This window comes from Brachypodium distachyon, chromosome 1 (assembly GCF_000005505.3).
Source record: "Brachypodium distachyon strain Bd21 chromosome 1, Brachypodium_distachyon_v3.0, whole genome shotgun sequence".
Lineage (NCBI taxonomy): Eukaryota > Viridiplantae > Streptophyta > Magnoliopsida > Poales > Poaceae > Brachypodium > Brachypodium distachyon.
In genome coordinates, this window is record NC_016131.3 from 54,128,646 (window position 1) to 54,199,541 (window position 70,896).

Below are 70,896 nucleotides of genomic sequence, written 5' to 3' on the forward strand. Positions count from 1 at the left end.
CACTGCTATCTGTTCAGTGGCGGTGGCTTTTAACTTCTTCGAAGGTCTTCTTCCCCTTCGGCTCGAAGTCGTTGATCATCTACTGAATAGTGTGCGCGCAGTAGTAACCGCAGTAGACGGATCCTTCAGGTTGTTGCTCGCAGGGGAAGTTGAAATAGTGCCTGAGGGGAGCGTCAGGATTGCGGCTGAAGCCAGTCATCCCGTACCATTTCACCGCGTCGCGATAGGCTGAGTCGATGACATATTTAATTGGCCCAAAGTCGCGTTGTGGTTCATTCCCCTTGCATCTTAGTAGATCAAAATATGTGACCCCTCCCATATCGAGGCAGATGACGATTGTTACCCAATGGCCGTTGTTTCACAAAAATACGCACATTGTATTAGCCAAATAATATAACAAGCAAGTCTTCCGACGGAAAAAGATTTATGTATTCACGCGAATTGAAAACAACTTACTCTAGATGGTACAATATCAATACGAAATGGCGGTCTCTATGCTTCAAGATGAATTGAGTGGGGTATTCAATCGCCAACCTTCTACTTTCGGCCAACAATGGGTCTGGACCAAGCAAAGTGGCGTTGAAGAGTACGGGGTCGGCGACGGCCATCCCATATTGCTTCACCCTATAGGCCTCCCTCGTGTAGTGTACACACCACAGTCTTAATATGGCGTTGTCGAGGCACTTGCGATTGAAGAGGTGAAACAAGTCGAGGAAGTCAATGCCGAAGCTAACGTCGTTTTCCTTCTGGATTTCCCCCGTATTGGAGTCGAAGAAGCCATAATGTTTTGGCACTCGAACCCTGATTTCCAGATTCTGGAGGTCTGTGCCTGATGATGCCACATTCATGTATTTATCATGGAGCTCTTGCATCTCCCGTGGCAGGCGATACAGGTCATCCTGGGTCACCATCGGTTGTCCGGGGTGGAACAACAAAAATTGGGAGAATCGCCTGTCCACGAAATAAGACCCATCAGGCAATCTATCTCCAACACGGGGGTGGGTGGGCATCTTCAGAATGTCTGGCCGCTCTTCCCAAATCCCTTCTATCTGCGACGCGATCTTTGGTTGTCTTCCCGTAGAAGACGACTCTTTCGCCTCCTTGGAGGAGCCCTTGCTTGCCTTGCCGCCTGTCCCCCTTTTGTTTTTCCTGCGTCTCAGGAAATCAGAACTGTCCGGTTTCTGGGGGACCTGCATCCCAGCCCTCGGATACCAAAGATCCTTGAGCCACATGGCGAATGTAGAATTGTGTTTTCGCTGGATCCAATCATCATTCCTGTTAGGGTTGAGATTTCGAAGTTCTTCGATGTGCATGTCGATGAACGGTTCGACCTTTGGCGTGAGTTGCAGCACCATTGTGTGTGCTCTTATAAAGTCGTCCAATCTTTGGCGGGCATGCACATCAAGCTCCTTCCGCCCAAGACCACATTCACCTTCTAGCTTCCCCTTATGTCGTGATTCGGGGACCCCTATGGGTTTGCGGTCCGCCAACCAATCAGTGCAGAACTCAACGCACTCTTCTGCATGATAGCCTTCCATGATGCTTCCTTCGGGACGCCCTCTGTTACGAACATATCGCTTCAGCACCCCGTTGTATCGTTCGAGCCCAAACATGTTGTGCAGGAACGATGGCCCTAACAACAAGATCTCATCGGCGATGTGGACCATCAGATGGACCATAATGTCGAAGAACGTTGGGGGAAAGAACATCTCACATTCACACAATATCTGTATCATTGCGTCCCTCAGTTGCAGGCAACGGTCCACCATGATGGACTTTTGGCCGATCGTGTCGAAGAAGTCACAGAGCTTCATGACCGTCTCTCTCACCCATGGCTCCATGCAGCCTCTTATTGCAACCGGAAGTAGCTGCGTGAGAATCACGTGGCAGTCATGAGACTTCATGCCAACCAGCTTATGGATTTTCATGTCAACGAGTTTCTTGATGCTGGATGAGTAGTTCAATGGAACTTTGATGCCATGGAGACACACGCACATTCTATGCAGCTCGGTTTAGCTCAGACTGTAACACGCAGGTTTGCATCGCGTATATATCGTGCGTTCACCATCCTTGTTTTCCTGCGGCGCCTCTTCCTCTATCGGCCACAGCTTCTCCCTTATCCCCATCCACTGCAGGTCCTTCCGTGCCTTTGGTCCATCTTTTGACTTGTCTGCGTGGTGCATCATCAAGCCCAACAGGCTGTCGCACACGTTCTTCTCGACATGCATGACGCCTATGGTGTGACGGCTCTATAAGAACCTCCAGTAAGGCAGGTCCCAAAACACGGACCTCCTCTTCTACGTAAGGCCACCACCATCTGGACCTGCAGCCGGCTGTGCTTTCCCGGCCATGACTTCGAGGTCCCTAACAATTTCGTATACTTCGTGTCCAGTCAGCTCCCTCGGTTTGTGCCGCCTCTCTGCCCTCCCGTTGAAGTTTTTCTTATCATCCCTCCACGGGTCCTTCATCTCCAGCCACTTACAGTGTCCCATGTACACAATCTTTTTTGATTCTAGCAGGAACAACCCGTCTGTCTCGTCCCCGCACTTTGTGCACGCTTTGTACCCATGTGTTGACTGGCACGATGAGTTCCCGTTCGCCGGGTAGTCATGCACACATGTTAGGAGAGCTGCTCGAAGGGTGAACTTCTCCTTCTTATGAGCGTCCCAAACCTTTCGACCCTTCTCCCAAAGCTCCTTGAGCTCATCCTTCAGCAGTTCCAGATACACGTTCAGATCAGCTCCAGGCTGCTTAGGGCCCTGTATGAGCATTGATAGGTGGATGTACTTCCTCTTCATGACAAGCCACGGGGGGAGGTTGTATATGAACAGGATCACCGGCCATGTGTTGTGTTTGCTGCTCAAGTTTCCGAACTGATTGATCCCGTCCGTACTCATCCCGAACCTGATGTTCCTGGGCTCTGCGCCGAACTCGGGGAATTCGTCGTCCAGAGTCCTCCATTGAGCCGCATCTGCGGGGTGTCTGAGGATTCCATCATCGTTGCGGTACACGCCCTCAGGATCGATATCCGCCTGAGTCGCGTTGTGTTAGATGAACCACCTGGCCTCCTTCTCGTTCTGGAACCAACGCTCTAGCCTAGTGCCACACGGGAGATACCAGACCTTCTTTGCCGCCGCACCACGCTTCAATTCTTTCTCCTCGCCGCCGTCAGGATTGGGGTCTTTCTTCCTGTATCGGGATGTTTTGCATACTGGATAGCTGTGCATGTCTTTGTAGTCGCCCTTATATATGATGCAGTCCAGCGGACAAGCATGGTATCTGATGACCTCTAACCCGAGTGGGCATGTAACTTTCTTCGCCTCGTACGTGCTCTTAGCCAACTTGTTGCCCGGAGGAAGTACCGTACGTAAGTAACTCAGAATCTCCGTGAATCCTGAGTCCATGATGTTGTATTTTTCCTTTATACGCAAAAGCTCGAGCGTTACTTCTAGCACACTCTTATCCACGCCGGCATTTTCATATAACGGTGTCTCGGCATCCTCCCTCAGCTTCTCGAACTTACGGGACACCCTCTCATCCTCGGGGTCATCCAACTGATTCTGCAGATGCTGATTGTCCAGCATTTCAACCATCCTACCGGTTGGAATGTCCTGTACTGGATCTAGGCCACGGTATGTTTCTTCACCAGGCTGGTCGTCAGACTCCATGTTTTCCATCTCAATGCCGCCATCGGCTTCAATGCCATCCTCCCCGTGAGAAGTCCACCTTGAATAACCTGACACAAATCCCCGCATGAGCAAGTGCATCTCCACATCCTCTACCTCGTACAGCTTGCTATTCCGACATCTCACACAGGGACAACACATCTTATCACCCCCTTTCCTATGCATATCTTCCACACCGGCATCGACAAAAGTCTTCAGCCGCTCTATCCACTCAACACGTAACCTGTCCTCGTACATCCAAGCACGGCCCATCGAGCTACAACACAATTTTTTTTTAAAATAAACAAATCAGCTTGCTCGACAAAAATGGAAAATTTCGGCATGACCTTTGCTAAAAAAAATAGCATTTTGCACTACGAAATTCGATGCCTGCATCAAAGACAAATTACCCCCACCTACATCGGCACGACGGTCGGTATCACATCACATAAGAAATACACGACACGAAGGCCGGTGTCAACACACATTTAATATGTTTGAACATGCACGTACACCGGTCTCGAGGTTAATCTTAACCCTAGGGCTAACTCTCAGGGGCTAAGCTCCCCCATAAGCAGCTATATAGAGAGAGAGCCGCAGAGAGAGAGAGCTAGAGAGAGAGAGCTAGAGAGAGAGAGGGAGCTCATCCGAGCAAAATTAAAGCGAGAGAGAGGGAGGATCATCACTAGGGTGAGGGGGAGCTCCAGAGACAGCGGGGGCAGCTCGGGAGAGCCGCCGGAGAGAGATCGGGGCTGGATTTCCCGCTGGCGGCCAAGGCACCATTAATGGCCATTTTACAAAATTGGAGAAGAATAGGAGGAGGAAGAAGGGTGAGGAAGATGGAGGAGAAGGGGGGAGAGCTACCTTCCTGCCACCGCCATCAAATTTTGGCAGGGCTTCACCGCCGGTGAGAAGCAGAGCCGCAGCTGGTCCAAGACAGACGTGCGAGCTCGAACAGCTTCGGGCTCGCACAGGGGTTATATATAGGGAGGTCTCCAGTGGCGGGCAAATAGAATAACCGCCACTGATGACCTCCAGCGGCGGGCGGAGAAATAAACTGCCACTGGAAGATCACCAGTGGCGGGTAAGATTAGACCCTCCACTGGTGATCTCCCACCAGTTCCCCAACTTTAGTCCCACCTCGCTAGTTTAGAGGAGTTTCGACCAGCATAAATAAAATTCCGCCGTCCCACCTACCGGTGGTTACTACTCAGTGCTCAGTGCGTTCCCCGTTCCGGTTGAGTTCTAAACGAGTGATCGGCGGTGCTTAAGGGGTTCAGGGAAAGGCACTGAGACTGAGTAGTACCATCATGTATCAGGTGGTCTACCAGTGACGGGTATTTTTTACGGCCGCCACTGGTGGTGGGGCAGCAGTGGCGGTGGCTCTCGTGGATGCCTCGGGAGGCCTCCAGTGGCAGTGTGTTTTTTGGTCCGTTTTAACCGCCACTGGAGGTGGATCACGGATGGGGTTTTCTGTAGTAGTGTTGGAACCCAAAATTCAGTTCCGTTCGGGTATGTCAGGAAAGCAAATTGTGAAGAAAAAATCGCCATGTCGGGAGCTCGTCCTCGCGTCGTGGGAATAGGCATATCGATCAGGATTTGTGAGGAGGCTTTTCTTTATGGGCTATTGGGCTGGGACTACGAAGTGGGAAGGAGGGAAGAACGGCGTTTTTCTTTCTAGGAGTCAATGAATCGGGAGACGGAGTTGAGCAGTCGGTATGAACATCGGTTCTTCGGTGTTTCTCGGTTAACCGACCCGAGTGACCGAACTAACCGAACAAACTTTGGTTTTTCAGGTTTGCTGACCGAAAATTTAAACGGTTCTTCGGCTTCGGCCTAATCGGCTTCGGTTCTTGGTTATTCGGTCATCGGCTTCAGTTTCTCGGTTTTTATGCCCACCCTGACACACATGCATTGATCGATCATGCATACCGTGTTAGTTTATATGTGTAAATATATAAATAGTTTTTGTGTATATTTTCTGTGTCTTGTTAGTTTTAGTCAGAACACATGAACGTAAGAATCCCTGAAGGAAACAAGCAAATTCCAACATAAATTAGGAAAAGAAAATAAAAGAAAATGGAGATCAGACCTCTCTCTCAAAAAAAAAATAGCTCACCCTTTTGAGAGGTTGGAAGGGGCAAACCTAACTTTTGATATTAATTTGTTCTTGTCTATATTGTTGCAACCACTTGATTCTTTCTTGGCACTGTTCCCAAGCTACTATTCGTTTTGCCCCGTTTGAAAACCGATGGCTACACTCTAGGAAACTAGTGGTTGGGTTTATCATATTTTGAGATATATCTTGAGTTTGACACTGAACAAACCCAATATCTAGAAGATTCATTTCCACTTCTTTTTTTCTTGGTTAATTATTAGATCGGACTCAATGTGTGTAAATTTTTCATTTTAGGTGCTCCCTTCGTTTCATAATAGAATGCGTATTTGCTAGGTTTCATTAAGAATAACCTTTGGCCAAGAATTTCTTTGTTAATATGTGACTTGTATGTTCTGAAATTTGTATCTCGTTATATTCATTTTCAAAAGTTTATACTGATAATTTTATATCATATAATCATGTATGAATGGAATAATTTTGGTCAATACTAGGTCCTGATGAAACCTAATATACATGCAGGTATTGAATTGTGTGACGGAATGAATAATAAAAAGAACAATCTCCTGCTTTAATTCATAATATTTAGATTATTTTTAACCAGAGTCCAAGAGGCCACGATCTATTAATCAAGCTCAAGAAAATTGCCTAGTTAGTTATTCCTCCGCCCGATAATAGTGGAAATGCACACACTTCAAAATCTTATTTGATCGCCCATTACACAAATAATATGTGGATTACGTGCCATATAAATCATACCATTGAAAACTTTTTAAATACTAGTCCGTGTTACAATTTTTATCATACCCATGCTACATATGTATTATTAGTATAATTAGTGCTCAAAGTTGAATCTCAAAATATATGCGTGTTCACTATAAAATGACGGAGGGAGTAACGAGAAACCTGACAAAAAGCCTTGATTACAACTGTGGAACCGCCTAGCAAGGACTGCGAACCACCATTGATACGCTTGCACTAACACGAAACACCATTCTATGGAAGCTAGAGGGCCTTAGCAAATATGGCATATCATAAGTACGTACTTATATCATAATCGAAAACAGCCGGCCAAGCCGGCAAATCTGATTTCACCACAAACAGACACAGAAGAGAAGAAAGCCACAACAGATGCACCGAGCACTCATGACGCAGCCATAGTAACTAGCCAACACACCGGCGAGAGGACACATCCAATTCTAACGACCCACTTTGTCGGGAAGATGATTTTTGTTATAATACTGCAATTCAGTAAATTGTGGACTAACATATCCATGTTAATATATAGTCGAAGTTGCATGAGACCGTGCCCATTTATATGATGGCATTTAGGACAGTAAACTGTGGGCAGACTTCCAGCCCTCTCAGTCGATTGGTTCTCCCAGCCGTTGCATTTGATTTTTTTGAAGGAGGGAAGTAATTTTTTATTTGCCTGATCACCAATATGTTACTTATACGTACATGAACAATAAATTAAAAAAATGCAACTCGCACATTTAGAAATACATATAATTCTCTCTTGAGTAGATCGGCCATGTGTATATCAACACATGTCCCATTTCTTTTTCATACCTCAGCAGATGGATAAGCTGGAGGCCACAATGATTTATGGGAACAACTGGCTTGATCATGACGCCTTAATTATTGGTTGATGGGTTTGGTATGCTGCATTTGTTAGGTGATCAGAGCTCAAAGTTTTAGCATTCCTAGCTATATGCTAACATCATAAATTATTTTTAGAACTTTCAGTTAGTTTGGTTCCATGCTACATCTGCTGTATTTGTCATACGTAACATCTATATAGTTGCATCCTTTTTGCAAAAAGTTATATACTACTCTACACAAAAGGATATCGTCTCTTAGAATATATAATGGCACTGAATTTTTTTTTGAAAAGCCTGAAATAATTGTTTACGTCGCTTTCTCTCCCTATCTTTTAGTGACAAACAATCCTCTTGTAACTAATTAATTTACACACATGTAAAGATATTGTGTATACTGTGTTTTTTTCCCGGCCAAGGATGATGCAGTCCTCTGCTGTTCAGATTTTAGCCAATAGTTTGACTATGGGGATCGATCCATGGACCAAAAAGTCACCGTTGGTAGACATAATCGACTACAATTTTGGCAGTTTCTATGACCTCATCTTGATCAAACTCTTGTTTGAGAGAGCTGTTGTTTGCATGTATTGCGTTATCTGATTGTGAGCACGACTTTGTCAACAGTTTTTTTTTCCTTTTCTTTTTGAGGTAAAATTATAGGGCGAGAGGATCCCCAGTTGTATATATTACGTTAAATGTTCATATATATCACCTGTGCACGAAACTTTTAGTAAGTTGTTGTTTCCAATTAATGGCGGCAAATTTACTTGGTTATCGTCATGCGGCAAAAGTAACAGGCTTATCTCGATCTTTTAATTAATGGCGGCAAATTTTACTACATGCAGAAGGATTAGAGCTTATTAATGTTTCCAATTCAATACCGTAAGTCTTCAGGGTGAACTCACCTGTGCACGAAACTTTTAGTAAGTTGTTGTTTTTCGTAAAACATCACTGTAATTTGTATTTGCTTGCGATAAGACATGTATTTGATGATATGTTTTTGGTTACCATGCAGTGCATGATAATTATAGTTTAGTCACTACAAATGCATGAAAACAAAGTAGCTATAGGAGCTCCTAGGGTTTGCATGCACCAGCAAAAAAGGTAACCCAATATAAAGATTGATCACTGCAAGCATGGATGCAACTCTTCAAGTGTTCTACCTAGCTAGTAGAGTACTGTAACTGTAGGATCTAGGAGAAAGGCATTCACAAACCATCATGCATGTTGTGCAAAACTTTCTCACTCAGGCTACTTGCAAGGCTAATAGGCAATCAAACTAATGAACTCCAGTATATTGATTATGCTCTATAAACAAGCATCTTGAGAAGCTCACATCGGTCAGCAGCTATTTATCACTTCCAAGGTGTGTAATGTATTATTTTGGTCAATTTAATTTAGTTAACATCTGAGGAAGACAAGTTGCACACTATTCTCTCATCAGCACTGTTGTTATCACCAAGATTTTGCCGGATTTAGATCAATTAAATATAATCTGAGTAACCATGCACCAACAAGTTTATTTTATTTGTTAAATTAATCTATATTTTAAAGTGTGTAGTTTGGGAGGGAACTTATCTCTCTAAAATATCCGATATATATTTCTCGGTTGGTTACTGCAAGTCTGCAACAACATTTTGGGGGTATATATGAACACCTCAGACTTCAGTGGTTGAGGAGTGCCTTTCCTATGGTCAAGCCTGGCCTGGTAATTAAGTGCAGATTGATGATTTGCAGAGAAAATATTTCACTAACCATGCACATATCTAAGACATTATATAGAGAGGTGGCTATAAAAATGCATGATGATTTGGTTGGCAAATCATGGAGGACGCATGCATGATTTGCCCCAAGGCTTTTTCAAATGAAAGAACAGTACTACAAAAAGTCATCAAAGTCACTTTCATGAGCACTTATCAGTGGGCTCAATATGACCAATTGAAAATGCCGTGGGCCACATACAGATGCACGACAACAAAGAATTAATTGAGTCACTACGGATAGCTCCACCATGCAGTCCAGGTTAGTATAATACTGCTGACCTTAATTATCATTATTTTCATCTAGATTTCGTCGACCGTCTTTTGTCTTTATTTTGTTAATTCATTTATTTATGTCGTTGGAAAAATATTAATAACGTCTTATGTTTTTCCTTTACAGTTCGCGTAGTGATTTTGACCGATCTAATCAATTTTCACCGTAGAAATATACTTGACACTCTACATTCTAGATGGAGGTGAGCAGTGCACAGTAGCCCCACAACATCACACCACTTCGACCCCACGAATTTTATTTTTTACCTTTTTTTTTCTTCCTTTTCCAGCTTCATGAAAGCAAAGCCTTTTTGGAGCTTTTGTTTGCCACGAAGCAAGTGTTACATCTATTTGCCCCATACTAAGTGGTTGATAGGGATGGAGGTGATGATGATATCCTAGAGTGATTTTGTATCAAGTTAAAGTATGTGTGCAATTCACATGTCCTTTTGCAAGCGTGTCTACGTCGTACTAGTGCATTTGATGTGTGTGATTTTGTAATCTTATCTTCAGAGCATTAGCTGTAGGCTTGGTTTCCTAGGTCGGTTGTTTGTTTGCTACTTGAGAGAGCGTTTTGTGAGGTCATGTTTTGTACGGCTAAGTGAGCAAAGTGGTTGAGTGTTTAGTGGCACAAAACATATCCTAGATTGCACAAAATTCAGTATGCAGTATGCCTCCAAATGTGTCCTTACAAAACATGAACAAGGCAGGTCTATTATCACTATCCGCATATTATAATTTGGGTTGCTTATCGGATGCACAAGAAGACTGTAGCCGTGTGCGATCATCACCACACTTATTTTTTTCTTCAAAAATGAGGCCGGCCTCTCCATCATCACCACACACGCACCTAGGCATTGTAACTTTTTTTGGGTGCTTATCGGAATAGTACATTTGCTCCCATGGATGACACCATCCCCTTCATTAAATGCACTTCCTAAGTTTGAATTTCTTTCAGTTTTGAGGTTGGTTAGACGTTTGAGCCGTCCAAACATTTGAATGGGCTAGGCCTATGATTGGGCCACACTGTTTCCGTTTCAGGCCCACCTTACCACTCTGGGCCAACTCCACACTGCAAAGCCTAGTACGTACTGTATACTTTAGGGCCTTTACATTTCACCGGTATGTTTCATGAGGCATGCCATTCCCCCCCTCTCAATCATGTATGGGCCCGTCGTAATCAAAAGCAGTCACAGGCTTCCTTTCGTCGTGTCTCGTTAACCCATGACGACGACTCGATGGCCCAAGATTGTAGCTCTTGATCGATGTACACGGTTAGAGGTGTTTGTGCCTCAAATCTATCTCGTGTATCCTCTAAAATTAAATCTCGCGTACATGGATAGAGGGAAAGACAAGGCGGAGGATCCTGGATAAGCAAACCAGGAACAAAGTGATACTCCGTCCTTCATGAAATAAGTGAAACGTCACTTATTTCAGGACGGAGGAAGTGTTAATCTCAAATAGATGGGCTGTATGATGTTGTAGCTCTGTTGTTTTTTTTAGATAAAAACATGACTTTTTATTAATCAGGGACCACAGTCGAGCAACCGCGCTCAAGAACACACCGAATTGGTTCCGGGACATGAACCCATACCATCCCTACTTAGTCTAGCTAGGCTGTGAGTGTGGTAGCTCTGTTCTAAGTCAAACTTATTAAAATTTGACAAAATTTATAATAAAAAATCTACCAACGCCACAACTCTAAATTAGTTTTATCGAATACTGCAACAAGCTTCGCCGTGGGTGGTTGTGGGCAGCCAAAGAGGAGGTGAGCTTTAGCTTGTAGCTTAAAATTGTGAAGAGCTTGAATTCCAAGACTTGCCAGTGTGGCCTGTAGTCATTTTCCAAATGGTTTTATCGCGGTATGCATAGTTCTTTCCCTCAGCTGCGCAACTAGCTAGCTAGATCAATATGTGTGTAGACCTGGAAGATAAGTCATATTCAAAGAGCGCACACTTAGCTAGCGCATAGTCAGAGTTTTCTGTGTTGGTATCTTGTAGGGCTTTGAAAATGTTATGTTTTAAGCCAGGTCATTTAACTAAGAAAATAAGCAGGTAGTATGTTGCTTCTCGGATTAGCCAGGTCAATTAGTCCCTCCCACTGTCCCACATGTTTACATCATAGATTTTTTCTTTCTTTTGATCAATCATCTGGATTAATCGACGCAATAAGAAAAGTACAAAAGGTGGAATAAACTGAAACAAACCCCAACATAAAGATCATTGACAATACTTGAAGGTTCTTCAAAGTTAAAATATCTGAATCCATCGTCCCCGTCTTGATATATCTGCATGTGCGAGGCTGCTTTCATCGTAGATGATCCGACTCACACGGTCACACCTAAGGATGCGAGTACCTAGAAGGTGGGTAACGTGGTGGGTTTCTTCTACCGGATGGCGCCGAGCCATATGAAGCAGCAGGTGGGAAGTCACCAATGTATGAATAACCTACAGTACAGTACGTAGAACACCGAGTAGGATAATACCTCATCAGATGAACTACCAGATCGGAAGTACTCCCTCCGTAAATACTTGTCGTCGTTTTAGTGCAAATTTGCACTAGAAACACGACAAGTATTTAGGAACGAAAGGAGTATCTTTTGCAACTCCAAAGAAAAGAAAAGAAAAACAGAATAGGGGAAGTATAAGTACCGCTGGTTTGAGCAAGGACTCTTGCAGCAAGCACGTCCTGCGCGATGAACATGAGAGATGCCATGATCACACACAGCACAACCAATATTCTGGACGCCATATTGGAATTCATGTTTTCCGTCTTTGGAAGAATTAAGGAGCGACTGCACTGGCAGGCACATTTATACACAGAACAGCAAATCTTAGCCACCCAGATCTTAGCCACCCAGATCACACACGGCAAATTCAATACTGCTGGAAGCGGTATTGAGTTGAGTGCGACCGGCAAATCTTAAGCCGTTCACAGATCGATCGACCCAGAACAGCATTCCCCGCACGGCAACAAACGCTGGATTTTTTCTGGAATTAATATATACGTCGACCAATGGAAATGCTTGGCTAGTCCGCTATCATCCACTTTTCACCAGCAAGTCCTCAAAAGTCTGCCAATGACTAGTCAAGTATCCATTGTCTGATTTCAGATGCTACAACTGTACTGTAGACGAGAGCCTTCCAAAACAAAAAATATTCACTGTCCAAGAATAGAGTAGGTGTGGGGAGAGCTTCAAACATGGATGGGAATTAAACGGTATAAATTTTGTTAATTAAATGTCAGGGAACTCACAGGTAGAAGTCCTGCCTTAGAAGGCTTACATTTGTTTTAAGTCAAACACCAAATTTATAGAAAAATCTAGCAACATTTACAACTTTATATTAGTTATGCCTGGGCATGGGTGGCCCGACCCCAAGCCCGACGTCCCGGGCCGGGCTCGGGCCTCACTTTCCAGTCCCAAGCCTGGCCCGAAAGCCCGAAATGACTAAAAACGGATATTTCTTAGGAAAAATAGGTATAAAAATGATTTATTTAATTCGAAAATAATTATTTTAATGTTTAAATGGCCTATTTTAGGGGTTTCGGGCCAGGCTCGGGCTTCAGGTTTGATCGTCGGGCTTTTATGAAGCCCGGCCCAGGGTTTGCCCAGGTATAATATTAGTTTCATTAAATCTGTAGTTATAATTATTTTCATAATATACTTAGATATTCTAAAAGTTATTAATATTTTCTATAAATTTGATCAAACTTTAATAAGATGACTTAGAACAAAGCCTTTTACGTATAGAAATGGAATTATAGGTTTTCGGTCAAGACCGACCAAGAGAAGATACGTAAGCCCATCAATCTACATGAACAATCCAAAATTTGAAGCACATCAATAATAAGAACCCTGTAGGATCCTGTTTATGTCCCACTTCTAGTATTTTTTTTTTCAAAATGCTAGTTCAAAATTTTGCCATAAAAATTGAACTAAATATATTTTTAGATGATCCTTGAAGTAAAATTTTAAAATTGATCTGATATTGGTGAGTCCCACTTGGGCGGGTGGGCTGTGGTTCTTACGGCCCGTCGCCGTGATTTGAGGCCGGAAGCTGGAAGCTTGCATGCCGTAATGCCAGCATCGTTGGGATTTATCTCCGCACCCCCAATGAATCCGGCACCGTTGGGATTTATCACCCCAAAGAATCTAGGCATCCAACACCCAAAACCCACAATTCGATTCGGCGAAGATGAGCCCACCGTGTCCCAGCCGCCACTCATTGCCATCGAGGCCACTTTCGCCGGAGCTACCTGACGACCTCGTCATGGAGATCCTCATGCGCATCCTGCCAGACCAGAACATGTGAGTGACATGTAGCACATACATTGTATGTATGTAGACCCATGTAGGACCGGAGCTTATGCCTAGCCATAAAGAATAAAGTACTCCTTCCGACCAGTATTACTTGTCTCAAGTTTTACCAAATACGGATGTATTTATGTGTAAAAAATGTTTAGATACATGTAATATTTCGACAAGTAATTCCGGCCGGAGGGAGTATAATATTTCTATTCTTTTTTCTCTCTTGTTTCTATGAGTGACTAGATAAATGTCCGAGCTCCGCTACGAAATTAAGAATTTGTGTTATACATGAATTGTTTAAAATATGTGTCGCTCATATTTTTTAAAATTTCTGATAAATAAGAATTATTTCAAAAAAATTTAAAAAAAATACAATTATCTTGAAAGTCATGAAAACCAATCAATCATAGTGAAAAGATCGTGATACGTATAAAATGAGCGGTAGTTAGATGATTCCGTAGCCATTTAGGGGTAGTCTTGTTGGAGTGAACTCGCGACCACCGACTCCGATCTTTTCAAGTGTAAAGATATGTAGACTCATGTAGGACCCACCTTATGGACAATGTGAGCACGTACATTCTATACATTGCCATAAACTTTTGCTTTAATTTGTGGGTCCCAGCCACCGGTGATGCCCTTAGCTCAAAATTTTGACTTAAAGTTTGAACTAAAATTTTAAAATTGATCTACACACGGGATGTTGGTGAGTCCCACTTGATACCCGGGTGCAAACTCTTGGGTGGGCGGTGGCTCTCTCGGCCAGGAGAGACGAGGGGAGAATGGGGCGATGGAAGATCAATAGCTGATTCGCAGAATCGGAAGGATGCGATGCGCGGCGGCGCCGATGCGGCCGCGGGGAGCGAGTTGATTTCGTCGCCTCGACTTTGGAAGGGGAGAAAATCAAAATCACGGGATCTGACGAATTTGGAATGCCAGCTCCACACCCCAATGAATCCAGCACCCAAAACCCGCAAGCAATGGGCCCGTGTCCCAGCCGCCACTCGCCGCCGCCGCTTTCGCCGGAGCTACTGGACGACCTCGTCCTGGAGATCCTCCTCCGCATCCCGCCAGACCGGCCGGAAGCCCTCGTCCGCGCCTCCTGCGTCAGCAAAGCCTGGCGCGCGCGGCGCTCTCTCCGACCCCGCCTTCTGCCGCCGCCACAGCGAGTTCCACCGCCGTACCCCGCCATTGCTGGGATACCTCCCTCCGCTCCGAGCTCACGCCCAGCGGCGTCCCCGCCACGACTTTCCTCCCGGCCACGGCCTTCCACGACGCTCGCCACGGCCACGTCCGCCCCTACCACGTCCTGCGCGACGCCCGCCACGGCCACGTGCTCATCGAAGATATCAAACGAAATTTCTGGCGACTCGGCGGCCTGGTCGTCTGGTACCCTATCACCGAGATCAGCCACCGGGTGCCCTGGCCTCCCAACACTCCCTGCCTCCAAAAGGACGCCGAGTTCGCGGTGCTCTGCGGCTGCCATGGAGGCCATTTCCTCGTGGTATCCGGGTACCGACACTGGCAACACAGCTCCACGGCCAGCGCTCGCATCTACTCTTCCAGGGACGGTGTTGGCGGTGCGTGGAGCGACAGGACCTCCGTGGAGCTCCCGGCTGTGCAATCTGATGGCGCCCTGATGAAGGGCCGCAGCGTCCTTGTGGATCAGGAGTACAACACGGTGGATCAGGACCTAAAGGTGATCACCCTGCCGCCGTCTGGGTCTGGGTCTGGGTACAAGGGGCGCATATACATGTCGGCCGAGGATGGCACGCTAGCTGGGGTTGGCCGCCCTCAAGGAATCTTCTTCCAGACTATGCCTGTGGTCGAGGAAGGCTGCTGCAGGTACCCATGGAGCTTTGGAGTGGGCACAACAGACAGTCATTGAGCTCAACATGCCACTCTCTGTTCGCGAGGCAGAGATAATCCTGGCCGATTATTCAGATTCCGGCGTTGATGCTGTTTTCATCAGGACAGAAAATGAACTGTTCAGAATTGAGCTCGGTTCAGACAGAGTCAGGGAGATATCCAGCTGCCAAGGAGACCTTATGTGCTGCATTCCATACTGGAGTTTCTACACTCTAGGTACCTACTTGCTAGCATTTTCTTATCTCTGCTTTCTTGTGGATTCATAAATAGTCGGCATAATTGTAAGGAAATTTTTCAGATTGCGCATATAAATTTTAGAGATGACACATGTGCTAAAAAACAACTAGTTTATCAAAAAAAATGTTTTAGGAAAACAAATTTATCAAATTGCAATAACACAATCTAAGATTATGCTGTCACGTACATTTGCGAAGCTAATCTGGTTCGGCATAAAGATGAACTGCCAAAGGGTTTACATGGCTGCAAGAAATGTCACATCTGAAGATATATGGTTGAAAAGATTGATGACATTTGGTCATCCTAAAGAGACTGTCATACCATTACTGTTGCGGCCTATACAGTTTGGGACACATGGAAAGAGAGAAATAACAAGGAGTCGCTTCCGGTGAACAGTATGATATCAACGATCCTCAATGATATCAGTCTTTACAGAGAGGCATTTGGTGAGGTGTAATGCCGCTTTAGAGGGGTGTTGAGGAGATATCCAGTTCTCCTTTTCTCTTCTTCCCTTTTTGTTTTTTGCAAACTCTCTAACATGTACAGTTTCCCTCTTCTTAATGAATCGCAGTGAATCCTGCTTGCCCGTCAAGAATATGAGTTTGCAGACTCTGCTAAGGGCATAATGCCACTGCCCCGAGGACATCAGCTGCCATTTGGCATGGTAAGAGTTTGATGAATGATTTAGCCATTGTACTTATTAACTGCAATAATTATCTTCTTTCATACTCTAATATTACTCCGTAGAAGATTAGCCACCACCGCATTAGATCATCATATCTGAAATCATTGTGTCAGTACTACTGCTCCATGGCCTAGCATTAACACTAGAACATTTTGTCATGTAGATGAATTCTGGAGCTTCAGGGCAGGAGTACTTTCAAAGTTCTTGTTGAGAATACGTGACTTGGTTCTTAGAGAACCGGTGGCATGTGTTACTCTGTCTTCTCTGGCTAGCCGGTGTAAACAGCTTTTGGATTGTTAGTTTGGTCGTGGTGTGAGGCACTGTTGTGCTCTATACTCTGCTCGAGACTTGTTAATTTTGTTGTGATATTTGCATTGAGGAAATATTTATAGGCTCTCATGATTGAATTAGCTTTTGAATGCTTTCTTGGTTTAAGTAGCTTCTGAATGCTTCTATAAATCAGAGCACGGTCAATGTAATCTGCCTTAAAGGGTAATTGAGCTACATCCACCTATACCAGGTCATTCAAACCAGAGCACAATTGAACATGTAACAGACCAATCATGTTCTCTATGCTTCTGGCGGATCCTCCAGATTAGCACTCAACACGTAGAGATTCTCAGATAGAGTACTAAACTTTGGGGATGTTTGGCCTTCAAGTGTAGTCAAGCTATGTGCAGCTCTATATCAGGTCATTCAAATGTAGTACTAGTATATATCATTCATGGGTAATCAATTAAGCTATATTCACAAATATCAGCCCATTCAAAACACAGTACAATTTAACATATAAAAAAAAGACTAACTGTGATTTATATGCTTATATCAGATAGGTCAGGTTAGATCTCCAGTGATCATGTGGTATTGAATCATGCAATGAAACTTTACTTCCAGAAATGCTTGTGCTCCATATATGTGTATGTTTGCTCTGTTTGTACAGGTGTTTGTCAACATAAACTGAAAAAATAGCTCCAGTGATCATTTGGTATTGAATCATGCAATGAAACTTTACTTACAGAAATGCTTGTGCTCCATATATGTGTATGTTTGCTCTGTTTGTACAGGTGTTTGTCAACATAAACTGAAAAAATAGCAGAGCATGACTGCATGAGTGCTTTTAACAGGAATGATGTTCCTGCGGTTCTGACAGGAGATGGTCTAATACAAGTTTTTCTAGACTGAAAAAGGGAAGCATTGGTTCTCTATAGATAAAGCTATGTGAATAGAATTAATAAGCTGAAGTAGACAGCACAACAAACTACCAGGTTTCAAAATCTCAAACCGGCAAGAACAAGAAATTGTTCCAATCTTGTATGATCCACATCGTCCACCCACAAGACACTTTCGCCAAATCAAACATAACAGTTAATTAACACTGATAGAGACACAAAGAACTTTGAATTGTGAAATTTTTCACTAACTTGTATTGATCAAAGGGTGGTACATATGTAGTACAGGAACCCTTACGGGTCAGCGCAAGCAGAGCACTCGCAGGTGCGTGATGTGCTAGGTCAACCTGAGGACTATAGTTACAACAGAGGCGGAATATGGTATTACAGAAGTCGATCTAGAGACAAAAGTTCATGATTCTGCTTTACATAATTACATCCCAAGAAACTCAATGTCGCTCTCGGTGAGGAAGGTCTTTCCTCTTTTAGCATTGTCGGCTCTCCGTCGGGAGGGCAGTGCCGGTGGGCCTCGCTTCCGCAGAACAAATGCGAGGTAGAGACAGGACACCTCCCACTCATCCTGTGATAGTCCATCAAGGGCACCAAGCTTCTGCATGAGATGAGAATACTTGGGCTCCTGCAGGTACTCATGTACAAAGTCGCTGAAGTTCTTCACCAGGACCAGCTCCAGACCATACTCATCTGCCAGCGATCCGAAGAGGTGGAATGGAACGAGCCATTCTGGACAATCAACAGCATCCTCCAAATGGAACATGTATTTGATCCCAAAAGGTGCAGTACTGGATGATGCATCTGGGGGCAACCTCATCTTGTCAGCATCCTCTTGGCCACAAATGATGGAGTAAACACTGTTCCCAAATTGCAGAGATCCATCATCAGTTTCTCTGAGCATATTCAGAATGACATTGGCATCAGGCATTGTCCCAATGAAGGTTCCTCCAGGACGAAGCAATGCGGATACGTTGGCCAGTGCTTGCCGTGCTCGCGCTTCAGTCGACCAAGAGTAGTGCAGCGCAAACTGGCAGCTGCAGATGTCGAAGGGTGCATCTTGGTGCAGAAACTCATCCAGGGGCGCCTCGAAGCAATCGGCACAAATCAGCCGCGCAGGAAAGGGGAAACTCCTCCTAATCCCCTGTTGTTGTTGGCAATTGTAGCGGGCCAAGCAGTCCCTTATGGAGCCTTCGGCGATGTCAACCCCAACGTAGTAGCCGGCCTTGGCGATGCTCCAGTTGTTGAGATCGCCTCCCTTGCCGCAGGCGAGATCAAGAACGCGGTCTCCCTGGCGCCCAAATTGGTCGATCAGGACGCTCTTGATCCAATTGTTAAGCTTCTTCAGGTGGATAATGGGGCTCTTCTCTCGCTCCCGCAGCGTCTGGTTCGATCGCGCGCTGTAGTGCTGCGCGATCCTCCGCTCCTCCGAGCCGCCATAGCCGCCGCCCGAGTGGTTTTTGTGACGAGAGAACAGCGCGCCGCGTTAAGAGTTTATCCTTTCCCTTGACGGAATCGGTTTGGGCTTGTTCGAGTCCAAGTCTGTTTTGGTAGTCTAGAAATAGCCCATCCAAGCAGGCCATATTTTCCGAGTGAACTCCTGCGATTCCACATCCCTAAAATCGAACGCTCGTCGATTCCAAGTTCTTCCAATCTGCTTCAGATCTGCTCGCCGGCGGCGCGATGATCGGGCGGTGGCCAGCTGCTGCGAAGACCGCCGGCCGCCAGGACCGTTGCTCCTCCGACGGCCCCGTCCCCAAGCACCCTCCGGCGCGCGATTGGGTAGCAGTGTGCGACGCGACTCATTTTCATTAGATTTTTTTTTTCGAAAAGGAGGACATCCCGGCCTCTGCATCGATGCACACAACCATAAATTATTAAAAGTATTCGAAGTACATGTCTCAGAGTTGTAAAAAATAATAAAAATAAAATAAAAGGAAAACATCAATATCCTTCCAACCTAATACCTGCGCGCCATACAAACCGACTGAATAACTCATTTGCCTCTGTCCGAAGTAGTAGGGATCACATACGAAGCCAATGGGACGACCTTAGAACAATCTGCAAGAAATTAGTCACTTTCTTGTTATGAAAAACCAAATCATTTCTGCAATTTCATATAGACCAACATATCACACCAGTCCCTACAAAATAGAAATTTAAACTAAATAGACTTAGAACTAAACATAGATTTAGACAACTACCACTAGGAGGTCTTCTACTCGAAATCTAAATCCATGTTGATGACCTCGTTCTCCGAAGTCTAGACCTTCATGTCGTCGTCCGACCATAGAGACCAGTCCTCCGCCTCCTCCTTGACCGGCGCGGGCGGCGGCGGTGCTCCGGCTCCGTCTTGCTAGAACCGGGAGACGTAGAACGCCGCCCCAAGGTCGGACCAACGCCCGAACTCCTCCCGCTCGGACTCCTCAATAGCCGCCGCCACCTTTGCCCGCTCCTCCTCGGTGGTGCGCGGCACCGGCACCACCTCCTCCTCGGGCTCCTACTCTTGCTTGACGATGGCGGCTACTACTGGAGGCGGCTGGGTCACGCCGCGGTGGACCGAAACGGCGGTGAAGAAGGAGCGACGACGCATGTTGTGCTCAGTCTCGAACCACTCGTCCCAGTAGGGCGAGTCCTCCGCGAATGCCGGGTCATAGTGAAGGTCGTTGGGGAGCTCGAAGCAGCGGCGCTAGATCTCGACCTGGCCGGCACGGCCGCTCGCCGGGACGGGGGTCACAGGAACCCGCTCGGGGTTCAAGCGCCACCCATGTGGGAGGTGCATGTCAGACCATGGCAGCGGAATGACGTGGTCCCAATTGTGCGTCGTCGTGCGCACGTCAACGTAGATGCGGCCCTCCCGCTGCCTCCTCGCCTACGTGAGGCGGAAGGGCGTCGCCGCCAACTGCCGGTTGCTCGCCCCCGACGACGAGCCCGCCTCATGGTCGTGCTTGTCCGTGGGCCATAGTTTTTTCGGTGCCACTGCTGCGGACGGTGGTCGGTGGTTCCCCCGGCTATGGTTTGGGTTGGACGGCGAAGTGGGTGGGGTGGGTGGTGGGGAAATGGGGACAAACTGGTCCGCATTTAATATGGCCGAGAAGGGGGCTCGAGAGTCGCTACCAGATGGGGCCAGAATGGGAAAGGGTTTGACCAAGGACAGACGCTCGGACCGAGCGACGCTTCGTGTCTCGGTGTCTCGGTCCATAGGGACGCAAACCCAACCCAGATTTGTCCTCAAAATACGTCTCCACCGACCAAAAAGCAAACACAGGCACAAATGTGTCACCCCGCTGGACCACCGTTTGCTCCATTTCGGCCTGAACGGACGCATCAAGCCCAAATGGGTCATCAAAGAGTCTTAGAACATCTCCAATGAGATCCCCAAATTTCTCTCCTAAATGTCTCTTTTTTGTTCACTTGGAAGACCAAGTGGACATGCGTCCACCACTGTCCGCGCACGTCTCACCCAACGGCATCCCCCAAACTCTCCACCCAATTATTTTTCTTTTTTTCTTTTTTTTTCTTTTCCTCTTCTCTGCCACCCCTTTCTTTATTCTCCCAACAGCTGCCGCCTCTGCTATGAGCTCCGGCGAACTCTCCTGCCTCCTTCAGCCGCCGCTCCGCTCCGATACACTGCCACTGCATTCTGTGTCGCCATCGCGCCCATTCTCAGTCGAAAATAATGGAGCCAAAATTTGTGGGCAGTTCATAGAAGTATTCTTAGCCACAAGCTCACATACATATAGATAGATATCTTAGGAAAGAAATTCAAAGATCATCCAGCCATTAATTAATTAATTAATCAGTTGTTCCGATTCAACCAAACCGTCTCGGATTACACATTGAGATTACATGTCCATGGTTCAAAGTTACAGGGAAACAAAGTAGCAGCTCATCGGGATTATGAAGAAGTAGCAGCAAAGCCAAATATAGAATCTGGTAGCTCTAATTTCATTGAACCAACAACATCGGATTAGTACTTGTGCTCCTACCAAAGAGCTTCCTCAATCCATCACAGAACAACAGTTAATTTGCTGCTAACAGGTAGCAAGTCAATAGGGGAAAGGATCTCACAAAAAAAGGCAATAGGGGAAGGATGTACTGTGCCGACCTTCGTTCAGTGAGTAGAAGATCCATCCTCAAATTGTGCACTAATCCAGCCTCAGATAGATGAACTACGGCGTCGTGCTAGTTCAAGATGCAGGAGTTGTCCAGTCAAGCAACCGCCGCCTTGAGAAACCAACGCGCTGGAGATCGAAGCTGGTACCTGTTGACATCGAGGCCGCCGCCTTCAAGCTCTGCCGTCGCTGCAGCCCCCGCTCGTCCATGCCGCCGCTGCTGTCGAAGAGCCAGAGGAAGCGGACCTGCGACCACGGCCATGAACGCGCTCCGCCCATCCATGGGAGAGGAAGGCAATGCCGCTCCGCCAGTCGGCCACCATGACGCGAACAGGGCGCACACGGCGCCGAGCTCCACGAGCGCCGCCTGGTTCAGGACGCTCCTACAGGAGGCGTCACGGTGTGAAGGGAGGCGGCGGATCCGGGCGGCGCCGAGCGGATCCCTGCTGCGGCGCGCCGGATCTCGTGGAGGGAGGAGGTGGGGTGGCGACGTTCTCGATTGGTGGCGGGCGCAGCCGGCGGTGGGCAGTGAAGTGCGCGCCGCCGGCATGGACAGCAGCAGGTGCCGAGCTTCTCCGCGCGCCGTCCATGGCGGCCAGGGCGCGGGGAGACGAAGGGGGCCGCCCGACGGGGGACGGGGTTGGGGAATTGCACAGTGGAGCACAACGTGGGGAACGAAGAAAATCGAGTTTGGGAGGAGGAAGAGCTCGTGCGATAAAAAAGAGGTGGTGGGCCAGGGCCCGGACAAAGGACAAACGGAGACCCATTTCTCTCCCAAATTTAGGGCAAGTTTGGATGGATTTGTCTGGACAAAAGGCCCATTTTGTCTGTTTGGGTAAATAAAACATTTGGGATAGCCGGTACCCATTGCCATTGGAGATGCTCTTAGGGAGGGAAATCATCCGCCAGCTCACGTATGGCGGACAAGCGCAGAAGAGGGATTACGGACAGAATCAACTAAACAAATAATACACAATCGAAGATTGAAAATCACAGCAATGCCCAGACTAATCCTAGATCATACAAGAGTTTTACATGAGGCTGGAAATTGCAGCCAATTATTGTTGTCACAGTTGAGTTCTCAGGTTCTGTCTTACACAAGGAGAACACACAAACAAATTCCAAACAGAAACTGTCCTTGAAGGTGTACGCTAAAGCTGGCGTGCTTGATTCCGCTTTGGGCGGAACAGTACAGCGAGGAGATGGATCACTCTCATGGTACGTTCATTACCTGGATGGACTGCAGCATGTCGCAAAGTGCAATCACCAGGTCACCAGACTTGATCATGCCCCTGGCCTTGAGCAGGGAGAAGGTGCGGTTCAGGTTGCTCTCCATATCGTCCGAGAAGCTGAGGCGGAAGGGGGTGAGGCCCCATTGAAGGTTCAACCGTCTCCTCACGGAAGTTGAGTTTGTGAAAGCAAAGATTGGACAGTCAGGACGGCACCGTGACAGCAGGGAGGCCATGTGGCCACCATTTGTGTATACAAAAACGGCATCTACTTCCAATTTGTTAGCTGCAAATCGAGTTAGTCATGGTTAGAGATAGCTCAAGTAAGTGCCAGGGGATGATTGAAATGCTATGGCAGCACTAACCATCACAGTGCACAATAATTCGAACCAAACAGCAGTATATTGGTACGTAGCAAGTTCTAAACAATGGCAGTGACGATGTAGCAATCATTGAGTAAGTGACAACAATACTTACCCATTTTAGCCGCCGAAATGCAGATTTCTTCTGATACTTTGTCAGAGAAAGAAGATGAAACGTCCTCAAGTTCTAATGCCTCTAGACGCTTCTCCTCCCTCCACCATTTTTCAATCCTTAAGCTAACACTATTGAGGACACTGAGAGCCTTATCTGGATATCTCCCCATTGCTGACTCGCCAGAAAGCATAAGAGCATCCGCACGTTGGTTGACTGCTTCGGAAACATCTGCAACTTCAGCCCTGGTGGGTATGGGATACTCAATCATTGATTCGAGAAGCTGAGAAGCAACAATGACCGGCTTGTTTAACTGCCTGCACAGTTTAACTATCTTTTGTTGTATTGAAGGGACCTGCTCCAAGGGAATTTGTGCCCCCAAGTCCCCTCTGGCTACCATGGCACCATCTGATGCACGGATGATCTCCTCTAGGTTTGTTAAAGAGTCGATGCTCTCGATCTTTGCAATGACCGCTATGTCACTGATCATACAGAACAAAAAAAATTATGATCAGCATGGAATAAATTTGAGTCAAACAAAACAAGTGCTTCAGAAATACAGCATGTAGCACATTTCTATTCAGAACATATATGTAATCTCTGTTGATCTTTTCAGAAAGTAGGCCATATAGATCAACCCCAGAAAGTCTATACCAAATACTAACAGAGTGATAGATATATTTATTATTCTTATGACATTCGACTTTGTGCAATTTCTTTACCATGCTCCTTCTTTTAGCCACAAACCAAAACACTCATGGAGTGACAAGTGTTTTCCGTTTATGAGGAAACCGGAAGCACTGCTGCAGAGTTTCAAATTTAAACTAAAATGGATGTAGCACCAACAGCACAGCACATAAGTAACCTAGCTCATCTTCACATTTCAAAGCTTACATATTTCCATAGGAATGGTGCACATAATTGTATTCCAGAGTAAATAATGTAGCAGCTGTTAGGTGGACAAAGCTAGCCACATGTAGCAGTTGTTGTTGTTGAGGTAATCATAGGTCACTGGTTCACCCTATTATTTCTAATAACTCGAAAGAAGTCAGTGCGTTAGGGTGACCCAACTGTTCCATTGAACCACCAGAATCAGATGAGAACTGGGGGCACCAGAGCTGGTATAGCTGTAGAAATAGTCACAGATATCTTCAGCCTAAGCATCTTACATAAGGACAGACCTTCCAATGTGAAATATGAAGTCGGTTGAGAAAAACAATACACTCATACAGTCATACTAAGTTAACTAAATGTATGATTGTTACCATGGATTGAAAAAAAAGAATCATGTTACATGCTACAATCTCCAAGAACAAAGGAAATTAACTTTTTTTCTCTACAGATGAGGTTCCCAGTTCCCAGCTATGAGTTTGCTGTGCCTACAGTATATTGCATGCAACGGCCGACAGTAGTGGCAGCGCCCATGCTTCGTCACTTGCGGCACTTGCAGTGCATATCCACTTGTCTTGGCAAGCGACACTCACGAGCAAGCTTAGCCTTACCCGTAGTCAGAGATGGCATAGCAGCAGAGGAGAACAGGAAATGGCTAGTGCTGTTATGACTGAGCCGTTTAGGGCAGGGTGGGTTTTTGCTAGTGATTTTGTAGTTGGGACGTCGGAAGCTGTGGAACAACTTAATGTGAGTTCAGAAGACCGACCTATCTGACTAAATGTATTTTTTCAGTAATGTTCCTCAAAACCATGGAGATGTGGTTCCAATGACCATAGTGGTTAGATACTTCTTCTCTTGGAGACGTGCAACGACTCAGCACACAAGGGTGATTATCACTAGCAAGCAAAAAAAAAAAAAGAAACAGTTGCACTGGGATTATCACATGCACATCTTGCACTGGTCATGCATTAGTTTAGAGGAATTGCATTCACAATAGCTCCCTAAACTTGGCATGTTTGTTCACTTACAGTCCAAATCGCGGTTTAGCGTGCTAAATAGCCACGTGGCGGCTGAAGTGGACACTAGGTCAGTTCGGAGGGGATTTCCGGGAAATTGTATGTACATAAATTTTGCAAAGAAAAAAAACCTAAAGCTTTCCTCCTTTCTTTCACAAGCTAGGCTTCCTTGCACAGTCATTTCCCTGCCCGAGTTAGCAAAAACTCCCCATTTCTCTGCCCAGTCCCTAACAATAGCAACTCTGAAACATTAATGACTAAAATCATCACATGAAGCCCTGATTAAAAATAAAAGATTTAAAACACCTTAAATTCAGAGATCTTAAACCACTTAAATTGGCACCACAAATCTCCTCTACTAGAGTAAAAATTCATCATCCTAAAGAGCCTAAAAGAGGAAATGTGGGTGTTGTCAAAGTCAACCCAATTGTTGACGAAAGCCAAACATCATATAATCATCAGGATCATCTCATGGCAAAACCCCAACTTGATCAGAATGGGAGGGGACTTACGGTAAACGGGAAGGTCAGCACCAACACGTCATCACCGCGCTACCGTCTCGGATGGGAGCACGCTTCACGCTAGTCGCTGGCAGAACCACCCAATCTCCCCCCTCAAGCACGTTACGTGAAGAGAGAAGGAGATGGGGACCAGATAATGACAAGGAAAAAAACGCAGGGATGTTTTTGCTAAATGTAATTGGGAGGGAGCCTCTTCAGCAACAAAAATGTCTGGCGTTGTGATGGTAATCGGCAATGAGGACTGCGGACAATGGAAAGAGAAGCTACAGGTGGGTGGGTGGGGGGGGGGGGTCATTTTCAGGTAACAAAACTTTTGCTAAAACCCCGCTTCAAACTACTATCCATGTCAGCCACTGCCTGACAATTTAGCACCGTAAACTGTGATTTGCTGCCAAGTTTCTGGACTGTCAATGAAATTTCCTCTGTTTATATGTCCATATGTTAATTGAGCTCAGATCCCTATGACAATGATATTTTATCCAGTGACAGACAGGATGCAGCCACAGATCAGCGGAATTCACTCTCTTCCATGATGGGGAGAGAATGCATCACTCAGCGTTAACCAAGTCTTTGCAACTAGTAAACATAAATATTACCTTCCACGACTTCTTGCTGCTATGTAGCTCTTTAGATGGTTAATCACTTCAGCTGACTTGACAAATGAAACTGCAATAAAATCTACACCTTCAGCAATTCCAAAGTCTATGTCAATCCAATCCTGCAAAAAAAACAGCACAAGGAAAAGGGTATTATTGTATAATTACTGAATTCTGGCTCTTGATGGTACCAGCCTACGAAATGGATTATGTACAATTGAAAGAAACTCTTCCGTAATACAATGCAGTGCTTTGTACTAAGAAATAAGTCCATTTTACCCCCCCTCAACTCTTGGGAAAGTTCAAATTTAAAATGGACTTACTTCTTGTACTAAATAGGACATTTACATTTCAAAAGATAATTCGATGACAAAAAGAAATGCTGATAATCCAAGGTGTTAACAAAGACTACTACAGATTCGTAGTCACAAATTATCAAGGTAGTCCAGTCACCTTAGATGTAATTGTTGGAAGCATAGCATTCTTCTCGCGGACAACACTGCCATCCCGCCAAAATGTAAGATTGGCACGTGGCAACAGTAAACCAGGATCTGTGCAACGGCATTTAACATCTGGTCCTAATTTCTCGATGACCTCAAACCGAGCCATTCCACCATCCACAAGAAGATCATCACCAACTCTCACATCTGTGTAGCGATCAGAAATACATTAAAGCAGGGATGAAAAGTGTAAAGATGCTCAGAAAAGAAGTATGCTTAACCTTCAGCAAATCCTTCATAGTTCACATGAACGGTTAGCTCTGGGAGAGGTGCCTCAAAAGATCTAACGCTGAATGTCCAGATTTCTCCATCCTGTGAAATCCACCAAAGGAGATAGCAAATGGATATTTTATTAATTATCACAGAAATACTTCGCCTCCAAGACTCCAATCACACGGTAAATGATATGGTTAAACAAATCAGGAATTCTCGTTGAATAGGAGATAGCTGAGTTGGTTACTCTCGCAATCTAGCTTCTTGTTAATTGTTATAAGATTTAGATTTTCAGAAAGAGGACGTTAGGGTCTCTTCTTTCATGTTGATTAAATATGCTTGAACAATTATGGCTATTGATTAAATTTTAGTTCCAGAATATTTCACAGCATGTACTGTGTAAAGAAATCATATCATGTTGTCACTGGTTGTTATCATATTTTCACTTTCATGTTCAGAAATATGAGACTTTGCGGGGAAATTAACCCAGTTTTTGGGAAAGGCTATATAAGCTCAAGCATGGCATAGCTTCAGTTTGCTGTTATGAGTATCCTGATTCCACCTATTGAACGCAGAACAGAGGATATGCAGAGTGCAGATTACAGAATTCGCAGATCGGAAAGTTTTTGCTGTGCCTACTACATTGTGGAAAAGGGAGTAAAGAAATTTGCGGGTTTTAAGTATACAAGTTTTGAGAACATGGCCACAACAAGACAAGCATATCAACTCCAAGCCTTTAAAGAAGCAATAATAACATTTTAGGGGGAAAATATGGTATCCGGATCACATTAATGAGTTAACAAAACACAGCATGCCCAGCTATATTACAGTCTTGTTGGAGTTGTTGGGTGTTGAACCCAAACAACCAGAACGTGACTGCGGGTTAGATTAGTAACTCAATAACTCAAACCAGGTAACTAACTGTGTGGATGTGTTACCTCTCTTGTTTTGTCAGCTGCTAGAAGCAAGACTTGAAGGTAATTGTTAAGATCTACTCCTAATGTCCAAGCCCGGAATAGTGCGTTCTTAACAAATATTCTGAAAACAAACTATTTTCTAGCCCCCCTGCACTACTGAAATACTATATGCCAATGGTATTTTCACAATGCGATATTACATACCAAAACAGTAATGGTTCTCCACTTTCTTGAGCACACAATTGGATCTGCCGGGTCAGTGTGTTCAAGACAACTCTTACGAGTTAGGATGTACGAATTCCATGACCTAATAGATGAAGCATGCACTAGTACTAAAATGCAGGCATGACAGCACTACAGGCTACTCCCCTCGTCCATGCGCACATTCCGTCGAAGACGATACATGAAAAGGAAAGCGCAGCGCCAAGTCAATCCAAAGCCCAGCGGCGACCCTCACCTCCGCCTTGGCCGCGGGCGCGCCGCCGAGGTCCCCCATGTGGATCTCGCTCCCCTCGGTGTCCATCATGACAGCGACGGCGAAGCCCTTGTCCTCGTTGAGCCTGCGCACGCGGCGGATGACCTCCCGGTGCCACTCGCGGTCCCCGTGGCACATGTTGAGGCGCGCCACGTTCATTCCGCCGACGGCCAGCGCCTCCAGCTCGGCCTCGCCGCAGGTGGCGGGGCCCAGGGTGCAGACGAGCTTGGTGCGGCGCGTGCTCCGGAACCCGTTCTCCCGCAGCTCGGCCTCCGTGACGGCATCGACGCCGATGCTGTGCTGCGCGCCCGCGGCGGGCTCGGCCACGAGGAGGCCGTTGGGGTTGGGGAACGCGGTGAGGTCGGGGTGGGCCGAGCCTGCGCAGGAAGCGACGAGGCGGTGCGGCCGGCGGGCGGCGGGCAGCTGGCGGAGCTGCGCGGCGGCGAGAGGCGTGTGAGTGGAGGAGGAGGAGGAGGGGGCGAGGGGCTTGGGCGCCGCGAGGTGGAGGAGGGAGTGGGCGGCGGCCATGGCGGCGGCGGAGATGCGGGCGGAGCGAGAAGGATTTTGACGGGGGGTTTTGGCTCGGTCGGGGAGGCGGAGATTGCGAGGATGATGCCGGGGGAAGATGCCGCGCCCTTGCTTGGGGGGTGTCGCCTTGAGTTTGAGTTGGCAAAGATGGCTTCTGCCTTTTCCTAGGGTGGATGGATCTGGCCGAGGCTTTCACGTGTTTTGAAACCCAAGCCGGTTTGGCGGTTTGCAACGGTGGTTCTGAATTCATGGCTTCATCACGTCGGCTTCAAGAAATCTTCAAAAAAAATTCTACGCAGGAAAATGATGTAGTCCTAGGATCCTAAATTCTTTCTTCACAAAAAAAATATATCCTAAATTCTTGTTGTGATTTTTGCTTAATCTTAAACTAAAAATAAAACGAAGTTGTTCATCTCGAACAGGAATATTACATCGTAAAACTCCAAATTTGAACTAAAACCGCGATAAGGATCTAGCATCGGAGGGAGTAACTTCCACAAGTACTTGGAGTTTTAGGATGTAATATTCCTGTTCGAGATGAACAACTTTGTTTATTTTTAGTAAAAGAAGAATAAATTACGTATAGAAAGAGTCACGTTGAAATTTTGGAAAACCGCATCCATAACAGGTGGGGAACACGAATCGGTTAGGGCATCCGCAATGGCAGAGTCAGTACTAACTTTCCGCGGCATCTAGAGTTGACAATAAAACAACACGTGCAATGAGTTGTGTCTTTAAACTAACTTTCCGCGGCATCTAGAGTCGAGCATAAAACAACACGTGCAATGACTTGTTTTTTTAAATGCCATCGTACAATGGTTAAAATGGCAACTCTTGGCTGACTCTTCGTCGATTATTTTCTTAATAGTCAGACTCTCCGAGAAGAGTCAGATATCTTCTTTCTCCTATTTGGTAGCAGGATGGTCAACTCCGACAAACTTTGCAGTTCAACGACCTATCCATTTTTACAAAAGAATTATATCTTGTGTCAACGGTGAGAACAGAGAAAAGAGATTGACACGGTTCCACAAAATAATTTCTAGAATTTGGTTCTAGCTCGTGCAAGAATCGGTTCTACAAAAGTTTCTGAGTACCTAAGTGGTCAAGAGTAAAAATCAGGTGCTAAGTTCGTTGGCACCCAATTTTTGCATAAGCCACACACACCCTAAACCGAGCTGGTTTTATTCTCTCTCGTGTTATCTCTGCCACACTATTAGAGACTACTCCCTCCGCTCCACAATTCTTGTCGAATCTTGTTCGGATCATTGTGCAATGTCCTAATCAAATGCCTAGTGGCATGATCAAAGCCGATGATCGTAAGCTATGTCCTCCATCACGATCTCGAATGAAAGTATCCATGGAATCATGCGCTTTTCTCTGATTTGAATCTTTTCATTGATTTTCTTCTCTGGCTACTTCTTCTTGGCATATTCCATTCCTTGCTACTAGGCTACCTGCATTCCCTTCTTATCTATCGGAGGATCCGCAGTCTTCTCTTTTTATTTAGGCATGAAAGAATGTTCTTGTTTTTCGTTGTTTCCCCAAGGATGTCCTAAAGTTCCTCGATGAAATTGTAATACAAAATCATCCCCAAAGATTTCGGTCAGAGTTGGCATATGCCAAACATGAATACCACCTGAAGCTACTGGTATAACACCCGGCATGGATACCCAGTCCTGAGTGAAAAAGATACCACGAGCACGATCTTTTTCAATAAAATCGTCGCGCAATAACTGCAGGCAACTAGCATTTTGTCATGGAAGTTCGTGAAAGAATGTTCTTGTTTTTCGTTGGAAACACCAATGCCAAAAAAACAAAAGTCTCCTTTCTCTTTTCGTTTACATGTATCTCGACACTTTTTAAGAATAGATACATCCATTTTCAAATTTGAGAGAAGAATTAGGGTGCGTTTTTTTCGGCTTCTAGACCCAGCTTCTCTAAGAAGCTGCCCTCACCCAGCTTCCTGGAGAAGCCGCATCCAAAATTTGATTAGACTTCCAAAATAATTTGGTCTAATCTATTTTGAAAATCTATAGCTAAATTTGGGACGCGGCTTCTCCGGGAAGCTGGAGGAAGACAGCTTCTCAGAAAAACTGTTTTAGGAAGCCGAAAAAAACTGGCCCTGGTACTATCTCTGTCGACGTGGGTTGCTTGACTAGCACCAAAATTTTGGCTCACCAGCCACGTCTTTATTCTGACACAAGAATTTCAGGTTATGGGTGCAGAAACGGGCTATCACCGATGAATCTCACAACGTTTGCGGTGACAAAACTAACAACGAAGAGGGGTGCATTGGGCAAAAACCGTTGCAAGGAGGAGGAATATATGGCATCAACATGCCTCAGCAACACCTCGTGTGAATGGAGACCCTGGGACTCGTTGAGGTGCGTGATGGAAGTCAAGGAGCAGCGCGAAGAGACGTAGCTTGGGCATGATATAGCGTCCAAGAGCAGCTGGGGCTTGCGAACAACTATGCCACATATAGAGCACAACAAAGAAAAGGGGTTTGCAGAAAGAGATGGGATGCAAAATAGCATGGTGATACTTTGGCCGACGGAGCACGCAGAAGCACCGATTCACAGACAGGAGAAGATGAAAATAAAAGAGGGAAGAGGGAGCCCAGCATGGGAAGAAGACAAAATAAACGTGGCGGCACTGCTAGCGGCAAGCGAAGTAAACAAAGAGCTACGCGGTCAAATAGCGTTTAAGAAATTATGCTAGCTTTGAGTACGATGGAGCCAGTGAACGAGGGTGGGGTTTGTTAACGAGCTGAGTAGTCGGACACAGCGTTCATGTAAGGGCATCACAATGAAAGTTCCCAAATCCTTCCCATTTGTCCATACGTGGTCCATGAGCGAAATACACAACCAATGTGAATCCCAATTTGTCCAAAAATGGTTCACACATCCTCCGTTTCTTCTCCAAATTTGAGAAAAGTATAGGACAGCAGCGGATCTAGGTATTTGAGACAGGGTGGTCCAATGTATAAACTTTTATCTCAGTATAAATTATAACGACAAATTTTCACCTCAAACATACTACTAGTATTGAATTTGGAAAGAGAAAAAAACCCGGCATTGGAACAATTTTACGATAATTTCAATTCGTCAATGAGCAAACTTTAATTTGATCCGACGAAAGGCCGAGAAAAATGTCGCCGACTCCGTGTAAGCTGCTGTCCCACTCACGTGTTCGCGGTGACGCAATGTATGTTTGCCTTCCACTAGCAATTAGCGACGATCGATGGCGAGAAACGATCGATGGCCAGAAATACGATGAGATGTTAGCTTTTCTGCTCCTCTGCTCGGTGAAAAATATGATAAGATGCTAACGCACGCTCGCGATCGATTGCTATGCTGCAACAAGGCCCGACTCGATGCGGTGATGTGTATACTACACAACATAAAGAAAACGAGAACTGGTCGAGGAGATGGGCTATTTGCTCGGGTTGATTTTTATTTTTTAGTAGGTTTAAGATACACTAGTGTATATTTATACGGGCCGTATTTCCAGGATGTTCCATAGACCACCATTGCCACCCTATGGATCCGCCGATGGTATAGGGTTCCCATTTATGCAAAACTCATCCAAAACTTGTCCACTTGTCTTGTCGGCCACATGTCAAAGACTCATAAAGAGATAAATAGAGGTTTCCATTGGACAACTTCATATTTTTTCATCCCTATTTGTCCAAAGACTCAAATGGGCTCACCTTGGAAATGCCCTAAGAAGCCTTTGTTAGAAAGGTCTCGCTCCTAGGACAGGTTATTTGGTACGAAAATTTTCTGCGCCAACGGTGGATGGCAAAACACCAAACGAAGGCTCAGAAATCAACAGCATCATTCCACCCAAGTACCCAACCAATTTGCACAGCTGAGTAGCCGACACAAAGCATTCAGATGATAATTCATCCTGGCTTGAAAATGCCTGTTCGGCTAACGAGGTCACTTGCCAGTATACACCATCACACACATAAGACCTTGGCTTGGAAAAAAAAAATTAAAACACCCAACGCAAGCCATCACAGAGCAACATGAAGTGCAAGCATAATTTTGGATAACTAGTTTGAACCACATCATACTCTATGTTCTCACGATAACACATCAACAGAACGGACAGAACAAAAGTCTCAAAATCCCACAGAAAACTTATGGTGATAGTAGGATAAAACAGAATCACAGAATCCTTTAGATAAGTTCTCGACGACGGGACTACTACCCAAAACTTAACCAGAACAAGTTTACTGCGAAACACCAAGCCACTTTGAGAAGACATCAAACTCAGTGTAGTCACTGTCTGAGATCATGGTCTTGTACCATGCTTTGCCAGCAGCCTTGACCTTGGCAGCTTCCTCCTGAAAAACAAAACAACAGAGGTAGATTGTTAGGAAATCGCCAAAGAAATGCCACCCAGCATATGGAGGTAATCAGAATAGGAAATTTAGAGCCTATGCACGAATAACATGGGAAAACCAATTACCTGAACAAATGAGATACAAAAAGTTTGGGTAAAACACAACATTTTAGCTAACATTTTATTCAAACAAACAAACAAACAGAAAATACATACGAATGAACACAGATACTACACAACCAAACATTAACAAAAAATGATCATGGCCAATTTCTAATGCTCTTGCCGAATAATAGAAAGCATACTAACACAGAAAAAAAGATAAACATACATCACAAGTGATCAGCAAGGCATAATGTCCCGTTACAATAACATTAACGTATAACATTGCTAACAATGGTCATTGACAGAAAAACATAAGAATCAGCAAAACTGATGTAAAAAATCATGTGCAAATCTAAGTCTGAGAACGAAAAATTACTAACAAGAAACAAGTAGAATATTGTAGTCAACAATTGCAACCAGCAATTTATCAGAGATCAAGCAACCAAGTAAAATACAGGAAAAAAATGAGCAATAACAGAACAATGGTTGATTAGTTGCTAAATTGTTCTAGTTCAGATTTCAGAACTAAACAAACCTAAGAATTTAAATGAAAATAGCAAATTTAGAATGAGACTATGCATACCTAATCATGTTAAACGCTGCAGTAATCACATATTACAGAGTAAAGTAGATGAAGCATAGACAACTAAATTAGATGTGATAAACATCCAAGTAGAACATCATAAAACATAATGGCTAATACCAACACATAACACTAGTAAAAATTAATAGACAACATAACTAGTGTGCTCATAACCAATTGATAGTTCTCGTGTTAAAAGGTTAGGGGCAGAAAGAGCTATACCGGGCTAAGCTTGGTCCTCTTTGAAGCAATCTTCTCCTTCCTTGCCTTGACGCGAGCAGCCTCAGCAAGGGTAGCCATCTTGCGGGCAGTACCAAAGTAGGGGTTGAGCTTGAGCACAGCAGCCGCATTCTTTAGTGGGTTCCTCCTCTTCTCCCTGAGCTTCACTTCCTTGTTGATTGGCTTAACAACAGACTGCACCTCATCAGAGTTGATGATCCTGCCAAGGTCAGCATTGGCCATCTTAGGCCTCGGCAGCACAAAGCCCTTCTTCTTCAGTGATGGCGCATCAAAGGTGCCATACACCTCCTCAAGCTTCTTGAAGGCGCTCTCGGTCCAGATAACAAAGCGTCCAAGGTGACCACCAGGGGCAAGGTCGAGCAGGTTGAGGCGCTCAACGTTGGCGACATCCACGCCAGGGAGGTTGCGGAAGGCCTTGACGATCTTGGATCCCTCGGTGCCGTAGACGATGAGGGGACCCTTGCGTTTGACGTAGCGACGGTTGCGCATCTTACCCTTTCCGGCGCGGATGCCAACAGAGTCCTTGGCCTTCTCAGCATCAGCGTAGGCGCCGATCTGCTTCAGGATCTTGATGGCCTGGGAGGTCTTCTCAATGGACTCGGCCGAGTCAGAAATGACAAGGGGCATCTCCGGTACGGTCTCGATGCGGTGGCCGCGGGCGAGGACGAGGGCCGGGACGGCGGTGGCGGCGAGGGCGGAGGAGACGGCGACACGGCGAAGGTGGACGTTGACGCGGCGGTGCCACTTGCGCCAGATCTTGGTGGGCGCGAACATGCGTCCGCCACGGCACATGTTGCCGAAGGCTCCCTGGCCGGCGCGGTGGGTTCCGCCTCCGGGGACACGCGGGATACGCGACACGGCGCGGCCCGTGCCCCAGGACTCGGCCGAGGTCTGGTGGCCGGCGCGGCGGGAGACGGCGTAGGGCTGGCGCTTGTTGCAGGAGAGCAGCCTGTGGACGAAGCGGACGATGTCGGGGCGGAGCGGCGCGCGGAAGACCTCGGCGAGGGCGAGGTTGACGGCGTCGGTGGCCATGTCGCCCTCCAGGGCCTTCACGGAGACGAGGGGGCGGGTGCTGGGGGCCATCGCGGCGGCGGGGTGGCGGCGGCAGCAGCAGCGGCGGCTAGGGTTTCAGGTGGCGCGGCGAGGGAATGGAGGCCGGTAGTGAAGGGAATGGCTTATATAAGGGGATCGCTAGGGTTTGGGTACTGGGGTTAGCGAGGCGAGATCTGAGCCGTCGGTTCGGGGTGAGTGTTGGCATTTCGTGAGTTGGGCCTAGAGCTTTCGGTTTTATGGAGCCTCCGGCGGTCCGGCCCACGTTGCTAGGTTAGTTCTCATTATCTTGGGTTTGTAAAGCCTCGTTGTATCTTTGGGAAGGAGGCCTTGGCCGAAACTCAGCACAGAAGAAAAATAACGTGGTCAACGGGAGTCCATGGGTGTGTTTGGTGGCCTGAATCCATCCAGAATATCTTTTCTCGTTCCACTTTTCCAACTCGGATTGTGTTTGTTAACTCGGATAGAATGTGTAGAGCTTAGCCCACCTCATACGAAAAATGGTCCTCAACCTGGTCCAGTTGTGAGCCAAGCTGAGTCCATCCTGCAATCGATCTCGGGGGCCCACCCTTTGCACCCCCACACTTTCTCCCGTGCCCCTCATTTGCTCCCAAACGAGAACTAGTTCCTCCTGCCCGTCGTCGCCCCCTTTCTTGGCCGTCGTCGCCCCCGGGAGAGTGAATCTGGATTCACCCGGGCCACCAAACACACCCTATGTTTCCTAAAAAAACAGGAGTCTATGCGCTTCGCCAATTACAAGCCATTTCCGTTCTAAAAAAAACAATTCCCCGGTTTGACATGTTGACAAAGGCAGGCCACGGGGAGAACTACGGGAAGATTGGACCACCAAGGAAAGCCTGATAGAAGTATCTTGTACATTCAGCAACAAGAACAAGGCAAAAATAAAATCCAATTCTTTTTGAAATTTTTATTCCCCAACAGCTCGTGATTCCCATTCACTAATTACATAGTAATCACATTGTAAAGCTACATCTAGGTACAGACACCGAATTCAGGGGCGGGCCCAGAATTTTGACACTGGTATTCAAAACTGTTCTGAATATTCACCGGTCAAATTTTTTCCGAAAATTATCTATGAAAATTTTGTTTCTCTAATCGAGTAATCCCTGACATGTTGTCCTCTTGTATGTAGCGTAGTGTGTGTGTGTAGCCGTTCCACAGTAGAAGTGCCGAAGCACGGAGCATGAGCGAGTAGATGGTTCGATATTAAGTGATCTTAAATCCTACCTAGACCATTGAATTGGGCCAACTCGGGTGAAGGAGGAGATAGACGATGGCTAGTGCACTTTAGGCCTCAATGCTTGAGTACTTTAAATTTTAGCTCAAAATACTTTATACATGCATATATATTGAGTACATAGTATATATATTCATATTTTTGCAAAAAAGCAAGGGTATTCAAGCGAATATCCTTGAATTGAGCTGGGCCCGCACATGACCGAATTGTAGTCCACCATGGGAGATCAAATTTGGGCAGGGAGATGAAGAAGAAGAAGAATCACATTTGAAAAGTCTGGAATGTCATGATCGTCACGGGAATAGCACGGTGAGAGTCGTGAAATACTAGCAAACTTCCGTCCCCATGATCGGGTCGCCGCCTCATCGGGTCTCCGTGTCGACGACAGGATCATTTGGCAGGCCACCAACCGCAACTGCTATCATCGAGAGGTGGTCGACTGCCTCCGGGACATGATCTGCTGCCTCCACACACGCAGACGCGCACGAGCTGTCCATGTGCTGTTGGTCACCGTGTTGAGAGTCTTCGGAGCCAAGAGAAAATGATATGGGGAGCATAAGGACTGGATTGATACATTTAGACAGCGTTTTATTTTACCTTCATTCTCTATTTTGTACATATTTATTTATTAAATATATTCACAGTAGGCAAATAAGCTCTAGAAAAAAGAGTCGTCAGACCAGCGGAGGGATCGCGGAAACTAGTCACAGCCTCACAGGTTGGATTTGGATTGGTTGGTGGAGATGGTGCGGATGCAGTACGAATGCACACGATATGATGCCACTACAACAAATATTAATATGAACCTAACAAGTGGCAAAAATATAAGGACTAAATTTAGAGGTTTAAACACGAAGACGGAAAAGGCCTGCAGATATATAGACTAACCTCTGACGTTTAGAGAAGGACGTCCGAGCAGTGATAGAACAATTTTGACGCGTCGTTGTGTATGAACGTTAGAGATGGTAACGTCCATCTCTAACTGCTCGCAACCTCTGACACTTTACAGTTAGAGAAGCGTGAGAGGAGGAATGCGTCAGAAAATGAACGACTTCTCTGATGCTCCGCAAGCCTATGCGTATACGGCCTTCCGAATGCAAGCACTGACTAGCCAACATAAGGAGCGTCAGCGATGGCTATCTGGTCTGACACTTTCCCCTAGTACGTCAGTGGTGAACTTGAAGCAGTGACAAGTGTTGCAGTAGCGGGGGTTGCACTCTAAAGAAATTGTTAGCAAACATAGCGTCAGGCCTGACATAGTTTGCAAGATATAGGAGTGCTTGAATTTTTATTTGAGTTGGTCAGGATTCATATCCCTATCCTGTATAGTATGACCACATGTGTCTTTGATTGATATGATTTTTCCATATATATTGAACGTTTCCAATAATTTGAGATGTATATAGAATGATATGATGTTCATGGATTCCTGAGGGAACATGCTCAAGTTGAAAACTTAAGCAAATTTTGGTTTAATTCAGATCTCCGTTTTAGGATGATAGCAATCATCTTTTATGTCTTGTATAGATAATGATGATAAGATTATCAACAGTTAGACCTGGCCATGGGTGGCCCGGCCCGGGCCTCATTTTCCCGCCCAAAACCCGAAATGAATAAAAAATATTTTAATAGAAAAATGACTTTTTTCCGGGCTTTGGGCCGATCCGGGCTTGGGACTTCCCATCCAGGCTTTGTAAATCCCGTCTCGAAACCCGACCTGGCCCGAGAATGCCCATGTCTAGATCGACATACAGTTAGGTGATGTAAAATGCATAACTAGGGATTTCTTTAGAATACATATAGGTAATCGTCATTATTTGTGCCGTCCTTTTGAAAAAGGAACTCACTGATTAGTTTGTTGTACAATATAATTTTCCAACTATTTCAAGTGTTTTTCTAATAGCAGAACACCTCTTTATTAGTTTGAAATTCTGGCTGAATCATCGACCAAAAAATATTAATATTGGGGTGAGAAGCATCAATCCAAACAGAGGAAATCTACAAACTAACCTATGAAAGAAATCACCACTACTATAGATTGGTTTATCCGCAACAGGCCATCCCAGATGGGTCAGGCATAGCCGCCACAGAAAGAACCTATGCGCGGGGGGTTGTCTTGGGATGATGACCTGTATGGTTTTGGGCTTTTCCCCCAACATGTGGGCCGGCTCTAGGCCTTTTCGAGATGCCTCATGCAGCGAATCTTCCTCGGATGGATCGCTTATATAAACCCCATTACGTCGAAACCCTAGCACCCTTCCTCATCCCAAATCGAACCGCCGCCATCGCTTCCTTTCCTAGTTCCTCATATCTCTTCCACCTAGCGCCGCCGGCCATCCATCCAGTCGCAACCGTTCCTGTGCTTCCCTCAGCCCTCGTACAGATCTCAGTGGTGCAGAGGTCTGTATCCGTGCACTTCAAGGATAGCAATGATGGTCACCCAAGGGGAGTTGAGGCAGCAGAGGAGCGTGGATGGCATGACGGCCACCTGCACCAATACCCTTCTCCGCCCACATCAATCCTCTCCCGGTGAGCACGACGGTGCGAGGGAATCCGAGATGAGGTAACCCTAGGGATAGACAACTATTTTCCTTGGCACACTTTTTGGCCACGTTGATTCTTGCCGCGATAATGAGATGATAGCGGGCTCGCAGGCACGGGGAGGTAGAATTGGTGGGGATGGTGGAGACGATGGCATCGCCACAGCGTTCAAGGAGGACCCCAACGCTCGAGTACTCGTGGCAACAACAACCGTGTCATATCTCATATGTGCTGGACAACGGCGGTGCACCTCCCTTCACTGGCGTTAGATCTGCGCCAACCCTGATATCACTGTGTTCATGCCGAAGGTAAATCGTACTATCTCTATGCTCTGTGAATACATGCGTATGATGGGTAAATGCTGTGTATACAACTGTTGTGTAGATAAGCAAAATGACCCCTTGCCGATTGTTCCGTCCCCTTTCTAATAAGGTATATAATTTGCACTTGCCATGTAAATGGTATGGATATGCCACATTGCCAATTATCGAGAGCGTCATGCCGACAATTCTTTCAATTCTTTCCGGAAGGGGGCTGTTTGCCAGAAAAAAGGCAGGGGTAGAAAGTAAAAAAAATCGAGAAACGAACCATTAATTAAGGCCCAATATGGAGCAAATCATTTATGTCATTAAGCACAAAACTTGTGCATTCGAAATGAGCCTTTGGAAGTATTCCCCAAATTGGCATTGCTAAACTTACAATACGTTAAAAGACAATGTTAAGGACTTGAAATTCTTTAGTCTTGTGCAATGGTTATACTAGGGAACTTGTAAGTGCGCCAGCACCACATAGTGAATCCACAAAAGGGTGACATCCCAGTTGAAAGTGTGTCATCTTAGCTGAAGTCAATCTATTTGGAGGCCTTGGACAGATAGAGAAATAGTAAGATATAAAGATTTGACTGTTCTTAGCCAATTTAATATGCAAACGACCCTTAAATTTTTGATAATTTCTTCCTGAGAACTTAAGGGCTGCTCTAGCTAGTGAGGCCTTTCTTTGCCTTTCATAAGGGTATGCCAGTGATCAAGGAACATTTCACATTTCGCAGTACCTAGATCATCACATTTCACGGTATATACCATCTCAAACGAAAAATAATAGAGCATCCTAAGATATACTTGCAGCTCCATCCTTTTTCTTGGTGTTTGTTAGATCTCAAAAGCACTTTTCAGATTCATTTCTACAGTGATTGGATACCACTTCAGAAAAAAAAAATACAACACTTTGTGCTAGAGAAATATACAAGTTACAAAGGTCAAACGCCCCATTTGTAATGCATGAATAATACCGTTTCATCACGCACTTCCCCACGGTGACATCGACAAAATTACATACAGTACACAGAGTCATGCCAAAAAGCATGAAACTATTCAGTCTTCTGCCATGGTTAAAATACGGGAGAGACTCCGAAATGCACCAGCACGACATATTACCCAAGTTGAGAATGTATCATCTTTAGCTGTAGTCAAACTGTTTTGAGGTCATGAATCAGTAGAAGTATAAGATATCAAGATTTAAGTATGCTTAAGCAATTTAATATAAGCAAGTCACCCTTACATTTTTGCTACTGTCTACCTCTATACGTCTGCTCCGGTTGGTGAGCCCCTGCTCGCCTTATCTGAACAAAGGGGATGTCAGTAGTCAATTTACTTGCAAATCACATATATTAGCACGGCAAGCTTTTCAGTCAAAAGAAGAAGAAAAAAGGCACGTCAGACAAGAAAAGATACCTGACTATTGATTGATGATCTTGTTACTCCATAATAAGAAGCCGGTAGGAAATCATGTGCATTAGCAGGAAAAGCAGCAGAGTTAACGTAGTATAGCGTATTGCTCCCATGACAAGGACGAGAATAGCTTCTCGTGCGGTCAGAAGAATAGTTGTCCTGGAGTAAATATGATTAAAACTTGTGCAGAAACAAGATGAGAGAGTAGCTGTTTCATTCATATGTGTTTTAGCTAGCATACCGATGTTGAAGAGGCCCGGTTCAATCCAGAATATGTGCGGTGATGACCTTGGATAGGTGCTGTTAATGGGGGCAAAAACATCAGACATTGCAAAATGTAAAGGTTGGGATGTAACAAGTACATCTGTAACATCAAATACAATGTTTCCACTATGCATAATTGGGGGACAGCTGGGAATCCACGGAGAAAAACCTCTCATATAATCCAGAAAGGCACAAAAAACCAAGAATTGAGAGGACTCAACACAATAGCAACCTACGAGAAAATAAATAATATGTTTTTCCGCTAAAAAAGGATTATGGTCTAGGTTACTGACCACCAACAATCCAGTTTTTCCCCCAAAAAACCAACAATCCAGTATCCTAGATCTCAACCATCATAATCACCTACCAGCCTTTTGAGACAGTGAACGAAACTGAAATTTGCCTCCCGTAGTTAAATATCAGAAGAAGGTTCTATTACTATTTACATTATATTGGTCAATAGACTAATGTCATGTAGCCAGACTGGAACCTGATTGTGTACTTGTGAATACTTATATGGCACAACTTCTTATATTCCATTTGTAGTCACTACAATCAGCATTTACGCAATCAAGATTTGTTGTATCTGTAAATGGTGAATATTTAATAAGACTATCAAGAATAAATCATCAACAACTAGAAATAAATAAATTCATATCAATGTATCATTAAGGGGCTTGCAGAATAAACTGCAAAGGGCATATTAATATATCTTATTTGAATATAATACTAATCCATGGAACTCAAGAAAGTGGTATCAATGTGTTCTCCAAAAAAAAAAGTGGTACCAATATGTGTTTGATGTGCCCATGAGTCTCGACTGGAAAGGATTTAAGTCTATGTGCCTACAATTACACTGGAAGAAATTTAAAGTGAATCAACCCAAGTTGGGTCAGGCATGTCTAATACCAACTAACTGCAATGTAAAATTAATGCAAACCCAGAGAACCATTCAGACAAGACAACTGCAGCCAATAGTAACATGAACAAAACTGCAAGTCTGTACCAGATAGATTGTGACAAATGACACCAAGAATATACAGTACTGAAAAGAGGTGACACAGGAAACCACAGATGAGTCAAATAATCTGAACTGGAATTCTGAAGGGCACAAACTCACTTTTAGCAACTGTCATGTCACTCTGACTGATATTCGATGTATATTTTTCTCTGTTCTGCTTGCTCTTTTCGACAGGTTTAGGCAGCGAGTCTTTAATATTCACCTGAAATACACCAACTGAAAATGTGAAAACTGACAAAATGCCTATATCCTGACAAAATAAAATCCTCTTGACAGTGAATAAACACTAGGGCTGAGGCAAAACAGAGGTGGTTCACAAGATATAGGGATGCTCTAAAACACAACAAAACGTTTTTCCCCTGCAAGAACTACTTCTACAAAAAAAGGGGAGAGGATGTCTCCACCAAGTTAAAAATCAATAATAGATAATAAATTTTCCATTCGTATCGAGAGTCACCATTATTCATATCTCTTTCATCTGGATCATCTGATGTTTCTTTATCAGCCCATGAAACTCTTATATTTAGACCTTTGCCAAATACGCCTTCCTTGGAAAGCTTTTCGTATGCCATCTGTGCATGTCTACTAGTCTTAAGTTTAAGAAGTGCAAGCCCACTATTACAGTCTGGGTTATTAGAATTAACCATAACCGTTACAGACTGGACATTCTCAACTTTAATCTTGTGCAGTAATTTGGTAATATGCTTCCAAGAGTAACAGATTAAGCATGCACACATGCAAGAATTAAAGAAAATATTGAATCAAGACAAGCAAACAACTTACATCTTCTTTCTTCCGTTTCTTCTCGATGTTATTCCCATCCAAAGCTGCAGTTCGACAATGCTTCCCACAAATCTTGTGGTAGGTTTCAATTAGCAAGAAGACAATCAATTAGTCAAAGAGGATATATAGAAAGGAAAATTGCAACAAGAATTCAGTAGAATAAAATGTGAGGAATTCTCAACTTGGTGATTAGGTGGTACAGCCATGGTCACAGACTCAGTGGTGTTTCGTACAAACAACACCAACAGAAACCACTGCCCACTGGTTTACAAGAACTTACAATCTTTCAGTTTTGTCTAACTTTGTGTGCTAGCATTTGTTCATTTATAGTGAAAATTTTAGTTACATTCGCAGTGATTGGTCATATTATCAGTGCTCAGTCATTGACGAACCAAAAAGGTAATTTAAGGTCATGGTCACACGGTTCATTAGGTAATGCCCATCAGCTAAACCCACCTTGTTAGAACCAAATCTTGGCAGATAGGTCAATCGTTTATCAGCCAGTGCCAAAAAAGATAGGAGTAGTAGTGAGCCTCCATGTGATAATTACATCATAAATCTAATTTGCCGTGGCCTTTGTCCTATTTAGTAGCTGTGGTACGTCGGTCAATCGGGTAGCAAACCCATTAGGACATGACGTGGACAAGTGGATCAGTTATTTTAGTCACCTAGCAACTTACATGTGGCCGGCCCGACCTGTCAGTTTTGCTGCCAAACTCCCTATTCCGGTAGATTTGGATCAAGTGAAAAACTTGCTCCTAGATGTGCGGCAAACCGACGAGAACCCTTTCGATTTTGTCCCGTTGAAATCCTAGCACCAAAAGGTGTGGTTTTCTAAAATTAACTCAATTATGACCATTGTCCATTTCCTAATAGATTGATTAATAACAACACTTCCCATTCAACGATTCTCGTAGCGCAAAACTTATAGAGAAAATGAGCTCATACATAAATGTGTGTGTGTGTGTGTGATTGTGATAGTAAGTTTATCCATGTGGGTTGTATTATACCTTCACATTGCCAAGCTCTTCGATGGCCTTCTTCGCGTGCGCAGCCTCACGGTACTGCACGAAGCAGTACCCCTTGTTCTTCCCTGTTTGGGTGTTCGGTATCACGCGTACCTGCGTGATCTCCCCGGCCTTCCTGAAAACCGCCCTCACGTCCTCCTCCTTGGCGTCGTAGTGAAGGCCGCCTACGAACACCTCCTTCATTCTCATACTCTCAGCCTCAGACATCCCCTCCCCCTCCTCCGCTGCAGCACTACAGTTAACCGCTGGCTTCCTAGCCAAGGTTTGCTCCAACAGACCTTCCTTCCTCCCCTCCACTGGAGCATTGCAATCAACCGCTGGCTTCCTAGCCAAGGTTTGCTCCGACAAACCTTCCTTTACCCCCTCCACTGGAGCATTGCAATCAATCGCTGGCTTTGTAGCCAAGGCTTGTTCTTCCAACAAAAGTTGCTTCCTTTTAATCAGCGCTTCCCTCGCTCTCGCAGCGGCAGCAGCTAGTTTGCAATTCTTGATAGACGACTGGCCTTCTTTACAACCTAAGTGCGAGCATCCAGTGTTGCAGCCCTTCTCACCCAATGTTTCATTCCGCTTGGCTCCTGCACCATCAGCACTAGCAGCAGCAGCCGCCGCGGCCGCGGCCTTGCGGGCTGCCAAGGTGCCCTTGGGGACCTTCACGATGACCTTCTTTAGAACTTTCCGTTTCTGTACCTTCCGTTCGGGCGCTGGATCCTCCGCCGCCGCACCAGGAGCAGACGGCGGCGTGGTGGGTAACTTAGCCTCGGCAGCTGGGATCGGTGGCGTGGGGGGCTCCGCAGCCATAGGCGTCGGCGGCGGCGGATTGGAGGGTAACTTGGAGTCGGCAATCGGGATCGGTGTCGTGGAGGGCTCCGCAGCCTTAGGCGGCGGCGGCAAAATGCCCGAGTCGGCGACCGGAGGCAGCGGGCTCGGGGTTGGGGCAACCAGGGTCTCCGCGGGGGCGTTGGTTGTTGTTGTTGTTGGCGGCGGCGGCGTGGGTATGAGGGTGGAGGCGTTGCGGAGGAAGCGCTTCTTCGGGGGCAGCAACGCCGACGGCAGCGGCGGCGACTGCGGACGGGGGAGATGGGGCGGCGGCGGAGGGGGACTAGGCGAGGAGGGGACGACGGGCGCAGCATTGCGGCGGGGGGACGGCGGTTGCATGGTGGTGCGGGCGCGGGGATGATCGATGGGTGCAAGGCAAATCGCCGGTTGAATCGACGCGGTCGGCGGTCGGCGGTCGGTCAAGTTTGAGCCGTCAGACGTCTCTCTGCTGTCTCTCTTGTCTTCTGTCTAGGGGGATTTTGTTTGAATGCCGTGAGACTATTTTCCACCGCAAGGCAGAGACGGCAAACACCACTGTAAAACGAATGATGCCAGCTTAATTTTTTAATGCTAATAATGACGTTGGCAACTTGCCGTTACTGATTCTAAAAAAACATCGTGTATTTTTTTTCCTGAAATGGTCCTTCTTTAATTGTATTAATTTCCTTCTGGCCCCTTCTAACCTTTTTTCTTTCTTTCAAAACGGCCCTTCTTTAACTTTAGTTCCTTTAACTTTTAAGTAACATCACGCGCTTACCACGTCCCTCCTGGCAGCACTTTTTTCTCAGAGTTGACAGACTGCAGACGTCGGCACCCTCCCAGCACTTATTTGGTCTTGTTGTCCGTCTTGTGGCGTCCCAACTTCTCTGGACGTCGGGCCAACGGGCGGGGCAACCTCCGAAACGCCAGACCAAAGGGTGTCCGTTCCTTCTTGAGCGTCAGCCCATTCGACGCCCAACCCAGCCTGTGGTGCCATCCTGTTTAATTAGCGCGCTCCTGATTCCTAAGCGTGTGATGTTACAATATTGTTGCTGCTGATGGTGCAACCAAATCAAAGGAGGAGGGGTGGGGGTTGGGGGGGGGGGGGGTGAGCATGAAGGAGGTGTTTGTTGGCGGGCTTCACTATGAAGCCAAACAAGAGGATGATGTGAGTGCGGTGTTCAAGATGGCAGGCGAGATGACATAGGTGCTGATGATAAAGAATAATCATACAAGGAAGAACAGGGGATACTTCTTTGTGTGGTACCATGAGACCCCGCAGGCAAAGAACGTCGTTGAAAAGTTTGGCCATGTGGAATGTGGTGATATCCCACATGGATAAAATTATTATCACAATTAACACATATGACCTCATTTTCTCTATGGGCTTTGCACAAGTAGAATCATTGAATGGGAAGTGTTGCTCTTAATCTTTCTGAAATGGACAATGGTATCTATCCGAAATGGACAATGGTCAATTTTTTTTCATAAATACTGAAAATAATTTGCATTTAACCATCGCATGGAGTAACCAAGCAAGCCCGTGATTACTTATAAATGCGACAAAGATTAAGACACATTAGGTTTTGCATGTAATTATCGCATGGAGTAACAAATGCAGCTCACTACCCATCCTTTTTTTTTTGGCCCCGACTGATATAGATTTACCAATATCCGCTATATTTGGATTTTAGCAGATTTGGTGGGTTCAGGTCATGGGCATTACCTAATGATCGAACTGTGTATATCCATATGCTTAAATTACCCCTTTCGTTTTGTGAATGACGGAACAAAGACAATTTGAGCACTTACAATGGATGTAAGAAAATTTGACATTATAACAAATAAATGATAGCGCACAAAATTACAAGGAAATTGAAAGAATATAATTTCTTGGAAACCAGTGTTTTCTTTTGGTGCAAACTGAGGGTTCTCACATTTTATCTACTGAATTATGCTTCCTGTCCTCTTTCACTATATTGATTGTCATCGATCTTGTTAGCTGAAACCCACCACAAAATTTGTGGGAAGTTTGTTGAATTGCATCGCCCGGTGTTAATAATAAAATTCCGCTTGGAAAATTGAACAAGAAATGGAAAAGAAAATGTGAGTTGTTGCTTTCCTTGATTGGATATTTTCTTGAACTCTTGACTGTGTGCATGCTTAGTCTGTTATTTTTCAAAGCTGGTCATAAAGCTAGCGGCCTCAGATCTGTTTTTGCTCTTCTTCTTTTTGGTGGTCTATATGTTTCGCCATGTAAAATCCCATCCATCATGCATCTAGTCTGCTCTACCATAAACAGCTTGATTAATGGACACAGGGTGAAGGTTACGGTTAGCTTCGTACGTTTCAGGTGTTCAGTTGTGGAGTGAGTCACTCGAGCAAACGACCGACCTGTAACCAGCGTGCGTTGCTTTGGTGCACTGTTACTTTTTTTTTTTTTTGAGAATGGCTCACAGCTTACTGCCTTACTGTGTCTGGATTGCTTGGCGGGCTTCAGCTGCAGGCTGTGATCGAGAGCTGTTTACAGTACCCGTAATATGGGCGTATTGGCCGTCCACTGTTGATGACCTAACGGTCCAGACGATGTACCGTTAGAATCAAAAGAGCGGTAATGCACTGCTGGGTCGAACTGGGCAGTATAACGGATAATTTAAGAACATCTAATTTGGGCCCATGTCCCGGCCCCGCACGGCCCAAACGGCCCATGCCGGGCATACTTGCATCGTTCCCATCCTCTCTTCCCAATCCCACGCCGCCGCCTCTCTCCCACGATACAATGGAGCGTCCGGCGACCTCAATCCCTCCTGTCCACCGCCGCCGGAACAGCAAGGCCGCCGTCTCGCCCCCGCACTGGCGCCGAAGGCCGTCTCGACGGGTCGCCGCGGCCCCCAAGGCTGCCACGGCGCCCGCTGAGGTAACTTGCAGTGAGAGATGCCGCACTGTTCCTGTCGTTGTAACTTGCAGTAGAGGTAGGACTTCACATTCATGGCCAGGTTAATTTGAGATGTACCAGTGAGTACTGGTAGATGAAAGAGAAGGTGATCAGTGATCACCACGCTTTCTTGAGACCACTCAACAACACAACAGGCTAGCAGATAAAAAAAAAGCTCCAAGCACCACATGAGAAAATGAAGAGAAGCTTACTTTTTTACAACATGGAAAAACAACATGGGATGATTACATCAGATGCTGCTAATTAAAAACAACTTTGACTAAATTTGAATGCATCTATACACTAAGTCATGTCTAGATAAATTTAAATTTTGAAAAACTTGAGACATCTTTTATTGGACGGGGGGAGTAGTATTGGAGAGCAGTACTTGATAGGCGTAAATGTAGGGAAATTTACGGGACATTTTAATAGGACATTTTGAAGGCATGACACTGACAATCTGCTTGTTTCGACCCTCAGTAATTGCAAAAAATAATAGCGGTGGACAACTTGATATCACCCGTGGTACGTGGCTCGGCTTTGTTAACTTCGTCCGTCACTGGCGGCGGCTCGGCTTTGTCAATTTTGGCCATCACCGGTGGCGCGGCATATCTTTGTCAACAGCGGCAATTGCTGTTGGAATTAGGTGAACTCCTTTTTTCCGTTCAAAGTTATATAGATATTCAAGGCCGCGAAAATAGCTATTGTTGTGTGATATTAGAAGGAGCAGTCCAAGACATAGAGATACTAGAAATGAACAGTACCAGTGATTGGAAGATTTTCCTATTTTCAGTGAGAAACCAGTGGAAAATATGCAAATTGTGATGGCATAGTGAGGAATCAGTGGACATGCACTGTTTTCTTTTGTTCTTGTTGTTATGATGCGCAATGTACAAGTTCATGGTCACTGAAAAAAAACTTTTATGTATAAACTCCAGTTTATGATGGCATCGCCGTTGTGTCCTAGGAGGACCCTGCGCCCAAAGAGTACGGGGTGCTGAATTTAGGGATTTGATGGTGGGGGTTTGATGTAGCCGCCTCTAGGACAAGGTTAAAAATAGATTTTTTTTTTACCTAATGCCTCCCAAACCCTACACCATCCTTACAATTCTTTGCTCTAACAACGCAAATAGAAGAGAAAGAATCATTTGAAGAACTGCAAGACAGATAAAGAAACATTACTGGAGCACTATCTCATATATATCCAGATTTGGCTCCCTCCAGTAAAAAAAAAAGGATATGGTACATGTGCTTTTATTTGAACTACATCTTATTCACTTGCGAGATGATGGCATCATGTCCCAGGAGGACCCCTGCGCCCAAAGAGTAGTGCTGAATTCAGGGATTTGAAGGTGGGGGTTTGATATGGCCAACCTCTACAAGGACAAGGTTAAAAATAGACTTTACTCTTTTCCTAATGCCTCCCAAACCCATACACCATGCTCACATTTCTTTGCTCTAACAACGCAAATAGAAGAGAAAGGATCATTATATATAGGCTCCCTCTAGTAAAAAGTATGGATATGGTACATGTGCTTTTATTTGAACTACATCTTATTCACTTGCGATCTTAATATATATACACAACACAGGGGCGGGGGGATGGGGCAGCAAACAGAAATATGTTTCGCAGGAGAAAATCAATTATTTTCTTTACATTAAAAAAAAGACTGATATTTTTTTTTGAAAGAAAACAACAAGGAAAACCCCTAGAGCATAAATAGAAACCTAAATTCGCATCAATGTGTTGTACACCCGCTCCCCAAACCAAGGGCAAGCTAGGCTCACTCCCACTAACAATTCTCCAATGTTATATATCATGACCCACTTGCAATATTTATGACCCTGTTAGGAAAAATAAAAGGGGTCATAAATATTGCACAATTGTTAGTGGGTCATGATATATAAGCCTGGTCCAGTTACACGCTTGTCCAAGGTGGCACTCCACGTGGACTTGTAACTAGGGGGGCCCATTTGTCAAAACTTAGGGGAGTCGGATTAAAATCTTAAATTGGGTCAAATCTGGAACAACTTTTGTTAAATGAGGTATGTAAGATTAGAGAATTCTCACTAAATGGGATAATTGTTGTCAACAAATTCAAACTAGGGGATTAGAGATGAAATATTTTTTTGAGGGAAAAGAAATAAAATTTACTCACTTATAAATGATAAATATTTGCAGTATATGAAATTACAGTGAATCAAGTGTGTACGTGACTCTGTTAGCTCAGGCGTGGAAAGGTGTGAAGTCGTAGGTTTGGAAATAAACAACACCCATCTTGGGGTGTTATACTCTCGCTCCATAAACACAAGGTGAAGAATTCCGATGAAGTCCAGCTCCCGGCGTCCTTAAAACTCCCCTCCTTCTTCAATATGGACTAGCTACGCCATTACAGAAATCTATGTAGATACTTACTGATTTTACTAAGCGTGCAAAATACATGCACCACCCGTTATCATGTATAGACTTACTGGTTTTGCCCTGATGCCTCCCAAACCTATACTATTTCTGATAGTGTGTGTGGTAAAACTTGTTCCGTATTTCTGAGAGACACAAGTTCAATGCAAAAGAAAGTAAGGGAAAATGGCTTGTGGAATGTTGTTTCTCCTTTAGCCTAGTACTGCTACGGTGCTGTCTTGCTATGCATCACTTATATATGCGCGCATAGTGGATGGATGGAGAAGAAATAAAGAGGGTGATAACTCATTGATAGGGGGAAGCTCTTAGCACTAAAGAGATGAGTTATTCGCGTGCTATATATGCCCATATCGATTGGTTTGAGATTAATGTCAGAAGATGAAGTATGCAAGAAACCAATCATTTGATATCTGAAGGTTGTGACAAGATCATTGGAATACATCACTTATTACTTTGTTGCCTCGAGATCTATTTCATTACCTTTTATTTTATTTTAAGCAGCAGTACAGGTATTGTAGGGAGTAACAAAGAGAGCACCATATGAGTTGGATGCTCTTGCGTGCATCTACACCCCCATCGAACTCCCTCTGAATGGCGTACTTAGGGCCAGAGCCGCTCGATCATCTGAAGCTAGCCTCGACATCCATCTCTTCATTCTCGACGATGGTGGTAGCTGCCAGTTCACAGCCAGGTCGCGAATCAGACGGCACGCATACTCCAGAATGAACCCAGCAAGTCCGAACGCAGATCCAGATTGATCGACCACGATGACAGGGTCAGAGTTCCAAGATGCTATGAACGAATCCTACAACTATCTTTGCAAGCTATTCACGCATCTTGCAACAGAATGAACTCAAGAAGTTTTACAGGTGGATGATCATCGTATCCACAGTGAGCGCGAGTGGAGAGAAGAACGTTCCGATCCCTGATAACCACGGCATGATCTTTCCCCAATGCCTCTCAAACCTAAGGGCCAGTTCTTTTCGGCTTCCTAGACCGACTTCTCCGAGAAACTGCCTTCCCCCAGCTTTCTAGAGAAGCCGTCACCTAAATTTGATTAGGCTGTAAAACTAGTTTGGCCTAAAATACTTTAGACGCCAAGCTAAATCGGAAATGCGGCTTCCCCATGTAGCCAGACGAGGGCAGCTTCTAGGAGAAGCCGGTCCTAGAAGCCGAAAAGAACGCAGCCTAAACCTACCGACAAAAGTGTGATGAACATTGAACAACGACAAAATACTTTATTTATCAAGTGATGTGGTTGTAAGTGGGGAAGCCAAGTAACGGAGCAATCTTCCAACTAGTTCTATGTGAACTTCTTGACAGCTTATATATACAACCCACGGTCTCAGGGAACGGCTCCAATGTCATTTCTGTGTGGCTGATCCCAGCACCCAAAGGTGGTGAGGGTCCCCTCGGTGGCAGATGCGCATCTGGTCATGAGTTCGCTGCAGATCGTTGGGCGGGACGGCATGTTTAGCGGCACCATATGCCCTGGACAAAGTCGGTCAGCTGCCTTATTATAGCCCTGTGCGTGTCAATGTGGGATGACACCTTTTAGATTCACACAGCATTGCTTATACGGGTGCTAGCAAATGATGCATTCATTTGGATGTGCTGTGTGTATCCCTTTGACAGTAATTGATCTGTAAGTCGGCTCACAGGAGTTACTTAAACAATATGTAAGACTCCGGAACCGGAATTATATAATTTAGCCTCAAATTGCTAACCTTTGCATAATTCAAACATCAGGTTCTCAACCTACAATAAACACCTCAATACATACATGCATCAATGTGCTCATCGCAGGGTTTTGCAACATGAATATCATTACCAAAACTCTACAGAAGAGAGTAATTACAAAGTTCATACAAGGAGCAGAATAACAAATATTACAAAGAGATGACACATGTCCCAACATTACATCATTACATCAGCGAAAGTCGAACTATGCCCGAATACGGACAAGAATACAGCATGCCTGAATAGGCTGGAAGCTGGAAGGAAACCCGCCACGAGTCTCAGAACCCTGATCTGGATCTCCTGGCTAAACATCGAGTCCAACGTCGTGCTTCACAAAGAAGCTAGCGGCTCACCTGCTCTACTGGAACCTCTGAAGAAAACAATGTTGCAAAGCAACTGAGTACAAAGTACTCGCAAGACTTACGGGGAGAACTAAACTAAATATGCAACATGTTTCAAAGGATGGATATGGTGGGGTTATGCAGCAGCAACAATATCTGGAGAGACACTCTAATAACAACGTTTAATTAGAGGATGAGAAGCGTCTGCAAAGTGAGGTGATTAATCTATTTACTAAACACCAAACAACACAATTCTTATATCACCCCCTCAACACCCTGTGAGGAAGTAATCCAAAGGACACTCACACTTAAGCAGTTTTAAGCATATCCATGAATAAACTCTAATTACTAGTCAAGTTGTTGAGATTAAGTTGGTTAAGTTCTTTATGATCAAGTGATGACCAACCAAGTCGTCCATAACCGCGGTCACGGATTTCCGAAAGATTTATCCCTGCAGGGTGCACCAATTTACCCGTACACGTTTGACCAACACACGAATACCATGAGCGATACGACGTTTCCAAGTTCCACAACTAATCCAGGGGGACCACCCAACTGAGTCTATCCGAAACGAGAGCCCGGCCGAAGCGTCGTACGGATTCAAGAGTTGCGAGGACAGTTGGCAGTGGATCAGGGCCCGCAGGATGACCACTCCAGACTAGTGCCGCAATCCTATATGAATGCAAAGTCACCAACAAGTCTCCACAAATCTCTGTGTGCATGCAATGCAAATGCCAAATGGAACGCCCGAACTATGTGGCCATTGAAAGAGCTGAGGATCAAGTACTAAGTCGAGGGGGAAGCCATATCTTCACCCACGAGCGGTTAGCGCGATGTTTCTTGGATCAGCGAAAACGAGATCTCAGTCCTTAGGTCGGCGCAAATGGAACAAATCACCAATGCGTTAGCACGGCCTCCCATCGTTGCCTTGTTGCAGGTAATAATATGTCACAGTTTAACAATTGCAAGTTTAAATACAGAAAGTAGCATGTGAATGTAGCAATTGTGGAACCCCAGATATAAGGACACTAGACTCGCAACTAAGCATGACATCTAATGACCAAGATGTAGGGCAACAACAAACATGTGACATGGTATTAGGACAAGTAACAAGACATAAGGCAATAAGTGGAACTGACTAATAAGCTATGCAATCCTAATGGCATCATGACAAAACTGAGATCGTAACTTAATGCAAGATTAAGGGAGAGACAATAGGTATAATCAACATGGTCAAGGAAAGGCTGCTTGCCTGGAATACTCAATTGCCCGGAATTGAGCAAGAATCCCGAGAAAAGAACACAAGTGTAGTTGTCGTCGTAGGAATCGAAGACTAGCGAGGAAGAAACAAATACACCACATAAAAGGAAAGTATAAGCATACAAGATACACATGGTAATTAAGATGCGCAATCAAAGAATGATGCGTGACATAGGGATGATGCATGACATATTAAGGATTCTGAAAGTAAATCCGATACACAATTACCAAATTAAATGGATTCCGAATACACTACACCTAGCATTTATACAACTCCATATGCAAGGAAAAGAGTTTAATTGATCAACTACACACAGCAATGTTATAGTTGTATTAGCATGCATGACAATGACATGGATATGTGCAACACATGTTTTAAATAAGAACAACACAAAGATCCGACTAGGTTGGGGCTGCACATGCCAATGGCAACGAGGTACCTGCAACTATCGATACTATCGGTACATACACGGCATCTCATACAACACATGAATATCATCGATCGCAACCTACGCCGAAGAACGGTCGTCTCACGGAACGGTCGTGCGGCGTCGCAATGTAGAGGATGTAGTTGACGTACACGAGGTAGTCGTTCATTTGTCATGGTCGTAGCCGTTCATGGCTCCGACTCCGTGGTTCGTCGGTCTTCGCGGCGCGGCAAAGCACATGCGGAGCGGCGGCAACAACAGCACATCAACGAGCACACGGAGACACTGACCACACAACAGATATCATTTATAGAAAAGAAAAAGGAGGAAAAAAAAACCACGGGCTGCTGGACTTGGACCTGGCTTGGGCTTGCGGCTGTAGATGGGCCGAAGGGGGCTCGGCCTGGGCTTGGGCGAGCTGGGCCGCAAGAGCAGCAGCAACACGCGGGGAGCAAGGAGCGAGGTGGAGGCGGCGCTGGCGCGGAGGGGCTCGGCGAGCAGGGGGCAGAGGAGAAAGGGGGCCACGGGGAAGAGAGAGGCGGCCAGGGAGAGGGTGAGCACGTGCGGCGCAGAGGAGCTCGGGGGAGCTTGGCGGCAGGGGACGCGCGTGGATGGCGAGCGAGGTGGAGAGGCGCGGGGAGCGAGGGCGACGGGGAGAGGCGGCTCGGGCGAGGTGGAGAGGCGCGGGGAGCAAGGGCCGCGGGGCACGCTAGGAGAGGGAGCTCGGGGGCGCGCCGGCCATGGGAGGAGGAGGTAGCGGGGTGAGGGAGACCACGGGAGAGGAAGAAGAGAAGGGAGGAAGAAGAAGGGGATCGGGAAGAGAAGAGTGCTGGCGGTGGCTTGGGGAAAGTAGAGAGAGAAAGAAAAAGAGAGGAAGGAAAAGAGCTAACTTTATAGGCTAGGAAACTAGGGTTTGCTACATGGGCTGGATTTAGGCCCAACAAACAATTACACACAAATTTTAATTAAACTTTGAGTCATAAAATAGAATAAGAAGAGAGAGTTTGTTGGCTTAACTAGATCCGAATTAATTTGTCAAACTCAAATTAGGATTTCTATGAAATAGTTTCAGGCTTTTACAAACACAACAAAAGACAAGCATATGGAACGGCAGCTTTATGCAAAAGAATTTGATTTCAATGGGACATGATGCTAATGACATGGCCAAATGTTGATGATGATATGAACATGACAACACAACGATAACAATTAAATTACAAAACAGTCCAAAAGGGTTTAAAATGATAAGGATTGCTCTCGGGCTGTTACAATACAGAGGTTGTGCAGCTTCTCATTCACCAGCTTTTCAAGATCTAGAGGCAACTCCCTTGTTGGATGTATGGTATAGTTACACTAACAAATGTTTAGCCACACAAAACTCTACATCACAGGATTACAAAAGAAACAACTAACTAGTCGTGAATAGCGTTCAGAACTCAATAATTACAGCTCAAAATACAACAAGCTAGAAAAAAGCTCTTTTAGTGTGATTGTTGTACTTTCTAATACTTTTCAGTGCTCCCGCCGGAATTAATTCTGTTCGTTGATCAGCTGTTTCGTTTCCCTGGGCCCCCGGATGTAAGCCCGTCTCTCTCCCGACGCCTCCCTGGTCCCTGCATCGATCCTCTTCCTCGCTCCCCTAGCGTCGGCCGCCCGAGCGAGGCCCCTCCGCCGCCCGAGCCCTTCTCGTCGACCACCAGCGCGCCGCCCCTCCGCCACCGGCACTTTTCCGCTGGCGGGGCGCCTCCGACAATCTTCCAAGCGGCTCCCGCGGATGAAGCCGTAGCCCAGCCAGGTCCACCGCGGCGCCATCCCCCATCGGCAGGTCTGAAGAGGCATTGGACGGTGACGATGCAGACGGCTCCTTGCAGCGCCCCCGCCATGTCCTTCCTTTGACTCGAGGCGACCTCCTTGACTGCAGCGACGGTGGAGCTGCCTCCAGCAACGGCGAACGTGGATACGTCTCACCCTGCCGTGTGGGTATTGCCCCAGGCGATGGCTACTTGGGCTGAATTTGGGTGTTCTGTTGTGCTGAATTTTTTTGAACCAGCTGCACTGAAAGTTTTGCTGTACTGAATTTGGGTGTTCTGCTGGCTGATGTATTTTTGAGGATGTTGGCTCCTGTGTTGCTGAAGCCTGAAGCTCATCTGTTGCTGAATGTACAGAAATTTATGGAGTGCGCTACTTAGTACTCCCTCCGTTCCTAAATACTTGTCGTTGTTTTAGTTCAACTTTGCACTAATACATCGACAAGTATTTAGGAACGGAGGGGGTAGTAGTTATTTAGGCAGGCTTTTCAATCTGAATGTGAATGTACAAAAATCTCATGTATTTTGGATGTGAATGTACAAAAATTTCATGCATTATGTAAGTGTATGGAAATCTCATCATCTCATGGCATACATTTTGTAGCATGGTTCTGGTCACCTCACCATAGAAATGAAACACTTTTTATCTTTTGCCGCAAATCAGGTTTTCGGTAAATCTGATTGACTTTGTGCCAAAACAGACACATTTCTGGAACATTATAAATTACGACAAGGCCAAGGGTAGGTTTTGTTGAAGCTCCACAATACATGTGTGTTCAGAGATCGTATCATGCATTTTTCAATGTCAAACCGTAGGTTTTGTTGAAGCTCCACAATACATGTCAAACTGTAGCTTATCTCTTTACTAAATCTGAATGTTGTGTTTTGTGTTCATGAGATATTCATATTCATAAACAAAAACGTAAACCTATTGCCTAAGTCTGAATGCTTCTTGTTCACCAAAAGATGAGATTTCAGTACATTGTCATAATATATGAGATCTCAGTACATATCTCATTCCAGAAATTTCTGTTTCACGTTCAAAACAGCAAATCTTTCATTGATTCAGGTACAGAAAAAAATCCAGTGTTCGTCTTTACAACGAGCATAACACCATTGCTATTTTGCACAACAGATAACAGCTTCAGGTTAAAGAGCAGATACAGGTTCAGCAAACAGTAAGCTTTAGCAAACAACAAGCACCAATTCGAATTCAGGAAACAGCGAGCATCTAATTCGATTCAACAAACAAAGAGCATCCAATTTGACTAAGCTAATATTAATCTTCCATTTCGATTTAGCTAACATCATGGAGACGCCGCCACCGTTGCGTGGGGCCGCCGCCGCCAGAGCATGGGGACGCCGCCTGCGCGTGGTTCTGCCGCTGCCGCCAGAGCATGGGGACGCCGCCGACTCATGGGGCCACCTTCGCCTGCGCGTGGGGGCAGCTCCGCTCGCCCCCGTTCCTGGGGGATCCTCCGCCCGTGCGTGGGGTTAAACCTCTGCCTCCAGCGCATGGGGCCGTGGCTGCTGCCACCTGCGCCTGTGTACAGCGCCGTCCGCCGCTAGCGCCTCCACAAAGCCGTCCGCCGTCGGCCTCCTTAAAACTCGGGCTAGGGATTGCAATCGACACAGACAAGAGGGTGCCGGTTCAGAGTAGAGGGAAAGAAACAAGGGGTTTTTCCTCAAAATCGCGTTAAAGTTATGGGTGAAGAAAATCCTATACGACGTACGACCTACTGGACCCAACTTGTGGGCTTTGGATCTCCCCGATTCTCACGCGAGCTAATCTCACATCCCGTGAAGGCCTCAGCATCATCAAATCCAACAATTCTGCATTGGTCCAAGCTGGGTCGCACCTTTCACCGGTCGTATAGGATTTTTTACCGGATTCCCACCTCTCGTCTGAGCTGCACGTCGCATATCCAAATGCCTAACGATCGATTTTTTTAGTTAAAAAATAAATTGATAATTCTGATATTTCAGTATTTTTCGGTACCTTTTGTTTTAGTACTTTCCAGTACTTTCTATTTCTCCACCGTTCGATCAATTAGGTTGGACGGTTTCTAGAATCGCCAACCACTGTAAAACTTGTAAGAAAAAGAACATACCCTAGTCTATCGCTTTGGTGTGTCAAGAAAAAAAAGTATCATCTCATCTTCTTCTCAATAAAAAAGTCTTGTTTCATGAACCTAATGGGATAATGCTTTTTGTTGCGATCTGAGATTTTGGATAATGTAAATGCTTCATGAAACGGTTGGTTCGTTTGATGAACTCAATGTAAAGGGACCCGCAAAAAAAACTCAATGTAAAGGGCTGCCAAATGAACAATTTCTTCATCATAAACAATGGGCTGGTTCGTTCTATGACTTAATTTCAAGACGTAGATAACTCTGATGAATGAAACAACAAATACATTTGTTACACACTTAAACAACAATTAACTTGGGGGCAGTTGTAGTAGCAGTCTCTGCCCTGCTAAGAACACCAACGTGGGCGAGTAACAGTCTCTGCCCAGAGGATCGTTATCAGCTCGCCACCCCGAGCGACAGCCTCCGCATACCCATCAAAGTGATCCGATGGAGAGGCTATTTAGCATACAAGGGCGCGTTGAAAAACCTGACAATCGTTCTCTACAAAAACACGTCCCAATCTCTTGTTTAGCATACAGGCAGGGCCAGATGGCTGCTTCTGGCCCTGTTTGGTTAGGCACTTGGGCTTTACTTGTGACTTTTGTTTTTGATTACATGATTACAAGCTAAAGAAGACTTATTTGCTTTTGGCTTTGACTTTTGATTTTGACTTGATAATTGATATTGTTAGATGATGGTACAAGTAAAAAAAGAAATCCAAATAATCAAAACCACGCTTTTAAGCCTAATGCGTCAGCAGCAGGGCAATGCCGCCAGCTGCCGCAAAAACAATCTCTCCATCACTATCGGAGCAAGACAGCCCCACCATCCACTGAATGTGCTCTCCTGTGAAGCCCCATCACAGTTGAGTTGATCTTTATGAAATCATCGGTCGGAGCCAATTCCGAACCTTCTTTGCACCCGTCTCTCTATTCTTCCTCAGTACAGAAATCCATTCGTCAGCATGCTGCCGAACACTGAACTGGAATTCCTCAACCGAAGAGATCGCTTCCTTCTTTCTTTCCGTCCATCACATCCATAGAAAAGCGACAGCCAAACCTACTTCAGTCTGTGGGAGCTTCAGAATAGCCTCAATAATCTCCATGGGGGACCGGCAGTCTTTCAGTTTCAACCAGACGTCCTCTAGTTACAGAGCTTGCCACCGAATCTTCACATGTTTGCACTCAAAGGACAAGTCTTTTCCATATCCACTCCACGTCTTGCAATATTTATCCGGAGCGGATGTGAATTCAGGCTAAAACGCCACAGAAAATGGCGTGTCTTCCAAATACTTTTCTAGACATAAGACTTCCACTGGACATCATCGGTGCAGGACGTGGATGCCCGATCCTCTTTAATTCGGCCAACGCCTCGTCCCACATGCCAGGATCAATCTGTCAGCGACCCTGATACATCCAAGCTACTACTACTACAGCGGAACATGGGCCTGCTCCACGGCCCATGAGAGAGAGAAGGCTACCGGCCGGCTTGCAGGCCCAGAATGGCTCAAGTGAGCCTGTAAAGCTTTTCCTTTATAACCTGTAGTCGCGACTTAGCTGTTGGCTTACGGCAAAACTTGGATAGGCTTAGACTCGAATCTATGAACACGCTGTGCGGGTGGATGGGAGGTTAGTCACAGCCACAATTCAGCATTCAATTCGATCCAATTGCTTCCTGAATCTGATGTTCTTGTGAGTTCGAGATCGGGTGCTTACAATCTGGTATCAGAGCCGTAGTGATCCTAGAGATTCCCAAACATCCCCACCATACTCGCTTCAAGGATCGGCAACGGGAAGCTGCCATGGATAGCCTTCGCGAGTAGTGTACGATCTCCTGAAGGAAGAGGTGGACAAGCGCATCCGTGAGCAGCAAGATTCGACGGTGGAAGCTGTGCGGAAGATGTTCGACGTTTCTCTGAACTATATGATCAGTTATCAGCTTATGAAGAGGCACCTGATTCGCTGCACTATCTGACCAGATTTGTTGATGGTTTGAATCTTCCTATTAGGATGGCTGTTGCTTTGCAGAAACCTCGTGATCTGGATGCTACATACGATTTGGCATTGCTCCATGAAGAACTTACTGAAGCTTCGCCAACCCCAACTGTACCAGAACCTCAGCGTCGACAGCAACCTTTGCCATTGCCATTACCTCCTACACCACGGCCACGGCAGTTGGAGGAACGCAAGTCAGTCGATGACAAGTGGATTGCACTTTGAAATTATCGCAAATCCAAGTATAAAGACACAATGCAATGTCTTTATGAAATTTTGCCCGTCTCCCTTTGGCCTCGCCCGCTAGGTCAGGGAGTCACCTTCGCCGTCGGCCTAGTGCGGCAGAACAGAATCGCCGTCCGGCAGTCACCCGTCGCCCACTCGTCGTCTCCTCCGACTCCCCAAATTTCTCCAATCTTCAATTTGACCATGGTGCTGTTCAATCTTCAAGTCCATTGTCGACCTCAAATCCCCAATCGGTAGCCCCTCAATCTCCCCCAAATTTGGTGTTTTTTTAATATAATTTGGTGTTTTTTATGCAAATTATATACTCATGTCTTCATACAACTTATTGTGCAAACGTGCGCCATCAAAATTAAAAAAATAACAATTTCAAATTTAAACATAAAATAACATTTTTCTAGAAAATTTGTAATTTAAAATATTTTGCACAAAAATATTTTTTTTCCAAAAATGGGTTTGGCCCTTGCAACGAATTCTAAATTAAGTTGGGCCGGCATAATGGTGGGCCTAAAATCCAACACAGTACCCTTTCAAAAAAAACCCAACCCAATACTAGCTCACAAGATGGGCTAGGCCAAATTTGTAGCCGGAAGAATGGTGGGCCTAAACCCAACCCAGTACCCTTTCAAAAAAAAAACCCAATCCAATACTAGCTCACGAGATGGGCTACTACAAATTTATAAAAGCGTCTCTACATTTGTTGCAACGTAAATTGAGTGTGTCAAACTATTAGTAGGGACGTGAGCGAAACATGTCAAATAAAACGTCCCTACATGTATAGACACGAGTTTCAACATCTCTACAAAGCATCTTATATCTTATAGACACGCTTAGCTAGCATCTCTACATAACTTGACACGGTCCCTGAGGAGATGCTTCAAGGACACTTTGTGAAAGCGACTCTATAACTCAATAGAGATGAAATATCACGTCTTTAGTCTGCTAATTGGGCGCCTCTACAGGCATGTTTTGTTGTTTTTTTTATGGCAGCTTTTGTTGATCTCAAAGTTATATCGAGCGATACAAACCAAAGAGTATCACACCCCCAGCCTCTACGCCGAAGCACACACACCACACAAGTACAGAACAAAACTCAACTATTACAAAGAAAGAAAAAAAAAAACTCTAAGCGGGCTCAACCCGTAAACTAGACCGCCACCCATAGTGGGTAAAAAAGTCCCTGACCACTTGCTCCAAACTGTTGGACGCCATCAAAGCCAGCTGGTTATCCATAGGCTTGAGGAGGGTAGACCAAGTACGGAGCCAATGAGTGCACGAATATAAGACCTGCATAGGAAAAGTTAAGTTCTTTCTATTAAAAACAATATCATTTCTGCATAGCCAAATTGCCCAACATAAAGCAGCAGCCCCAACCATTAGGAGCACTCTCAACCTTTTATTAACCCCTCGTAACCAGGACCCAAACATGTGAGTAGCATCACGAGGGGGAAAAAGATTGGATGCTATTTGGACCATTGACCACACAGAGCGAGAGACACGACAACGAAAAAAAGATGTGTAATAGTCTCATCTTCATGACAAAAAAGGCATTTTGAACTACCCTTCCAATTCCGCTTTAACAGGTTATCTTTAGTTAAAGTGACCCCCCACAGCAAGAACCAAAGGAATTTTAATCTTGAGAGGAACCTTTAGTTTCCACAAGCTGTTGTTGGCAATCGGAGCATCAGAATGAACCAAAGCCTGGTACATGGATTTGACCGAAAACACGCCACTGGCATGGAGATTCCATCAGAACTCGTCACGCCCAGGGGAAAGGTTCGCATTAATAAGGCGATCAAGTAGCTCAGTCCAGACGATCAATTTGGGTCCAACAAGGCTTCACGCTTATTCGCACAATGAGAAACAGAGACGGATATTGCTCTCGGAGGGGGCGACCCCCGAGCCAAGAATCCTCCCAGAATCTCATTTGAGAGCCGTCCTTAATAGAGAAAGATCCGAAACGAAAAAAAAACCATTTGGATTTCATCATGCTTCCCCAGAAATGAGAGTCACCTGGTCTCCATTCAACCTGAGACAAAGCCTGAGAACCAATGTATTTATTTCGTATCAAGTCCTGCCACATACCGTCCTCGGACAAAAGTTTGAACAACCATTTGCTGAGAAGCGCGGTATTTTTGGCATCAAGATCCTGAATACCAAACCCCTGTTGGTCCTTTGGCCTGCATAGGACACTCCACTTAGCAAGTCTATATTTCTTCTGATGACTATCATTCTGCTAGAAAAATATGGATTGAAAATAATCAAGCCTCTTGAGGACTCCACATGGAATCTCAAAGAAAGACATCATAAAAATGACCATACTACTAAGGACCGAGTTGATGAGCACAAGCCGCCCCCCCATCGAGAGGTGCTTGCCCTTCCATCTCGCAAGTCGCTTTTCAAGGCGCTCTTCCACACCCTTCCATTCGGCATTTGTCAATTTCCGATGATGGACTGGGATGCCCATGTAACGAATGGGCCAAGACCCCATCGCGCAACCGAACAACTCAGAGTATTGCTGCAGAGTTCGACGCCTCGCCGAAGCAATAGAGTTCGCTCTTGTGAAAATTGATTTTTAATCCCGACAGCTGCTCGAAAATACAAAGCACCAGCTTGAGATTTCGGGCTTTATCCAAATCATGGTCCATGAAAAGGATCGTGTCATCTGCATATTGCAAAATAGACAAACCACCATCAACAAGATGAGGGACCACTCCACAAATTGCAAGCATATCTGCAACAATGTTGAAGAGAATAGGAGACAGAGGATCCCCCTGCCGCAGACCTTTCTGAGTTTGGAAAAAATTGCCGGTGACGTCATTGACCTTGACAGCCACACTTCCCCCTGAGATGAAGCTCTCAATCCAAGAACACCACTTGGAGGAGAAACCTTTCATACATAGGGTCTTTATAAGAAATGACCAATTCACTTTATCATAGGCCTTCTCAAAGTCAATCTTAAAGATTACACTATTTTTTTTTCCGATGAAGCTCATGGATGGTCTCATGTAAAACCACTACCCCATCAAGAATAGAACGACCTTGCATAAAAGCCGTTTGAGTCGGGCGAACGACATTATCAGCCATGCTATTCAAACGGTTATTGGCCACTTTGGTGAATATTTTGAATATCACGTTCAAGAGGCAAATAGGTTGATACTGCTGGATGCGATTAGCGTCTTTAACTTTGGGCAAAAGGGTGATTTCGCCAAAGTTGAAGCTAAACAGCGGGAGAGTACCATTATGGAAATCATGGAATATAGCCATTAAATCATCCTTGATAACCTCCCAAAAAACTTGAAAGAACTCTGCCGGAAAGCAGTCCGGTCCAGGGGCCTTATTGTGTTCCATCTGAAAAATGGATTCCTTGACCTCCTTCTCCGTAAAAAGGGCTGTGAGGAACTCATTTTCGGCCTCAGAGACCTGGGGTATATCATCCAATCTCAAGTCAATCTTTGACACAGAGCTTGGTTTCGTTGGACCGAACAGATTCTGATAATATTCAGTGAAATGGTTTCTGAGAGGCCATCACCTTGGATTATCTCCCCTTCGTGCTGCAGGCTGAAAATAAGTTTTTTCCTGTGGCGACCATTGGCCACCAGATGGAAAAACTTAGTATTATCATCCCCTTTAAGTAGGTACTCAACCTTGCAACGTTGGTACCACTTAAGCTCCTCTTCATGCCAAAGACGGGCCGCCGACTCATTCAACTGATTTTTAAGCTCAATCTCTTGATCGGTAAGACCTCTAACCTCGGCAAGCAAATCTAACTCATCAATGACAGCCGACAAGCGAACTTTTTCTCGCTTGTTGACACCATTAATGTGGGCAGCCCACCCTCGAAGGTCACGGCGAACCGTTCCTAATCTGCCATTAAAACATTGAGCGGTATTTTTCCCTTTGCAGGGCCTGTGCCAGACCTCAGAAACTCGCTCCAAAAAGCCCTCACGCATTAGCCAGCCAAGCTCAAATTTGAACGGGCGGCGATTTGCATGGAAAGCTGCAGAACCAGAGTCAAGTAATGGAGGGGCATGGTCGGATAGACGGTCAAGACGTGGAAGAGCCTGAACTGACATGGGAGGAATTTTTTTGTTTCCACTCAGTAGTCATGAAGACCCTATCCAACTTCTCGAAAGTAGGATTCTGAAGATTATTTGCCCATGTAAACTGACACCCCGTTAGATCAATTTCCCGCAAGTCCAAGCTGCCAATAACAGCATTGAACATGAAAGGCCAACAGTTGTCAAAACGGGAGTTGTTTTTATCTTTTTGGAATCGTAGTATATTAAAATCGCCCCCAATAAGCATTGGAAAGGGATTGCTACGACACACATTGACTAATTGTTTTAGAAAATCTGCTTTGATTCATTTTGAGCAGCACCATATACCGTCATGAGACTCCATTTGAAGCCACTATGACATTGCCATTGCACTCCCAGGGCAAGTCGTCACCAACTTGAGCTGCACCGTGCAAATATATCACCCCCATCGCATAGGCTTTCCAGGCTGCTGTTTCGCAGTCTGTCTAGAATGGCTGCCTTGACCGCCATTGGCACCTTGACATTCTTCTTTTGCTCTGGTAGATGGAGGAAATGTCTAAGAAGAAGCATTGTCGTTCTTCTTGGTTGGATCGGTAAGACAGAGCACTGGTTCATTTTGTCCAGCCCGGGCTGCATCAGCTTGCACCTGCGTTTCAACAGATGACTGATCCATTTTCGCACTAAAGGATACCTGTGCCAGTATGCTTGGTTTAAATAGCGGTACTCGCTCCGTTCCATAATTCTCGTCAAAATATTACATGTATCTAGATGTTCTTTTATGAATAGATACATCTATTTTTTGGCAAATTTGAGACACAAATTATGGAATGGAGGTAGTAGATAATAGCTACGTATTTTTGTCCAGCCAGAGCAAATGTACCAAGTAATATCCCTCACCTCAGAAAGAATGACTATTGCAAGAAGTAAAAAAACGGGCACTAGATCAAACAACAAATATATATCCAGACCCTTGGAAATGCTGAGCACTATCACTCCCGCATGTAACTTCACACCCTCATCTGTCGGATGCTTCTTTCAGTGGCAGCCAACAAGGTTCGTCCAGTCACAACAACCAAGCAATAAGCGATGCTCAAGAGTGAGAAAAGAACACCCAGGTTGAGAACCAACATTTTTAATAGGAGATTGGTTGGGAGGAATAGTAACAATCTCGAAACCCGACCTGGCCCGAGAATGCCCATGTCTAGATCGACATACACTAAGGTGATGTAAAATGCACTATTAGGGATTTCTTTAGAATACATATAGGTAATCATCATTATTCGTGCCGTCCTTTTGAAAAAAGAACTCACTGATTAGTTTGTTGTACAATATAATTTTCCAACTATTTCAAGTTAGTTTTGATAGCAGAACACCTCTTTATTAGTTTGCAATTCTGGCTGCATCATCGACCAGAAAAATATTAATATTGGGGGTGAGAATCATTAATCCAAACAGAGGAAATCTACAAACTAACTGATGATAGAAATCGCCACTACTACAGATTGGTTTATGCGTGACATGCCATCCCAGATGGGCCATGTGTAGCCACCACAAAAAGAACCTATGCGCGGCTGTCCCATATAGTTTTGGGCTTTTCCCCAATCCGAGGCAGGTTAAAACATGTGGGCCGCCTCTAGGCCTTTTCGAGATGGCTCATGCAGCAAAACCTCCACAGATGGATCGCTTATATAAACCCCATTTCAGTCGAAACCCTAGCACCCTTCTTCATCCCAAATCGAACCGCCGCCATCGCTTCCTTTCCTAGCGCCGCAGATCTCCTCCACCTAGTGCCGCCGGCCATCCATCCGGTCGCAACCGTTCCTTTGATTCCCTCCACCCTCGTACAGATCTCAATGGTGCAGAGGTCTGTATCCGTGCGCTCTGAGGATAGCAATGACGGTCGCCCATTGGGAGTTGAGGCAGCAGAGGAGCATGGATGGCATGGCGGCCACCTGGACCGATCCCCTTCTCCGCCCACATCAATCCCCTCCTGGTGAGCACGGCAGTGTGAGGGATTCCGAGATGAGGTAACCCTAGGGATAGACAACTATTTTCCTTGGCGCACTTTGTGGCCACGTTGGTTGTGGCCGCGATAATGAGATGATAGCGGGCTCACAGGCTCGGGGACGTAGAATTGGTGGGGATGGTGGAGACGATGGCATCGCCACAGCGTCCAAGGAGGATCCCAACGCTCGAGTGCCTGTGGCAACAACAACTGTGTCATATCTCATATGTCCTGGACAATGGCGGTGCACCTGTCTTCACGGGCGTTAGATCTGCTCCAACCCTGTATCACTGCGTTCATGCCGAAGGTAACCGTACTATCACTATGCTTTGTGAATGACATGCTTATGATGGGTAAATGCTGTGTATACAGCTGTTGTGTAGATAAGCAAAATGACCCCTTGCCGATTGTTCCGTCCCCTTTCTAATAAGGTATATAATTTGCATTTGGCATGTAAATGGTATGGATATGCCACATTGCTAATTATCGAGAGCGTCATGCCGACAATTCTTTCAATTCTTTTTGGGAAGGGGGCGGTTTGCCAGAAAAAAGGCAGGGGTAGAAAGTGAAAAAATAATCGAGAAACGAACCATTAATTAAGGCCCAATATGGAGCAAATGATTTATGTCATTTAGCACAAAACTTGTGCATTGGAAATGAGCCTTTGGAAGTATTCCCCAAATTGGCATTACTAAACTTACAATACGTTAAAAGACAATGTTAAGGACTTGAAATTCTTTAGTCTTGTGCAACGGTTATACTAGGGAACTTGTAGGTGCGCCAGCACCACATAGTGAATCCACAAAAGGGTGACATCCCAGTTCAAAGTGTGTCATCTTAGCTGAAGTCAATCTATTTGGAGGCCTTGGACAGATAGAGAAATACTAAGATATAAAGATTCTGACTGTTCTTAGCCAATTTAATATGCAAACTACCCTTAAATTTTTGATAATTTTCTTCCTGAGAACTTAAGGGCTGCTCTAGCTAGTGAGGCCTTTCTTTGCCTTTCATAAGGGTATGCCAGTGATCAACGAATATTTCACATTTCACAGTACCTAGATCATCACATTTCGCAGTACCTAGATCATCACAAACAAAAAATATTAGAGCATCCTAAGATATACTTGCAGCTCCATCCTTTTTCTTGGTATTTGTTAGATCCCAAAAGCACTTTTCAGATTCATTTCTACAGCGATTGGATACCACTTCAGAAAAAAAACACAATACTTTGTGCTAGAGAAATATAAGTTACAAAGGTCAAACACCCCGTTTGGAGTGCATGAATTATACCGTTTCATCACGCAATTCCCCACTCTGACATCTCCAAAATTACATACAATACACAAAGTCATGCCAAAAAGCATGAAACTATTCAGTCTTCTGCCAACGGTTTTAAACACGGGAGAGACTCCGAAACGTACCAGCACCACATATTACCCAAGTTGACAATGTATCATCTTTAGCTGGAGTCAAACTGTTTTGAGGTCATGAATCAGTAGAAGTATAAGATATCAAGATTTAAGTATGCTTAACCAATTTAATATATAAGCAAGTCACCCTTACATTTTTGCTACTGTCTATCTCCATATGTCTGCTCCGGTTGGTAAGCCCCTGCTCGCCTTATCTGAACAAAGGGGATGTCAGTAGTCAATTTACTTGCAAATCACATATATTAGCACGGCAAGCTTTTCAGTCAAAAGATGAAGAAAGAAGGCACGTCAGACAAGAAAAGATACCTGACTATTGATTGATGATCTTGTTACTCCATAATAAGAAGCCGGTAGGAAACCATATGCATTAGCAGGAAAAGCTGCAGAGTTAACGTAGTATAGCGTATTGCTCCCATGGCGAGGATGACAATGGCTTCTCGTGCGGTCAGAAGAATAGGTGTCCTGGAGTAAGTATGATTAAAACTTGTGCAAAAACATATGAAGCATGCACGCAGGCAAGAATTAAAGAAAATATTGAATCAAGGCAAGCAAACAACTCACATCTTCTTTCTTCCGTTTCTTGTCGATGTTATTCCCATCCAGAGCTGCAGTTCGACAACGCTTCCCACAAATCTTGTGGCAGGTATCAATTAGAAAGATGTCAATCAATTAGTGAAAGAGGATAGAAAGTAAAATTGCAACAGGAATTCAGTAGAATAAAATGTCTACCATTTGTTCATTTATAGTGCAAATTTTAGTTACATTCACAGTGATCGGTCATATTATCAGTGCTCAGTCATTGACGAACCAAAATGGTCACACGGTTCATTAGGTAATGACTAATGCCCATCAGCTAAACCCACCCATTTTGTTAGAACCAAATCTTGGCGGATAGGTCAATCGTCTATCAGCCAGTGCCAAAAAAGAAAGGACTAGTAGGGAGCCTCCATGTGATAATTACATCATAATCCTAATTTGCCGCGGCCTTTGTCGTATTTAGTAGCTGTGGCACGTCGGTCAATCGGGTAGCAAACCCATTAAGACATGACGTGGACAAGTGGATCAGTTACTGTAGCCACTGTGATAATTACATCATAAACCAAATTTGCCGTGGTCTTTGTCGTATATACTAGCTGTGGTAAGTCGGTCAATCGGGTAGCAAACCCATTAAGACATGATGTGGACAAGTGGATCAGTTATTTTAGTCACCTGGCAACTTACATGTGGGCCTGACCTGTTGGTTTTGCTGCCAAACTCCCTATTCCGGCAGATTTGGCTCAAGTGAAAAACTTGCTCCTAGATGTGCGGCAAACAGACAAAAACCCTTTCGATTTTGTCCCGTTGAAACCCTAGCACCAAAAGGTGTGGTTTTCTAAAATTAACTCAATTATGACGATTGTCCATTTCCTAATAGATTGATTAATAACAACACTTCCCATTCAACGATTCTCGTAGCGCAAAACTTATAGAGAAAATGAGCTCATACATAAATGTGTGTGTGTGATTGTGATAGTAAGTTTATCCATGTGGGTTGTATTATACCTTCACATTGCCAAGCTCTTCGATGGCCTTCTTCGCGTGCGCAGCCTCACGGTACTGCACGAAGCAGTACCCCTGGTTCTTCCATGTTTGAGTGTTCGGTATCACGTGCACCTGCGTGATCTCCCCAGCCTTACTGAAAACCGCCCTCACGTCCTCCTCCTTGGCATCGTAGTGAAGGCCGCCTACGGACACCTCCTAGCCAAGGTTTGCTCCAACAAACCTTCCTTCCTCCCCTCCACTGGAGCATTGCAATCAATCGCTGGAGCCAAGGTTTGCTCCAACAAACCTTCCTTCACCCCCTCTACTGGAGCATTATTGCAATCAATCGCTGGCTTCGCAGCCAAGGTTTGTTTTTCCAACAAAAGTTGCTTTCTCTTAATCAGCGCTTCCCTCGCAGCGGCAGCAGCAGCAGCTAGTTTGCAATTGGTGACACACGACTGCCCTTCTTTACAACATAAGTGCGAGCATCCATTGTTGCAGCCCTTGTCACCCAATGTTTCATTCGGCTTGGCTCCTGCACCATCAGCACTAGCAGCAGCAGCAGCCGCCGCGTCCTTGCGGGCCGCCAAGGTGCCCTTGGGGACCTTCACGATCCTCTTTATAACCTTGTGTTTCCGTACCTTCTGTTCGGGCGCAGGCTCCGCCGCCGCCGCACCAGGAGCAGACGGCGGCGTGGTGGGTAACTTAGCCTCGGCAGCCGGGATCGGTGGCGTGGAGGGATCCGCAGCCTTAGGCGGCGGCGGTAGCAAAAGGCCCGATTCGGTGACGGGAGGCTGCGGGCTCGCGGTTGGGAGAACTAGGGTCTCCGCGGCGGTGGCGGGGGCGTTGGTTGGCGGCGGCGTGGGTATGAGGGTGGAGGCGTTGCGGAGGAAGCGCTTCTTCGGGGGCATCAGCGCCGACGGCAGCGGTGGCGACTGCGGACGGGGGAGATGGGCGGCGGCGGAGGGGGACTAGGCGAGGAGGCGACGGGCGCGGTGGGACGGCGGTGGGACGGCGGTTGCATGGTGTGGCGGTGATGATCGATGGGGACAAGGCAAATCGCCGGTTGAATCAACGCGGTCGGCGGTCGGTCAAGTTTGAGCCGTCAGACGTCTCTCTGCTGTCTCTCTTGTCTGTACGAGGTTGAATGCCGTGAGACTATTTTCCACCGAGGAGACTGGAGACAGGAACCACCGAGTAAAACGAATGTTGCCAGCTTAATTTTTGAATGCTAATAATGACGTTATCAACTTGCCATTACTGATTCTAGAAAAGCATCGTGTAGTTTTTTCTGAAATGGTCCTTCCTTAATTATATTAATTTTCTTCTGGCCTATTCTAACCTTTTTTCTTTCTTTCTAAACGGCCCTTCTTAACTTTAGTTCCTTTAACTTTGACGCAACGAACACATGCTTGCCGCGTCCCTCCCGGCAACGCCTTCTTCTCAGAGTTGACAGACCGCAGACGTCGGCACCCTCCCGGCATTTATTTGGTCTCGTGTTCGTCTTGTGGCGGTCCGGCTTCTCTGGACGTCGGGCCAACAGGAGTGGCAACCTCCGAAACGCCAAACCAAAGGGTTTTCCCTCCCTTTTGAGCGTTAGCCCATCCAACGCACAACCCAGATGGTGGTGTCAACCCATGCATCTCTTGGAGTCTCTCACATCTGCAGCCTGGTTCATCCCAGGACA

The 70,896-nt window shown here is 45.4% G+C and overlaps 5 protein-coding genes and 3 long non-coding RNA genes across 8 annotated transcripts; all 8 read right to left on the bottom strand.

The window, feature by feature from the left end:
- Positions 1-11,462: 11,462 nt before the first annotated feature.
- Positions 11,463-12,481, bottom strand: LOC100834346. The gene is made up of 2 exons (XR_729797.3): positions 12,067-12,481; positions 11,463-11,862 (listed from the first exon to the last, which is right to left on the bottom strand). It is a non-coding gene; the product is annotated as an uncharacterized LOC100834346 (long non-coding RNA).
- Positions 12,482-17,907: 5,426 nt separating this feature from the next.
- On the bottom strand, positions 17,908-19,176 carry LOC100832725 (mRNA cap guanine-N7 methyltransferase 1; the record flags this gene model as incomplete). Its single annotated transcript, XM_010231728.3, has 1 exon — positions 17,908-19,176. A coding segment is annotated over one exon (1,062 nt), but the record flags the coding sequence as incomplete, so codon positions are not given.
- Positions 19,177-21,454: 2,278 nt separating this feature from the next.
- LOC104581698 lies at positions 21,455-22,703 on the bottom strand. Its single transcript, XM_024456896.1, has 2 exons — positions 21,955-22,703; positions 21,455-21,875 (listed from the first exon to the last, which is right to left on the bottom strand). Exons 1-2 carry the CDS (start codon positions 22,677-22,679, stop codon positions 21,863-21,865), a joined length of 738 nt encoding a protein of 245 aa, XP_024312664.1. The 5' UTR covers positions 22,680-22,703; the 3' UTR covers positions 21,455-21,862.
- Positions 22,704-22,784: 81 nt separating this feature from the next.
- LOC100834647 (pyruvate kinase isozyme A, chloroplastic) lies at positions 22,785-29,333 on the bottom strand. The gene is made up of 6 exons (XM_003557435.4): positions 28,620-29,333; positions 27,254-27,344; positions 26,986-27,179; positions 26,533-26,654; positions 23,512-23,990; positions 22,785-23,320 (listed from the first exon to the last, which is right to left on the bottom strand). The coding sequence occupies exons 1-6, from the start codon at positions 29,163-29,165 to the stop codon at positions 23,019-23,021; spliced, it is 1,734 nt and encodes a 577-aa protein (XP_003557483.1). The 5' UTR covers positions 29,166-29,333; the 3' UTR covers positions 22,785-23,018.
- Positions 29,334-30,734: 1,401 nt separating this feature from the next.
- Positions 30,735-46,503, bottom strand: LOC112269851. The gene is made up of 3 exons (XR_002962030.1): positions 46,490-46,503; positions 32,071-32,073; positions 30,735-30,898 (listed from the first exon to the last, which is right to left on the bottom strand). It is a non-coding gene; the product is annotated as an uncharacterized LOC112269851 (long non-coding RNA).
- Positions 33,196-35,604, bottom strand: LOC100835137 (60S ribosomal protein L4-1). The gene is made up of 2 exons (XM_003557437.4): positions 34,429-35,604; positions 33,196-33,519 (listed from the first exon to the last, which is right to left on the bottom strand). Exons 1-2 carry the CDS (start codon positions 35,527-35,529, stop codon positions 33,406-33,408), a joined length of 1,215 nt encoding a protein of 404 aa, XP_003557485.1. The 5' UTR covers positions 35,530-35,604; the 3' UTR covers positions 33,196-33,405.
- Positions 46,504-52,015: 5,512 nt separating the features above from the next.
- Positions 52,016-54,910, bottom strand: LOC112270191. Its single transcript, XR_002962574.1, has 2 exons — positions 54,396-54,910; positions 52,016-54,321 (listed from the first exon to the last, which is right to left on the bottom strand). It is a non-coding gene; the product is annotated as an uncharacterized LOC112270191 (long non-coding RNA).
- Positions 54,911-67,828: 12,918 nt separating this feature from the next.
- On the bottom strand, positions 67,829-70,120 carry LOC112270632 (heterogeneous nuclear ribonucleoprotein A/B-like). The gene is made up of 4 exons (XM_024458480.1): positions 69,517-70,120; positions 69,231-69,412; positions 68,250-68,321; positions 67,829-67,882 (listed from the first exon to the last, which is right to left on the bottom strand). The coding sequence occupies exons 1-4, from the start codon at positions 70,118-70,120 to the stop codon at positions 67,829-67,831; spliced, it is 912 nt and encodes a 303-aa protein (XP_024314248.1).
- Positions 70,121-70,896: the final 776 nt, after the last annotated feature.

Coding starts and splice junctions, on each gene's coding strand:
- LOC104581698 (XM_024456896.1), bottom strand. CDS start 22,679: ATGGCAATGGGTACCGGCTATCCCAAATGTTTTATTTACCCAAACAGA.
- LOC100834647 (XM_003557435.4), bottom strand. CDS start 29,165: ATGGCCGCCGCCCACTCCCTCCTCCACCTCGCGGCGCCCAAGCCCCTC. Junction 27,180..27,253: donor CTATGAAGGATTTGCTGAAG/GTTAAGCATACT, acceptor ATCGCTACACAG/ATGTGAGAGTTGGTGATGAT. Junction 23,321..23,511: donor CATTTCGGCGGCTAAAATGG/GTAAGTATTGTT, acceptor CTCGATTTGCAG/CTAACAAATTGGAAGTAGAT.
- LOC100835137 (XM_003557437.4), bottom strand. CDS start 35,529: ATGGCCCCCAGCACCCGCCCCCTCGTCTCCGTGAAGGCCCTGGAGGGC. Junction 33,520..34,428: donor AGAGGACCAAGCTTAGCCCG/GTATAGCTCTTT, acceptor TTTGTTTTTCAG/GAGGAAGCTGCCAAGGTCAA.
- LOC112270632 (XM_024458480.1), bottom strand. CDS start 70,120: ATGCCCCCGAAGAAGCGCTTCCTCCGCAACGCCTCCACCCTCATACCC. Junction 68,322..69,230: donor AAGAGCTTGGCAATGTGAAG/GTATAATACAAC, acceptor ACCTGCCACAAG/ATTTGTGGGAAGCGTTGTCG. Junction 67,883..68,249: donor AGAAACGGAAGAAAGAAGAT/GTGAGTTGTTTG, acceptor CCCTTTGTTCAG/ATAAGGCGAGCAGGGGCTTA.